General features: G+C 31.9%; 2 protein-coding genes across 2 annotated transcripts in view; both read left to right on the forward strand.

The window, feature by feature from the left end:
• The first annotated feature begins 16,609 nt into the window (after nucleotides 1-16,609).
• Nucleotides 16,610-40,013, forward strand: LOC129218646 (uncharacterized). The gene is made up of 4 exons (XM_054852966.1): nucleotides 16,610-16,698; nucleotides 22,012-22,131; nucleotides 28,286-28,465; nucleotides 38,779-40,013. Exons 2-4 carry the CDS (start codon nucleotides 22,041-22,043, stop codon nucleotides 39,039-39,041), a joined length of 534 nt encoding a protein of 177 aa, XP_054708941.1. The 5' UTR covers nucleotides 16,610-16,698; nucleotides 22,012-22,040; the 3' UTR covers nucleotides 39,042-40,013.
• A 29,532-nt stretch (nucleotides 40,014-69,545) lies between these two features.
• Nucleotides 69,546-72,089, forward strand: part of LOC129218999 (uncharacterized) — a 153,948-nt gene continuing 151,404 nt past the window's right edge. Inside the window, exon 1 of the mRNA XM_054853318.1 lies at nucleotides 69,546-70,085. Coding sequence (XP_054709293.1) covers nucleotides 69,546-70,085 — 540 coding nt within the window. The remainder of the gene's footprint in view (nucleotides 70,086-72,089) is intronic.

Consider the following 72,089-nt stretch of genomic DNA (forward strand, 5'->3'; position numbering starts at 1 on the left):
ATTTCTGCTTTAATAGTGCTTAATCAATGCTTAGAATGTGAATTTATATTAAACTTTTGGTTCAATACATTTCTGATACTGCGATGGCAGAAAATGTAACCCGAGGTCCCATTCACTCCTATAGATAACACTATCTTCTTCATCACTTTTCTCGACTTTTTGTTTTATGGAGTTAATCGATTTGGCGAGTGAAGCATCCAAATATATAGCTTGACTATTTCAAGATCTTCAGCTCTTAGAGATTGATTTAGACGCAAATAAATTAAAAAACTGTGTTAAATTCAGCTTCATGGCTCGTTTTATCATAAATTTGACAAGCCTTGTTACAATGATCATCTACTCTAATCTTAGATGAAATTTTTTAAATTTCATTTATCATCTAACGGCTTCATTAAAACAAATCTCATTTTAATTTTGAAAAAATCTCAACTGTTGAAATGAGCAGCTAGTAAGAATAAAAGCTCTTTTTTGAATACTCAGCAGAAATATAACGCGCATCACTTAAGCATATTTCTGATTTTACTGTATATATTTCCGGCGCTTCTAACGCACGCAATACTTCATCGCTAAGTGCGAAAAAACGGTTTTTAGAAAGTACCATTTTGCTCAGGAGAAACGTAGATTCGCATAAAATTCCGTTTGAAGAGAAGGTATTTTTGTCTCTTGAGAGATTTAAGAAGACAAATAAGAATCAGTCTTCTTTTTGTGATCATAGTAGAATTATTTCTTTTTTTTCCATGTTTTCGAAATATATGTATAAATATGAATTCATTAAAGCAACAAATTTAATTTCGATATTTTTGAAGAGATTTTAGACGAAATGAAAAATAAAGCCAATGATAAACCAAAGGATTATTTCAGAGAGTTTTGCAGTTAAAAGTAATTTCAGGTTACTCATTCGTTAGGAGAATGATTTAGAAATGGAGCATGATCCGCTCTTTTTAAAAGTAATAATTTTCTTAAATGAGAATATATTTTTATGTTATATTCCCTGCAGCAGCGTTTATACAAAGCTAAATTTTGAAAAGCTTTAATTTAAAATCTTCTATGCTACTTGTCCATTTAACCAGTAATGGTCTGAAAAATTATGAATGCTATGTCAGTTTCCGTGGGTGAATAAGTCCTAAAAAATCAAAAAAATCAAAAAATAAAGAACAGTTTTTTTTTTTGATTCAAAATGGTGCTTTGCTAACATGCAAAAATTTTGAATATTTATCATAAAGTAAGTTGACGACGTAACAGCGGTGTTGTGGTCAGAAGTTGGTCTCTTACGCACGAAGGCGCAGCATCGAACCTGGATCCAATTGGTTGAACTTCAAGTATCAGAAAATCAACAGCGTTTATGTCGTATAATTATGCTGCACGTAAAAGATCCCTGGAATACTCGTTTCGCTTTGAACACTCTTTGTAAAATTAAATTCCTAGTGCAGTTTAGCATCGAAGAGAGTGTAGGTGCCTCCATCTGGTGAGGAAACTGAACGTCAAAATTCTCATCGTAATTGCATCCACCGATATTGGTGCTATGTGAAAGAATGGATGCTATATCCACGGTTTGCATCGGTAGGTCTGCAAAAGGAAAAGCTTCTAAGGGTAACTTTGAGTCACGCCAGAAATGGGTGATGAAATAAATTATTTTAATAAAAATAGTGCACCTTGAATGCAGCAAAATATATTTTCAAAATGTTTGAAATCTCGCCTTTTTTTTGTAATTCACAACATTACAAAATTTCTATCATTCATAATATTTCATTGAATATTACAATTTAGAAGGAGCACTTTCAATAACTTCAAAAATAGCTCCCAAACGGTAACTTCATACATATTGAATGAAGCAATTAGTTGAGTAAAATATTGCTCTCTCTTTTTTCGTAAAATAAAGAGTAAACGACTCATTTCACAACTTTCTTAGGAGAGTGCAGCGTGAAACCTGTTTTTTTTTTTTTTTTTTTTTTTTTTTTTAAATATCCACATCAAAAGTGTTTTCCGATATATGACGTCACAAACTGAAAATATCAACTGCATTTCAATTACGAAGCACAACTTACAGCAATATAAACGCATCAAACACGTACTTTTTTAAAAATGAAGTGAGTAAGCAATGCAACTACGTATACTATGAATTTTGGATTGAAAAAAGGACACAATCTTATGAAAGTTATACACTGTTCAAAGTACAAAAAAAAATGAAAAAATACTATCAAACCAAGTGTTAATGTAACAAACTTAGTCTCATTAAAAATGCTTTGTGAAAAAACTTCATTTAAAAGATACATGAAACTAGAAAAGTGAACTAGGAGGATTTTCATGTTAAGTGTTAAAAATACTTTTAACTTTAGATCACACAGTTGCTCAACCGTAAGCGACGATGTAGGTTTACGCTGAAGGATATACGAATAGCACTCAAAACGGAAATAAAAATATACGTCGATTGAAATAAAAACCGCTGAATGCTGCATTAAAATTCAATTTCTCTAAATCCCATTCACCCAAGATGAATTTAGCCTGTAAAATGGTTCATAGCTCTGGAAGAAAGAAAGACGATTTTCCCCAGGAAATATCTCCTAGGGGAACGCCAGAGTTTCAGAATTCTGTTTCAAAATCACGAGTCCCGGTAGATTCAAAAGGACGGATGTATATCGACTTTTTACGGAATTTTGTGTTGAAATGTTTTCGTTTAATTTCAGCTGCTGAGGGCAATAGCTGTATTGGAAAAGTACCGGAACGGGTTTATCAGTGTGCAGGAATGCAAAAAGTTATTTAAATGTTAGAAAGTTTCTGAATTTTAAAAAGAATTTTTTTTTATTCGCAGTTCCGTATGATAACTAATAATGGTAAGATTGAAATGCGATGGAAAATATTTATTCACCATGTGTTGAAAGAGTTTTGTTTGTTTTTCAGAATTATGAAGACATTTATTTCAATTTACAGTCCAAAAATTACCGGTTTGAGTTTTATTTTAATCTTGTTTTTTTATTTTAAAATTTATTTAACTTTAAAAGTGCATCAGCTTTTTATAAAATTCCATTTTGCAGCAAGTGTAATTTTCTCTTCTAGAAATGAATCAGCGTATTATCAGATTATGATCCATTCTAGTCGCGGAAATCACAAACCTATCATACCATAATACTAATCCTTTAAGCTCCCATTAAGGTTTAAAACTTCAAGTTTTGACGTCAGTGTCTGAAATCACAAACATAGATGGTCTTTTGACAGAATTTGGATCCTTAATTAAATTTTTGAGCTTTATCCATTGCAAAAGATTCCATAAAACAAAATAGAGTAATTGAAAGTTTGAATCTTTGCAATGGAAATTTTGTAATACATTAATACACTTTTTAATGGCGCAAAATTATGCAAACGAATTTTTTTGTCCCTCTACAACTGTCTTCAGACCGAAAGAAATCACGAAAAAAAACTGAAATCGCCCACGTTATACTGTTTTGTACATCGCTTTCAATTACTCAACCTCCTTTCATCCAGTGCATATACGTAAGAGCTAAAATATCAGCGACGGAACTTTGAAAGGATCTTGGAGTGGGATTCAATACTGTAAGGGTTTTTTTTTAAGTCGACTGTTTCAGTATTTTGAAACAAAAGACATTTGAACTCAGCACAAGTTTATTTTCGAGAAAATATACCATGCAGCATTTTGTTCTCGAACTATCAAAGCTAAGTGGATATTCATTAATTGCGTAAGAGTCTAGAGGGGGTTTGGAAAAATATCTAAATATCCTTACTTGGGGAAGGGGGAGTCATTCTCACGTAACATATCCAAAACGATATTTTACATTATAAATCGCGGGGCCTAGTGGTTTGGCAAGGATCATATTTTATTTGTGCTGGAAGATTAAAAACGTATTAGGATGAGCTGTTTTTTTTTTACTTGTTTTACAAATAATGAATAATGTAAAATATAATGAAAGAATGGCACTATGTATGGCATGTTTTATTTTTAATTTGTATCGCATCATACTAAGAAAAATGTCGAAAAAAACATTTAGTATAGATTCCAGCTTTTTAGTAAATATTTCTCTACACAAAAAGGTTTTCAAAAATAATTTAATTATACTGAAATTAATAACGATTCCACTGATGTAAAATTCGTTATTTTATTATTTTGAAAAACGAAATGGAATCTTACGTAAAAATAGGGGGGGGGGGAGGGGGTTGAAAAATCTTACGTACCCTTACATGGGGGTAGGAGGGAAGGTCAAAAATTGCCAAAAATCATCCTTTCGTAATTAATGAATGGCCTCTAATCTGCTTGTAATTACTTTTGCGATGGGCAATTCAATGAAAATGACAACTTTTAAGGAAAAAAATACGTTTTTACTAATTTTACTGAAATGATTTCTTAAATTTCCTTTAATATATTTCACTCAGAAAATTTATATAAGCCAAGTGCCATAATTTTAAAATGGTCACTTTTATTACAATAAATGGACTCGTGGACAATTATTGTCATTCCGTCACTACGCATGAACTTTAATTATTCTAATCCAATGTGTAAAAAATATTCAAATAAAGCCCAGTCTTCAAAGACTTGAAAAGCGTAGCATACATTTAAAATTCATAATATGCATTTAATTGTGAGCAAAAAAAGGGTTTCAAAGTTTTTGATACACTGTACAATTGATTTTAGCTTATCCGTCATAAGGAAATATTTCAACCATTTAAATCTAAAAGAATAGAAATATATGACCCAAAAAACTAACGAATATTTAAGAGTTATAAATACAAAGGCCATTTCGTATTCAATTGGAATTGATTTTCTGTTTAGTCTTAAAACTTGAATGCATAATATGAGCACTTAAATAAACGATGTTGAGATGATATATTTTTAAATAATGTTTTCAAATAATAAACATGCATTAAATAATAGTTCATTTTCCTTTTTCCATGTATATATAAGATAAATAAATACTTTTGTGCTGAAAAGTAAAGTAAGAAATAACAACGTCAAAAAAGCACAAATTGCAGATTACTGCAGTAATCTGCAATTTGTGCTTTTTTGACGTTGTTATTTCTTACTTTACATGTTCTTATAGTTTAGTGTATTTCCAATTTTTCAAGTTCTTTCATTGACTTGCTCAATATTAATGGTCTGAATAATAACCAATATTATAAACTTCAATAGTTATTAGTAGTAATTAAGACATCAATAATAATTTGATTTATAACTTACTGCCACAAGTAGATAGAAATCTATGTTGCAGAATACATAAATTTCGACACTAAGAGTTTAAAAGTGATATTGGCAAAGAAAAAATGCTTTAAACATGATACTTTTCCGTTAAAATCATGCCACTTCCAGCATTTTTAATCTTGGCGATTATTTTTCACTTTATTCCTTGCCATCGTGTTTAGCCTAAATTACGTAAGAAGTACACATTTGGCGATATTTTATCTTTTTAATATTTTTTTTAATGCAAGCCATTTAACAAGATTAAAAGTTTATTAAATTGAAAAATATCAGCCAAATAACTAAATTAAGAAATTAAAGTGTCAAGTAATCTACCAAACAACAACAAAGAAAAAAGTTGAAAAATTCGATTAAAATAATCCGACATCAAAATTGAAAAAAAAATCGAAAATACTAAATAAATCGCCTATTAAACATATAAAGTTCTAAATTAGCATTAAATTTTCCACTGAAATTAAAAATGAGAAAAAAGAGAAGTAAACATGGCGAGATGTAATTGTTTTTTTTTTTCCCTCGCCAAGATAGAAAGTAAACAAGTCTCCAAGGAAACTGACGCACCTGCTACGGACAAGTACTAAAAAATAAATAAATAAATAAATAAGGGGATGACTTTTTCCAGAAAGGTTCAAATGAGAATGAGAATGGGCGTTTCTAACACGTCAAATTTCATTTGATATAAATTAGAAACATGTGCTGTATGGCAAGGATACTTGTGTTGGGAGTGATAAATGCAAAACAAAATTGAAAATGAAGCACATAATTAACATCGTCAATGTAACATAACAAGAAGTTTTTCCCAGACTTAAACAAGCCTATTTCCTCGTAGATCAACATCGATTTCTGTCATATCTGAAAGATCTCTCTCTATGCTGACTTAAGTTGCGAGGTACTTCTAATATACATTTTCAACACTTAAAGCAAACTACAAAAACGGGAATAATGAAAGTCAAAGTTACTGAAAATCAAACTGAAATCCAAAGTTAAAAATTCCACGAATGAAGTGCAAATATCTGTGTAAAAATGTCTTATCCGTGCTTCCACTGTATTAAGTGTCCGTATCTCGTGCATTGAATTATGTCATAACACTACTCTTGATTCTTTGTATGCTGATTAACAAAAAGAAAAAAATATGATGCGAAAAAGACGTAAGGACCAATGTCTGACATGCTTGCAATAAGATCAATCTATTGAAAATTTCAAAAAAACTTCCATGATCTCTTATAGCAGGAATTTTTGAAATTTAGAGCTGTCAAAATTAATTGTCAAAACCCTTTTATTTCTGCTTTTAAGTCGAATTCCAATTTTATTCCCTTCTAATTAAAACGCATTAAGTAAGAGTACCATTTTTTGTACGGCTAATCATATAAATAACTTTGATACATAACTTTCATTTTCAAAATTAATATGTACGTGTTGTCCTTTCTCATTTTGACTTTCGAGAAATCCCAGATTTAAAATGAAATCATTCTCGAAGTTTCTAAGTGGAGAAAAACAAGTAAATGATAAAATATTTCATTTGGACAATCAAAACATTAAATATGAGTTAGGGTTGAATTTTTGATCTGTAATACATGGTGGAAACATAATTGCTTTCTTACTTTCCAACAAAAATGCTTTCGCCGGAACAAAATTTTAAAATTGTACTTATTTACGGAAGAAAATTATTTTTACTTTTTGTCTTGACAAAATTTGGAAGTTTAATTAATATCCTTTCAGAGAAACTGTGATTAATTTTCAAAAAGATGGATTTAAGAAGAATGGTGAAAAAACAGTCGGACTTTTCCTTAGGCTGTTTTAATTTCAACATTTTTAGTTCTTTAGCGCTGTGTAACAAGAAACTTTAAAATTCAAGAGAAATAAGAGTTTTTTTCGTTTCTTTTGATGAAACTAAGTGATAAAAAGCGTGCTAAGTTTGAAAAAATGTTTTACATTATCATCCATGCACAAGTTTGAGCCAGTTTGCTATGTGTTTTTGAACTCTTTTCTTTTAATTAAACTTTACAAAATCTGTAGAAGAATCACTTTCTGATATTACAATAAAAATCAAACAGATGAATGTATATATTTCATTCTAAGGGAATGCATATAAATTACATTTTTTTTCATGCACTGAAATTTTACTTTATTCGTTTGAATTCATTTTTTTTTTTTTTTTTTTTTTTTTTTTTTTTTTTTTTGCAGTTCATCGCCTTGGGGGAGGTTATGTACTATTAGAGCTTTTTTTTTAAATTTAAAATGTTTTTGAGACTCAATAATAAGTATCATGGGCTTTCCTAAAATCCTTTTTATGCCTCTTCTAACAATATTTTTAAAACTCAAATTCATTTCGAGTTACATTTATAATGATTTTGGTTAACAACAGCTATTTTGGGAGTTAGGTGTTAATGTGTTAGTTTTTGCACTACTTCATATCTTTTAGTAGGATAATGTAGGGTAAAAGGAAAAAAACAGGGAAAAGTAAAATGATAAAAGGTTTCCCTCTATTGCGGAGCCACCACCTGCTGATATTTTAGACAGGTCACTAAACATCTGGTTGATTCCAGTAAAAAAAAAATCCTCTAAAGAGAAAGGTATATGGTAATACAAGTCATGTCAAAAATTTGATACTGATTTAGGAATACAGAGTGGTGTATAAAAAATTATATTTATTTTAATAAATTGAGAAAGTTCTTATTTTTAACATTTCAAGTATATTAATTGAGAACTACTGATGCACAGTGCAATATTTATTTACTTATTATTTGGCATATGTTGATCAAAACTTATTCAGTTTGTCAAGTGTATACAGGAGAAAGTGAAGTATTTAATTTTCTTTATTTATTTATTTATTCATTCGTTATTTTTACATATTCATTGTTTTTTCTAATAATTAATAAATTCTGAACCATTATTTTTTTATTTATCATTCACCAATTTATTCACGCATTTATTTAATCATTTGTTATTCTTACATATTCATTGATCTTTTCATTTATTAATAAATTCTGAACCATTCATTTTTTTAATTATCATTCACCAATTTATTCACGCATTAATAATTCATTATTTCATTTATGTTTCATTCATTCGTAAATTATTTCATCAATTAATTCATTTAGTCGTGTGTTCTCCCGATTTTTTATTTTCTCAAAGAAAATGTTTTAAATAAACAGATAAAAAATATTTTATTTGAAACATATTTTAAGTGTCACTTTACCTCGTGGCATAAGACATACACAAGCGGCCCTGCATTTAAAAAGGAAAGAACATACCTGTTGCATATATTTTTACGCTTTAGTTGTTATACGCAAAATGCTTCTTTAAAAATACAATTTAGGCAGACCCTTAGATTAGTGACTCACTCCCTGAACCGTTTGGTTGAAAGCTTACCACTGTACCGACTTAGCTATTCTCACTAGGGATGTGTCGTTCATGAACGAACGGGTTAAAAAGAACGAATCCTTAAGATGAACGGATCCGGTCGTTCACTTAAAAAATGAACGACCGTTCTTTTGAACGGTGAGCAGTGTGGAACATTATATTGATGCACTTGTGATAAAATAGCATTTTTTTTTTTCAATTACATTCATCTTCAAACTTTTAACTCTCAATCAATCTTAAATTTCCTTTTTCTCAGTGCAGTACAATTAAGGATTGCAATATTGGACAACAAAAATTCAGTACCGGTATTCGGTATTTTTAAAACGTGATAGCGGAATGCCGGTATTAATACCGGTATTTGAAATTTCTCAAAAGATGCTTGAAAACACATTGTTTCGTTGCCACATTTCGTAATTTTGTGCAAAAATTGTATTATTATAAAAACGTGTTGTGAAGAAATAAAAAGAACGAAGAAATGTCAAGGTCATAATAAAAAATCAATACTAGTAAAAAACATAATGCAATTATTCAATTGTCTCCGAGCCTGGAACTCATTTTAGTGCTCGACTTTCCTACAGTTGAAAATACTCTCTCTGAATTCACATAGGTCGGTGATACTGTAAACAGTGCGGGATACATCTCCTCTAATTGTCTAGAAGTCTTTTATCTTCAAATAATTTAGCCTCTTTTATATCATTTTTGGATAAACACTTTTGTGGGTGTGTGTGTTCCTTTTGTATTGTGTGTATTATTGTTATTATTATTACTTTAATTTACAGCTAGTTGTAATTTCTTTCCAAGAGACGATACTTTTCCAATATTTATATCATTTTTTTGAGCAGGAGAGGTTTGGTTTGCTTTTTATTAGCCCTTTGGTTTGAAATTTGTGAAACTTGACTAAATTTGATCTTGTGTTTCGCTCATTCGTTTTCCGCATTCTGTTCCAAATTCTTTATAATTATAATGATGTAAATATCTGAAAATACCTTTCAATTCATGGATTATATTTATGGTTTTCCTCAATGCAAATATTCAAGGCAATATACAGGGTGTTCCGTTTTAACCTGCAAGATTTCTTGTTTTGCAACCGTTAGTCTTACATGAATACTTCCAATTGCAAAAAATGTTCAAAATCAGATGCTGAGTTAAGATATTGGAAGTTTGAATCGAAAACAAAAATCAGTCAAAAAATACAAAATTTAACTTTTTATATGGATCCTAGGTACCCTTACTTTTAATTAGGAAAACTATATCCATTGAAAAACAATTCCAATTAAAAAAGTTTGACATAAGTACGACCAATATTCATCGAAATATGAAACGCAGCGTTTACCTTTGCTTGCATTCCTATTGGTTCCTGATCGGTTTATAACTTTGTCATTGGTGTCTGGCTAATCCGCTGTTTTTATCTTTTAAGCTGCATGCTTATCTGCTCTTGGCTTTTGTCGAATGTCTTTTCATCCATAAGCTCATTATTTTTGCATTGAAAAAGGCGTTCCCTGTAACGCCGAAACACGTGTCTGCTGTAATTTACAAATTTGTGCTTCTACTTACGTTGTTTGGTCTGACTTTACTATTCAGCACAAAGGTATTTATTTATCTTAGTTAACAATGGTTTAAATGTATATGTGTGCGTTGAGTGTGGTTTCTCAAACTGTTTGAGGTTTTGTCGTGTGTTTTTGCGTATCACGGCATAGCAAACTTCTTACAATTCTTAAAAAATGTAGTCATTAAAGCACCTAAACTTGGGCTTGAAAACATTTTCTTACAATCTCAGTGCATGATAAAACACAATCAATTTGATAACAAATCTGGGGTTCTGAAGCGGTTGCTAAATCATGGTGGGTAATCCACCACTTAGCATTCAAAGAGTATCAGCCATGTGGTGAAGAAACAACACTAGTCAAAAATTGTACGCGTTACTAGTTCCTGAGACGGAAAATGTAACATTATACGCTACTAGTCAAACATAATATTCGACTTCAGCCAAGCATTATATTTGTACCCGTGCAAACATTAAGTTTTATAAACTAATAAACAAGCGTAAAGAAAGTCATTTTACGGTGAATTATAACTTAATTAAATAAAAATTTTAATTCGAAATATGTTTACAAGAAAGTTTGAAAGCACAAATAATACAACATATGAGACAGTGAGAAGCAAAGGGATGTAAGTGGAAAAATTAAAAATTTGGAGATAACCAGTACAAACAATAGATAAACCTTTCCTCTGTCTTGCGGCAAGAGATCGTACTAGTAACCCTGGTAGGTGCTACTGTACAGCATGATTTAGTGAAAAATTCAATGAAAAGCCTACATAGGAAGTTATCTTTACACGCGTTTTACTCAAAACTTGAAAATGTCCACTTACATCCCTTTGCTTCTCACTGCCTCATATTATATATATGTTGAGAGGAATAGTACTTCCAAACGAACAAAAACAGATTTATTCATATAGTAGTGAAGCAACAATTTTCAACGGTGCAAAGTTTCAAAATTTTTACGCATCTCCGGTTTGCTTTCATATTGATACATTCATCTAACTAGTATCTCTCAACGAATTGCAAACATTTCTCCTAATTAGATTTTATACAAATATATATTCATGAATTACGAAGTTGTAAAAATATATTTGATTAGTCTGAGGCTTTTGGAGTTCGGAATAAAAGTTCATCATTAGAAGAATTTTAAGTAAAAGGTAATTAAGAGAATTCTAGATTTGGTGTTTTTTTCCCTGCCCTTTTTACGTAATTAAACGAAAATATCGTGTTATTTTTCTCATAACAGTAAATCTGAAGACAGTGTGTGATTGCAGAAAATTATAATTTGGCTGGTTTTTCAGATGTCACAAAAATTAAATTAAAGTGTTAAAACATTAAGTATATATATATATAGGTTGAATTTCACATAAAACTCGCTAAATACAAAAGTGAGGAAAAACAAATGTGTATAGTGTATAATCAAATAAAAATAAAACTTTAACGGAGTTCTGTTAAGATGTAAAATGTAAGATATAGATGCAAGTTTGTATCTGAAATTATAAGGTTGGAGAATAAATGTCATAATTTCATTGTTGTTGTGTGGAATGTAAATTCGATACCTTTCTTAAGGAGCCTCCAATACGCGTCTTAGAGGGGAAAATACATTCAAACTTGAAAAAGGTAAAATCGCACTAAACATAAAATTTTACTTACTAGAGCTAAAAATAAAGGATGCAAAAAAAGTGAATACCATAAAATTTCATAAGAACTTCTATTTTAAAAGAAACTACGGAAAAACTGCCGTAAAAGTTATGAAACAAAAAATAACTTTCCGCATAAATAATTAAAAATTAAAATATATAATTTTTCGTTGAGAAAATAGTCAGAAAAAGTGTCACTAATACATATTTTGATAAAGTATTATAGCTTTTGCAAAATACGAATAAATACAAAAATCGACATTTCACGTTAAATACGCTCAGGTATTTTAATTGATAAACAGCACGGGCTTTGCGTTACATATTTAGTTTTTTTTTTTTTTCGTCTTTTTAATTTTAGCTTGGTTGTTCTCGTCCGGTAGCATACCTTTATCCAACAAAAAGCGAGGACATATGCAACACACTGCCACTCTCTAGTAATTGCTAAAAATGCAAACTTCCAAATAATGTGCCAAAAAATTAAAATTATGAAGCTTTAAGCAGAAAGCATACTAGAATGTGAAAATTTACTTGCTCAAAATTGTTTGCGTAAATGAAAACAATGCAAATATGTTTGACGAGTAATCAATGTGACAGATTTAAATTATTTTTCTTTCTTGAAAAGTATCAAGTAAACTGTATAAAGGGAACGAAAACATTCATAGAAAGGGAAGCAATTTAGATTTTTTTTCTTGGAATTACTGCTAGACCTTAATTTTTTTTTTCAATTGTAATTAACCAATTTTGTGTCCTATGAATTTCGATACAAAATAATTCTTGGCAGATTAACTATATTTCTGTTAAAACGATATTTCCATTATTTACTTTATAAAAAACGAATTCGTAGTTTACTTTCAATATAAATCGAAAATTCCTGTCTTTATTTGCTGCAATTAACAAGTATTTTCATAAATAATTTAAAATGCGGGGAATGAAAACGTAGTAACTGTACAATCATTTAGAAAAATATTTCTACGAAATTTCTTCAAATTTTGTTCATTTTACTAGTTTAAATTTCAAATGTGTATCATTTTGTTTTATATTTATCGCATTAGAAATCCAAAATGCTTAAATATTTTGAATTTCCGTAACAACTCTTCCGCAAAAGCTGAAGTTTTATGTGCGATCTACAGCAGCAATAAAAACGAAAATCTTTCGCGAACCTACTGCTTATTTCCAAATGTAAGAAAGAAAATCCGAAAAAATTCTCTTCGTCTTTCTTTGTCACTGCACATTTGCCTGGATTTTAGTTTATAACCCCTTAAGTTTTCTGCAGCAGTAGTTACGCTTTCATGCAAATTCAGCAAAACAGAGCTTACTACCTTCTCATATTTTTAACCATTCCTCCAACTTCGTAACTTCTAAGAAACTTGAAATTTTTGCTTTTCAGTTAAAGCACGAAAAATGTGAACCTAGTAAAAAGTAAGAATGATGTATTTTAAAGTTTCAGGAAACAGTATATAAAAATATTAACATTTTTAAAGGAGAATGCCATGTTGAAAAAAAAATATGTTATTTGTTGTTTATAATGCATGATGATTTATTGTCAAAAAAATTTTTTTTTTCAAAGGATAACAAATCAAGAGATGAATAACACTTTTTTTTTTCAATCTTCCATCAGAAAACAGCACAAACGGACTATGAATATATTTATGAGTACATTTATGTGTTGAAAACTATTTAAAAATAAAAGCGCAAGTAGCTTTTGCTTGTTTTTAGTGAAAAGAAACTAAACATAAACTGATGAGCGGAGTTAGTTTTTTGTTTTTCGTAAACAGGAATGATTTCTAATTAATTTTTATCGAATATTTGAAACGAATAATATTTGTTTATGTCAATGTATTTATATGAAACTATAACTTCCTAGCGATAGTGAGGGTGTTTCACATTTTCTCTTCCGTTGAACTGTATTTCTTTGCAATTTTTGATTTTATCGTTAGATTTCTGATGAAGTTTTCTTAATATCTAGTATGAATATTTTTACTGGGAGAAGCTACTATTTTCTCAATGTTAATTTAAAAGAGATCGTCTAGATAGAGTTACGAATTTCAAAAACGATATTTCTGGCTGGATTCTATTCGTTACAAAATTGAGTTTCAGGTGGATGATTTCAAAGGGGAAAAAAGTGTTGCAGCTTCCATTAAAAAAATGAATAATGCATGGTTTTAAAATGTTGCATCCTATGCTAATTGCGTTGTATTTACAAAAACTTATTTTTTAAAAGTAATACTGAGCTGTTCCAATATAACTGTTTTTTAAGTATTTGTGTTAGTACTGATTCTACTCTACACAAAGCAGACTTTGGAATTTTTTATCCTTTCATATTTTATCAAGGAAGTATACATTACAAAAAAAAATCCATTTACAGTCCTGTTAAACTGTGATTTTTTTTTTTTTTCAGAACTTTTTAAACACAAGAAAATAATGTTCATTTTGCGTTTTTTTTTCTTTCTCGAAACACAAAATAGTAATGTTAATAAAACATTGTGTGTTAATTTGAGCATCTTGGGCACAATTAAGGTATTGCAGCAAATTATAATTATTATCCTCAATATAACTGAGAAACATCTTTGCGTACAAAAATTCCTTGTATTAAATCTTCAAATCGACTGGATTGCCTGTAAGATTTCAACCCGGTTTGCACATTAATTAAACTACTATCGACTCATACGGGCTACTGAAATTGCGTTGGGAAACTGGAGCATATTTTATGACGAATTTCATGGTCATCATTGATTTTTTTCCTAGACGAAAGAAGTTTTTCAAATAATCGAAAATTAACCAAAAAGCTTTAATTTTCAGCTCTCTATATTAAAATACTGAAAAATATTAAATGCTAAAATTGTTTCCCCCTTTTTTTTCTCTCCATATCTCTTTCCCAAGCTTCAAAAGTGTTGTTTGATTAAAAGTTTCAGCAAATGAGTAATTTTTTCGAGGGGCGTTTTGTTTTAGTTACACACAAAATAATAGAACACAATGTTTACAGTTATTTTCAACTGTAATTAGAGCTCGACTTGCAAATGATGGGGCTAAAGACAGGCATTATTTTTCCTTTCAAAGTTTTCCAAACGGCGTTTTGGGAAAAATAGTCGTATTTCCCACAAAATATGCAATGTGCATATTTTCATGACGATTATTTTTCTCGCTATTGATCAAGTTTGTAGTTAATTTTGAATATGGGTGTTTAGTTTAATACTAAATTTTGTGATCTATGATTAATATTTTAACTCTATTCGTAAGAAATAACGTATTTTGCTCTTTGGCGATATCCTTATAATATAATTCTTATGTGTCTTATAGACACATTTTTTTTATCTTGTTGAAGGACAATAAAAGCGCGTTATATGAAAATAAAAGAGCACTATATGCGTGTTAGCAATTTGTAAGATAAACTATGTTCGTGTTCCAAAAGCACATTATACTATCATCAGTTACGGTGCTCTAAAATCACGGATCTCAGGCCTAATTGAATCAGCTTGTGCTCTATGCAGGCAAATTTCTCAACTTGCAATCTCCAAATTGGTATAATCAATTTCATTTTGCATAGATTCTTACGGATAACTATATTTTTTTTTAAATTATGATCCCAGTGTAGATAAACAAATCCATGGACTCAAAATAGTAAAATAGCGATGCAAAAACAGTATCGAAAATCACACTGAAGATATGTAAAAGTTTCTAAAATACAACATCAAATAACCTCAATAACATTAAAAGCACTTAAAAAGTCAAGAGTCTTTAAAAAGTTTGACGAAGAAAGTTTCCTTCTTGTCAACCCAATACACCCAAGAATATGTCCCGGCAATGCTTGAGATTAAGAAAATAAAAACATTTGGAGGCATTTTTCAGACTAAATTTTTACTTCACATGCTTGAAGCCCTAATAAGCTTTAACCTTAAACAAAAACTATTTTATCTTTCATTGAAATTGATGGGACGATTCATGATGATTCGTCTGCAGGAGCTCTACTATAAAAGCCTTAGAGAATACATATTTTCTTTGGTTTTTAAAAACTAGTATGAAATCAGTTGTTAAATATAATACCTATGTACGAACAGAATTTTTTATCTTAAGGATCATTTGTGAAGTAGCGATTAAAACATGTTTTATAATGTCTATTTAAAAAAGCAATTATCTGATACAATGTCCTTTACGAAGTTCTTTGATTTCTTGTACGATTCTTTTTTTTTCCTTTTATATTCTCCTCATTTTTAGTAATGGAACTGAGCCGTACCATTTAACTTACTTGAGGCTCATTGGTTTCATAATATCATACACCTTTCCTCATGAATGAATGTTAGAACGAGTCTTAATTAATGAAACGTATTTTTAAAAAATATTTAAATGGGAAAAAAAGAATCACCTTGTGTTTCATTCTCCGATATAATCACTCAAAAATTCTGTCTTGTTCCTTGAAGTTGATTCCTTATTGATACATTGGGCCATTTTGGCGAAAATCGGACTTTTTGTCCAGCACACGACAGCTCATACACCTTATTAAAATAAATATAAAAGGGAAAAAAATACTCATTACCCTTTGAAATTATTACTTTTTAATGAACTATACGAGTTGTCACGTTCGGGACAACATGGCAGCTTTCTCTTGGACTTCCCCACGTGTAAAACCAATTTTTTATTGTCTCTAATGTTTCCTGCCATGAAGCAAAGGCTTCTTATTTCTGTATATAATCCCCCTTTCAACACGAAATATTATAGCTACATGACAATTATTAATGCACTTAATATTGTCTTAGATGTCATACAATAATTATATTTTTTTCTATAAAACGGAAGTGATTAACTATTGTTCTGGTTTCTGTTAAAAATCATCCGAGCGTGAAAAGCTTCTCACATTTTTTCTTTTCTTTCAGATGAACTTCCACCAGGGTTGCCTTGAATAGGGATGATAAACTTTGTTCATCATTTGAATTATTCAAATCTGAGTCCATACTCACTTGGTTTGTGTCTTTTACATTTATGCATGTTAGAGCTTGTACGTTGTTATGCATGGTTATTTCTTATGAGAGAATGTAGAGAATGTATTCAGTGTTTGTAAAGTTGGTTGATTTGTATACTGCGGTGGGAAGGTAAATGGCAGTATCGCAGAAATGAATTTTCGAGATACTTGAAGAATTCAGTTTTGGACTCCATTCTAACGATAGGGAAATGTTTGACGTTTTTCTTATATTTAATTTTCAGCGGGAACCAAATAAGAAAGCTTGTACAATAAAACTAGCACAATAGATGACAAAATGCAATAAATAAATAAATAATAATAAACAAATGAATTTAAAAATGCAGATACTGCCTTTTACCTTATCACAGCAGAATAGTTGAATGCTACAGAGTTCATCAGCAGAAAAATACATGAAAAAGTACGCAAATAATAATAGAAAACATAATATTTAGTCAGAGAAATAGTGAAAAGGTTATGCCTAGAGTTCTACATAGTATGACCGTTTACTTAATAATAAAAATAACTAACATAAATTTATAATTTCATTTTTAAATGCTGTCATTACTATTATTTCTTTTACCAGATCTTCAGTTTTGCATAAGAGTTAAAAGTCATTCCTTTTTGAAATTCAAAAGCCACTGAGAGATATCCAATCGCAGTGGTAGCTCATTCCTAAGTTATCTTTTAACTATTCACAATGTTGATACAATCAGCCAAAATATGTTTAGAGGAAAGTGTTGTACTTTGGTCATAATGGTACCTTGATCCAGTTGTATTCTTAGCTTTACTTTTAATGGTACACGGCAACATTGCTCTTGAATTTTGTGTATTTATTTATCTTTTTAGCTCTTAATGTAGCTGCACTATTTCCAGCAAAAATACAAGTTTGTGATAATATATGTTGAAGAGAAATTTCATGCATCAAAAGTGCAGCAAATATTTGTTTTAAATCTTTTTTTTATTTTAATGTTTGCTGCTTTTCTGTGCTATACCTCAAAATAGACATATTCTTTGTTACTGTGAGCTTAATAACTTTAATGTATTGTTTTAGTAATGATAGCATGTGATTAAAATAAGGTTAAGTCTATTTTCAACATGACAGTATTTTTCTGAAGTAGTGTTCCTTGGACCAAGAAAACAAAACTTAGGCAAAACTTAGGGTTTAACTTAGGCAACTAGAGTTACTGCAAAAATCATCATGTTGCCTTTTATTGCGGTAGTATTGTGGTTTTCAGAGCAAAGTAGGATTTCCTTCATGACTAAAGCTAGTTTTAAGTGACATCTTTAATATTGTGAAAATAAAACATGGTTATAATAGTAAAAATTGGGTACATACGTATTATCCACATTTGCATTTTTGTCAGCTTTTTCACAAACAATACGAAAACAAGAAAAGACCTTAAAAAAAAAAAAAAACCTGTCTAACCCAGTGAAAATATTGAGGAGTGTCACAGGCATGCAGATAATTCATAAGTACCAAACCATTTAAAACAACGTTATGCGATAATAGCCAATTTCAAAAGTTACATGATTATTAAATCCTAGAATAGCTGAAAACTCAATTGAAATTTAAACACATTTCTCTAAGACAAAACAGCGCGTAAGAATTAGTCTACATCAACTCAATTGAACCCAAAATAGATTTAGCCCTTCTCTTAAAATATGTACAGTAGGAAAAACAGCGTAAAAACTGATTTTAACTAGAGGTGGGCAATGTCGTTCTTTTTAATGATCCGTTCATCAGAGGAGCGTTCATTCTTTTGATCCGTTCATTTAAGCTGTTCATTTGAACGACTTTGTTCATGGGGAGCAGCATACTCTAAAAGAAGCCTCGCAGGTTTTGGAACGCGTTGCGAGTCAGCAAGTGAGCAAGGTAAAAGCATTTCTTGAAATATTATAAAGCAAGTGTTGAATTATATACATATAAATACAGAACTAATGTTCTTTGAAGCAATTCAGAATAAAATTTGAAAAAAGACAAAATGACATCAATTTAAAAAGGATTAACGGTAGCTACAGCAAATTTACTGTAAATTGGTATGAAAAGACACTTTAAAAAAAGTAAACGTTTGCTTTTTAGTTTAAAACTGGAATAAATCTACCCAAAAGAAAGAAGTCCCTTCCTTCAAATATTTTTCCCACCTACACTGTATATATACATATAGTAGACTATGTATAACGAAAAAAGTAACAGCAAATATATCGGTAGCTCAGCCGGAGTGCCGGATAACTTAATTAAAAAAAAAGACTCAGCGAAATATTAGGGAGCTTCAAAATTATCCCACGATACCGATGAGAACAGAAAAAAAAACGCAACCTTTTTTTAAATGGGGGAAAAAATTTGACAGTAATAATCCTTATTAAAAAAAACTCTGGATATTGAATGTTAATAAGTTACTAGGAAGTCGCCAAGCAAGTTAAAAATAAAGCCAAATTAATATAAGATGGTAGTAGGTAGGGATGTTATAGAAGACAAAAATTCCCAGAAAGGGTCACTCCACGGAAAACGGTAATTTTGTCACGCACGTAACGCCTCATATATTTCATTAAAAATAATAATTTAAAAGGGTAATGATAAAAATTTTATTGCTTAACAAATTACAAACGAATGTGTGATTCCTTAAGCAAAAGATTTCGTCATTATCTTTTTAAATAATTATTTTTCAATGAAGTATATGAACCGTCACATGCGGGATAAAGTAACTTACTTTTTCATGGGATATTCCAATACATATTTTTTTTATAATGGTTTAAACTATTTATTGTTTCTCAACAAATGAGATATGTTTCCTTTATATTGCAGTCTTCACTCTCAAAATAAACGATATATTTTAACATTAATATATTAATAGAGAAAAAATTTAACTAATTCATAAGCAAGTTACTAGAGGTTGAGTTCGGATATCCCACACGTGACACATGCAAATAAATTACATTTGAAAAGAAAAATAGCTTCATAAAAATATTACTGTGTCAGGAATATTTTTGTACCAAATTGAAAGATAAAAATGTATTTACCCTTGTTTAATGAAAATATTAAGAGATATGACAAAATCTTAATGAAATTGAAGCGTCTTCTTTTCCCGCACGTGAGGGTGGAATGGCCCTAAAATGTATTTTTAGAAATAAATTTGGCGACAGAAAGCGTGAGAAATTTTTTTGCAGGGCATGGGACAGGAAGGGGAAAGTCCAATCATTTTGTTTGTAGCCCTAACAAGTTACATAAAACATTACTGAAATGGATACATTCGAAAATTGCAAATTAACTGCAACGGTGAAAGAAAAATGAGGAAGACATCAGAAAGTAAAAAGCTTCAAAATGAATATATTGTACTGTACTGAGAAAAAGTAAATTGAGATTTATTGAGAGTTAAAAATTTAAAGATGAATGTAATTTCAAAAAAAAAAAAAAACATCACTAGTGCATAAATACAATGTTCCAAACTGTTTACCGTTCAAAAGAACGGTCGTTAATTTTTTAGGTGAAGGAACGGATCCGTTAATTTTAAACATTCGTTCTTTCTGACCCGTTCGTTGTTGAACGACACATCCCTAATTTTAACGCGGATTTTAAACTTTATTTTCCTGATTAAAGATTCTTTGAAGTATTAACTATCAACCGATCCTAATAAGTCAATGTAAGATTTAAATTTGTCTCAACTGAGACGGTTTACTTTTATTTCCATGAGTAATAAGTAAATGAAATTTTTCCTCTAATTATTAGAAAACTCGGAACAATATATTTTGCCTCAAAAAGATTTAAATGTAATTTTTTTTTCATTTATTTTGGGGCGATTCCGGAAAACACACATTTCAAAATGTATCCAGACAAATGAATCAGTATAAACGACCAAAAATGCTTAAAAACTGCATTGTCACTTAGCAAAGTTTACTGGCATTTTACTATGTAAAAGAAGAAATTCCATTTATTTGAGGAAGGTAAACTCCTCCGACGCATACAAATGCTGTTCCTTCTTTACAAATATGTACTTTAACGCGCAAATAAAAATCTACTAAATGATGTCGGTGACCTAAATGTTTGTAAGTTCCTTCATCCACGTTCAATATAAAATGTATCAACCCTAACTCAAAGTACTTCAACTAATGACTTTTCTTTGGTTATAATGTGGCTAAACTGTGATACCGGGAGTTTTTCTTTATCGTGTGAAAAAATCTCCTTTTCTAAGCAAAGTGAATTAAATTTTCAATTCCAAGCTTGAAAGGTTTGCACACAATTCAACAGAATAGTAAGAAACACTTTAGTTATCAATGTTTTGCTAAGCTATTTATGTATAATTGTAGCATAATTTGTTGGCTGTGCAGTTTCTTCGCTATTACGCTTTAATGTAATTTCACAGTTGTAGAAAAACCAAGAGGGCGTTTTTGCGCAATCTATCCTTATAAGGGCGGATAGTTTGCACATGCGTAGAAGAGATTGCTCTTAATGATAACTAGACAACAAAATTGTTAAACAGAATAATTACACTTAAAATGACATTATTGTAAGGTTTTTGTATACAACCATTATTATAGTGGAAGTAAATATTTTATCTTAATCATTAATGAATCAGAAAATACACAATTTTTAGAAAGGAAGCAAAAATTATAATTTAAGAAAAAATAGAAGAAACTATACAAGGAACGTCAGACAATTTACTCATTTACAGTAAGTTACTTTGTAACTCGTTTAACTTAAAATTTGTCTACTTTTGTTTTATAATACAAAGCAATCAATAAGTCGCGTAATCTACTACGAACGATTTACTGGTGCTAACAATGTTAATCTAGGGAAGTAGTATTGTCATTATACATAAACTTAGAGAAAATGTATGAAATTTCACGCACTTAGCTTTTTTTTTAAATGCAAAGTAGTGACATTTTATTGCATATGCTCTGAACAACCAACACGCACTTTCATCTGCACACTCTAATACTGATCTCGTAGAACTAGATGAAGTCTTTGCGCACTTATACTCAATTCTTGCCCCCCGAATCCTTTGTTGCGCAATCTTTTGCCTCAAAAGTACGTAAATCAAACTTTCTTCAACATTAAAGCAATGGTTTGAATTGATACTCACTTTGCATACAAAAGTATACTGTATTTTTGTTTCAATTTATGTTTCTTTAATCAATAAATGTTAAACTTGTGACTTGTTCAACATTTAGCAAATTTTATCTTACCTTGTTTAAGTTCAGAACTCGTTTTCAGCATGTTTGAAATTAGGCAAAAATACACAATTTCTGATGCTTTCGGACATATATTGTTAATAGAGTTGGTCGAGCTGAACTCATATAATTCTATTTTTGTTTTTAGGTTAGAAATTTCTTTGCATTTACTGAAGTATGTGCGTCAGGCTAGCTGGTCACGTCTCATGGAAATCTACTCTTTTTCTCACGATTCAGTCCATACTTCTAACTGCATTTTTATTTACAAGTAAATAACTTTTCTTTTTGATTATTTTAATGCAACTTACATTCTTCGGCAGCTGTAATTGATAACGGCAGTCTTAAGAGCTCAAAGAAAAGAATATTTCAAACTCTAACACTCACTTTGAGTAGGTTTTCATTCTGAGTAAGTTAGTGAGTCGAAGACTCAACCACAGATGATTTAGTTTCACAACCCCCCCCCCCCCCAGATGTTATGGTCTCTACCAAAGACTATGACTTGACTAGACTACAACTTGAAGACTAATTACACTAGAGGTAAATGGAATATGAGGCAGTGAGAAGCAAAGGGATGTAAGTGAACATTTTCAAGTTTTGAGTCAAACGCGTTGAAAGAAAAGGTCCTAGGTAAGCTTTTATTGAATTTTTTTTTCTAAACCATTCTGTATAATCTCCAAATCTTTAATTTTGCCACTTACATCCCTTTGCTACTCACTGCTTCATATGTCAAATATTTAGGAATAATTTATCATATAAAATGCAGTTATTAAAATTTTGTTAAAAGGATGCTTTCATTATCAACTTCAAATTTTCAAAAACAACCTTCGCTTTATCACATATTTATAATTATCATTAACATTTAACATGGTATAACTCAATTTGTTGAATTTTATGCAGCTGCTGCTTCAGAGTGAAAGAGAGAAAAATGCACCTTGTAATGTTCAAAAGTTTTTTATGTTCATGCACATAGTATCTAAGATACCTTAGATGCGGTGGTGATTGCTTTTTTATGTAAAAATATGAACCAATGAAACGATAAAAAAATATTTACAATCTCGAAAATATAAATATGAGCATGTTCCTTTGGTTAAATAAGAATCACATTTCCAAAAATAATTAAAATAGGTCACGGATATAACTGCTGAGAACTATTCCTGAGCATAACGTAAATTTATAACCGGTCCTTTACTTTTTCAATTTTCTAGACGTTTACTTAAAATTTGATTTACGTTTTCCTTGTTCACAACATTATATGCTAGGCCCTTTAAGTTATTATCTTCTAACGGCAATGTATACCTGCATATTCAAAGAAAAATTCCATGAAGATTTTACTGACTCTCTCTTGGGAAACTTAGAAAAATTAATCTTTCCTTATCTTGCTAAATAATCCTTAAATAGCTCGAGTAAAAAGGATACTTTTTTGAAAAAAAGGAGATTCAGGAAACCATACCTCTTTGATAATTTTCCCCAAAAGCTTTTAAGATTTCAACATTCACTGTTGCGTTGTAAAGAATAAACCTTTTTTGGCTTTTCGGAAACCATGGAAAAGGTTTTCGAGGCAATGCATTAAATAAATATTTTCTCCCTTCTGACACATTTTTCTTTCATAATATTTTTCTCCGCAAAATAAAAAGATGTTTTACAGTTATACACAAAGATATTGAAAGAATTTAGGAAAATATATGTCAGAAAAGATCCTATGAAAGATTGATGATGACATTTCGTAGGCTTCAGCTCTAAGGTTCTTCTCACCGTAAATATTTTTACACATGTTGTTGGCGATCAAAAGAGTGATCTTGTTAACTATGAAGTTCGTGGTTGCCTGCTTTAAAAAGAAAATACATTATTTTTATGTTTTTCGAAAATATGATGGAAAGTGTATGCCTCAAAAGTTGCTTTACACATCTAAAGAAAAATGTGACATTATTGCTTGTGAAGGTATTGAATTATCAAGGTTTCACAAATCTCTGAACAGTGAAAAATATTCAAAGAAATGAAGTGATAAAACCATGTTAAACAGGGGTGATGTTCTATCATATATAAAAAAAATATGGGATAATTTAGTCACCATTACTCGTCCACTTCTAGAATTTTTTATCTATATCTACATTGTTCTCATCATGACATTTCAGAAAAGACAAAAACGTAAAAAAAAATAATTAATATAAAAGTATAAATTAAATAGATATAAAAAAATGCCTAAAAACTTAATAACATACACAAAAACTCATGCGATCAAATACTGGAGGACATTTTTGGAATGTTTTCCATTCCATAAACGGAAAAGTGCAAGCTTTTCGAACAAGTTTTCTGTATCAGTTATTTTAAAAATATTCATTAATGTAGGGTAGACCGGGGTTTATTTACGCATGGAGCACGTTTACGCAGTGTCCATTTTTCAAAATGAATTATATTTGGAGAGCCAAAAGTCATACCAGATTGATGCTACTTTGAGCATTAGTCGAGCTTCGGTTAAGCACGCAGAAAGAAGAATCTGTTTCTACCAATATTCAGTAAATTACCGCCCTATAGCCAGGGCTAAGGCAGAAATACATGAAAAACAAAGCCAGCTCAGTCAATTCCAGCCGAGGACTGCAGTTTCGTGCTTATTAGCACTCATCAGCCCGGCATAGGAGTGACTGAGCTGGAGGTGGAAAACCTCTTAAGGAAGCCTAGAGTGCCAAACAAACTGGTAGCTAATTCAGAATCAGCACTCACCAGACGAGTGACCGAAACAATGGTTCGGTTCAACTCGAATTTTGAAGGCAAGGCATGTATATTCAGTAAATTTCCGCCCTATAGCCAGGGCTAAGGCAGAAATACATGAGTGAAGTAGAACTAAATAATCTTTTTAATTGCTTCATATCATCTAAAGATTTTACATTGAATAAGAATGAAATAGTGCTTTAGAAATTCTACCTTAATCGTACGCTTTTCTCAATGTATTTCAATAAAGTGCATTTTTTCCGATAGTCTTGAACGGTCTGTAAAATAAATTGCTTTGTGACTCATATTTGGTAAATTAGTTGTGAAATTCTTCTATTAATTGTGCTCCTCTTTCAGTTGTATCATTCACAATTTTCAGTATTTTAACGATCTCTCTTCCCTTTAAATAGCTTCCTTCATTTTGCCGTGAATCAAGATCAAATAAGTTACAAATACTAAAAGATTTTTTCCTATGAAACAGTTTTATAGACTCGTAATTGATTTTATAAAGAGGAAGATCTTTACTAAGACAGTATTCCAAATCATCTACTGTTATCTGAAATTTGTTAAACAGTCATCAGACACGTCTTCCTTATCACAAGCATTTTTTGGACTAGTCTTTTCCTATCTTCAAAGTTAATTCCTTCATCCAATACGGACAAAGCTACTAGTTTATCCCCTATATACCATAAGTGATTTATGAATTTTCCAATCACTGCTTCTGCTGCATATTTGTCGTCATTTTGTACGCTGCTAGTTTTTCAGTCATATTAAAGGAGCCTCGATTGGGTTGCGGCGAAAAACCATATCTTCATACAGCATTTAATTGTAAAACAGTTTTGTAAAACAGCATTGAAGGGCTTTCCTTTCATGTAAGGTCAATTTAAATTGTTTCCTAAATATAAAAATTTTCAAACAAAAATTCCTTTTGCCACGCATGTGGCTCAGGGATAAGCTCCAGGTTGCCGAAAAAATATCCCTGTAGGAGGAAATTCACCAGGAAATATCATTACAAGTTATGAGAATTCTCTGTAATCTTTATAAATTCCGCATTTTACGAACAATAATATGTCATCAACTTCGTCTTTTAGAATTTAAGTGGTATGTGTACTTGATTGAAATGTTATAAGTTCTGAATGATGGAGATTTTTCCACAAAATTTTGAAGCGCTTAAATAATTGAATATTTGATCTAGAACTAAGAAAGGCAAGAACTTCTTTAAGGACACACTCTGCAGTACGGTTTAAAGAGCATGATGATGGCAATCCAAATGTAATATATCACTTCAGTTTTTGCTCTAAAAAATTGCATGCACAATTTATACGGTTGGTATTGCAAGTTGTTGTATCAAACACTACAGCTAGAACAGTTAGCAATAAAGAGCTATCATCTAAGATATCATATACAACTGAAGAAATATCTAAGGAATTCCAAGTAGCTGTTCAATATTAGGACCTGAAGCTATCACGGTAATTCTGTCGGCGTTCTTTTTCCAGTTACATCTGGATGTAGCTTTGTATCCCAGTGAATAACTACAAAATTTAAGTTCATGAAATTTAATTTTACCTCTCGAAGATTTTCTTTTGCTCTGTTAAGGAATATACGATTGATCACTAGGTCACTTGGATTTAAATTTACTGTATCTACATAGGCTGTAAATAAATGAACAACATCTTTATCCCTAATATGGCATTTGTCTAACAGTGATGAAAGGCGAGCAGATAGCAATAGTTGTCAAGCTTTTTTCATTGTGGTAGACCAGCTGTAGAAAACAAAAGTTCAACAGGTTAGGATAGATACCCATTTCAGTTTCTAAATCTTGTGAATCGCAAAAATTTGATGATAATAAAAGACTATGTACTGAAATAGAAGAAAATTAATTTAAAGTATAGATTTCTACATAGTTCCGATCTCGATATATATATATATTTATTTAATTTATATTTTAGCTATGGAAAATACAGTATATTTTAATGTTCGGAGTAATCGAGGACTTTTTGAAATTTTTATTTTAAAAATTAAAAATTGCATAAGCACTTAGGTATATTAATAACTAAAGAACAGCGAGTTAAAATATGATTGCAATTACGTATATTTATAGCATTGAAACCTTGCGATTCTATTTGACACACCTATTACATACACAGGGAATTTTGTAAATCAACACCCCCAAAGCCTGGAGGAGGCAAGTTGTTATTGTCAAAGATCGTTCATTAATGGCCTATAGAATCCCTTGTGAACATCTTGATGGGAAGAAACGTTCCTCTGCCGCTTGGTTGGAATAAGCGCAGAAGAGCGGTACGCTTGACCTAAGGCCATTGGTGCACATTTTATTCTCTGTAATATGTTAAATTTTACAGAATGAAAGTGAGAGTATGGTCGGTCTGAAAGTAGCAGCACCTATTGGGTTCAAAACTACTTTAAATATAAAACGTTAGAATATGTTTACATAAAAATGAGAAAATCCGCAAATTTTTCTTCGAAACTCGAAGAAGGGGGCCCCAGGGGCACGTGTTAATATTCATGGATTGACTTTAAATTTTGCAAGGATCATTTATTTGTACAATGGAATAAATTGAGGGGGCGTCGCGTAAAATATCTGCAACTTCAAAAATAAGGATCACCCTAATATATATATATATATATATATATATATATATATATATTCAAATTACCTAACAAAATATTTTGTCCCTCATGTTTGGTGAAGTCCGTTTTGTGTCAAGGTGTCTCAAGTCCGTTAACAAGATATAATTTCATGAAAAAAAGGGTTGACAATTTTACCAAGAGATGGCAATACATTTTTAAAAAAAGCACTTAAACTAGGTAAATATTTACCATCAGTCATTTTCTTTCCCAGTTGAAAAGGAAAAGTGTAGTTGTATAAACAATTTCTATTAAAGGAGCATATTTTTGTTCAATGTCTATTCGGTTACCTAACTTTTTATCTTAAAAATAAAAAAAAATTCGCACTTTCTATTGCTTGTGTATAATCTTTTAGTTAATTTGTTAAGTGTTTTGCTTTATTTCTTAGTGTTATAAATTATCATCAACAATTGCGTACCAACAATTCGTGGCTTTGGAAGATGTTTTGCTGCTACCGTCATATCCGTTACTATGTTACTGGAATGGATTGGACAGTTTTCCAAATTCAGTTGTTTTCATTCGAATTCTAGCAATTATCAAGTATTAAACGATAATGCTCCAAGTTAAATGGACACAAAACCTAAATAATGCAGCTAAGTTTCAAAATTTTTTACTTATTTGTTTATCTAATATGATTTGAACGTTTATTGTAACGGACTTGACAAATCGACCCGCAAGTTTGCCAAAAACAGTACAAAAAATAATACCAAAAGCAAAAATGCTTAATTATTTATATTTTCAAATACATCTAAAATACACATGAACAAGAATTTTTCTTTTCAAGTAAAATTTAAAAGAAAAAATATGACTTTTTTGAATTGTACGAATAAGTAAAAAACAAATGCTTCTTTTTTGTCTTGTTAATGCCGTCGTTAAAAAAGTAAAGTATAGATCAGTTCATAAGAAAATAACCAATAATTCAGTTTTAGTTCTTGGAACATTTTTATTTATTTTTATTAAACCATAATCTGCTATCCTGCTCTCTCTCTCTCTCTCTGATAACGTCTAACGTTTTATTTCCTCTCTTGTTTGTTTGTTTGTTTTTTACATTGCGTTTTAAAATTATTTAGGCTGCTTCGCCCTTGATTGCTTCAAATGTTCTTCAGTAGCTGGAGAATATCCGCCATGCGACGATCCGTTTCATAACAATTACACACAAGACATTTTAGAAAGTCCCTGTTGGGCTGGCAGAAAGCAAAGGGATGGAGTCTTTCCGGCCACTTCATGCGTCAAACTAGCTGGAATTTATGGTAAGATATTTTCTTCCTTTCTAATAAAAATTACATTCGTGAGTTTAACAATACATTTCATAACCATCATGCATAGCCTACGTTCTAGATGTAAGCAAGAAGTTTGTAGATGTAGTTTGAAGAAGGGACGCATCTCCAGTTTAAATTCAATCGCTGTATGCTTAGAGAAAATTTTAAACTACCAACTATTGTTTTTTCTTCAATACTCAAATGTTAAAGTGGAAGACAAAACGTCGAAAACAATCCCAGAAGGATAACATTCCTTTGCCTGACTAATTTTTTCATTGCTCTAAGCAAGTGAACTGATAAATCCATTTTGAATGTACTGTGAAAATTAGGTATCCCACATCTACATACAAGTTCAGTTTACACATAGCTTGTCCTAAATTTTATACACTAAAAAAGCCATGGCATATTTTTGGAAAAAATGTCCATAAACAACTTAAGAAGGACCCAAAAGAATTTATTTTAGATTTCAAGTCTACATTTTTGTAATATTTTGTTAAAATTAATGTTTCATGAACATATTTTTCTATTTTTGATTAAGCCACAATAGTGTGTCTCTTTGCTCAAATGTCATGTACGTGTGTTACAGAAGTCTCTGAGCTAGTTCAAAACAAATTGATCATTTTTTATCCATATTCTATAAATAAATTTCCATGGGGCACATGTGAACAAGCCTGGGGCACAGATGAACATGGTTAAAAATGCAAAACACGCATTATATTTTAAAGAAAACTTCTTTAATATGCAAAATATACGTATGTACCTATTACACTGCAGGTTTTGTAATCTATTCTGCGTCAGTTAAAATTGTACAGTATTTATGTTATCCAAGAAATATTTCTCCCAAATATATAACTGCTCACTGTAAAATTTTAAAGTCTCGTATCATGTTTTGATCACCGGATAGACACGAAAAAAATTTATAAGACTACATAGTATGAAGGAATTTTTATTATGTAAGCATTATTCTAATTACATATTGCTTCTAAGCTTCATACTGATTTAGATAATGTATTTTTAAATGATCTTAAACTTCAGATTTTAACTAAATAGAAATATTTTGTGTCTTTTTATTTCCTGTCAGTGTTTTATCACACAAAACTGCAGACCAACTAATTAGTAACAAAAGACTTAAAAATATATAAATAAATATTTAATAATAAGTAACTATAAATTTACAATCTGATTAGAGATAAATAAATATTATAAATATTTACACATCTTAAAACACTTATAATGTGCTACACTAATATTACGGAGGGGGAATGGGAATTGTTCACTTGTGCCCCTAGATGTTGTGTTCACAAGAGCCCCATCGTCAACCTTAGAACTAACTTGCGAAAACAGGGAATTCTTATTTAATAAAAAAAGAAATATTTTTCTACATTTTCTTGAATATTCATATAATGGTTTTCAATAATTAAGTGAGTGTAACAGTTAGTTAAAAATATGTTTTCAAGAGAGAAACTGATAAAATTACATTAAATACCTGCTTAAACAAAGAACTTGACACACACAGAAACAGAAAAAGACCCATTGCTCAAAACGTTTGGCCAGGAGGTATGACTGGTGATGCCATTACTTAAGAATTTTTACAAATTTTTTTTCTTGAAGTTATCTTATTAGAACATACCATGTTCACATATGCCTCCTTTTCCCCTAACCTAATATAAGTTCGAAAATCTTTGTTGAAGAAAAAAAAATGTCTAAACTTATTGCCTTGAAATTCATTATAAACATAAATTGCAGATTTTTCAGCAAAAGTTAACTGCTCTTCATGAAAAAGTGCATTAAAAGACATATCTCATGTGGTATTTAGTTCAGTTGAAAACCTAAGTGTTTTTTCAGATAAGTAGTTTAAAACTTTGTGTTTAGATTAGGGACATAAATAATGGACGTTACTAAATGCTTCAAAAATTTATAAAAAATGTCAGCACTATTTTAGCTAAAATAACTTTTTCTCTTGAACTTATTGACACTGACATAATTCTAAACATCTTAATCATAGTTTTTTAGCAGAATAATCAATTTTCGCTTCTTATCTTAAAATACACAGCGTGATGTCCTTTTTTTCATGAAGAATGTTTCGTAAGGACCGAATAGCTAATTTTTTCCCCGGCTATTTCTGGTAATTGCATTTGATGCCTTCTTAAGGCATACTACCTTCATTATATATCCTTTTAATCATTCCATGTAATAATTTATTTTCTTTTATCCAAACTAACATTAAATGAAGCTGTACCCAAGATGTCGAATAACATATTCTGAAAAAATGAGGATTGTTTTTAACTAGTGTTGGCAAAAAGACAAGTTATTAGTGGTGGAGAAAAAATCAATTAGCGAAAACCGCACATTTTAAACAGACACCTAACTAACAGAATTAAATTTTTGTACGCAACAATGTTTGCTGAAACAGTTTACCAGAAAAAAAAAGTTCTTTAGATATTTAGATTTAAATTTCTACTCTTATTTCGCAGTAAATTTTACATGACAAATAGCCTGTGTATTTGAAAATTACTCTCCAGTCGATAATTATTGCGTTACTAAACATTTAAGTTACTTCCAACTGTAGATTTTTATGTACCTTTAAGTGTTCTAACATTAGAAGATTTCATCAGCCGAGATTACTTTATAACGTAAAGTTTTAAATTTTGTAGCTTGACTTAGAAACTGCAGAGGCGTATAGAAATTGTCCAACTTTAACTATATAGCATACATGATGCAATAATGAAAAAACTGTATTCTTTATTGTTAAATTATATTAAGCAGTCATTTATTCTACACTCTTCTTCATGCTTTAACAATTAAAGTAAAATCATTTCTGCTACAATGCTTCAAAACATTTTCATTCCTTATTGTCGATTTTAGACGCTAATTAATAAAACGACTGAGCATAAATCATGGCTTGATGGAGAAGCATTACATTTTAAAACGATTCTCTATTCGTAATGATACGCTGAAACTATATAAGTCAGAACACAATGTGTGCAATTTGCAACAAAAGATTACCCCGTTAAATTCACACTGATAATTAAGGAAAAGGGTAGGTAAAACTGAAGAACAGTTATTGCCATTGCTCTGAAGCGGGACATTCATATACATGAGCAGTAGAAATTTCAATAAACGAACATTTATTTCAGGACATCTTTCATTTATTGAATATTCTACTCATTTTCTATTTGAAAGATAGTTACACGTTACTTATTCTCAATGATACGAAAGATGATTTTTATGGATTGAAGGCTTTTTTTAATGGTATGATCATTTAATTTTTCAAAAAAAGATTCAACTCAGCTAGCATAACTTAACACATCCATTACTGGTTAAGTGAAATTTGGATCAAAACACCATTAAAATAACCTTTTGTGCTCATTATTAATTTAAAATTATTCTTACTTTTGATGCAAACTGGGCAATGTAATGTAACTGCATTTACTATGAAGAGCTGTTTCACGTTAACTGGTTGCAAAAAAGATTCTGAATGTTACGAAGCGTGAGAGGGAATCCTTGTGCTTGTCATAAACCAACTTAAAGACATAGGAGCTATTGAAGAAGATATATAGAATTGGTTTTCATCTGCAAAACAAAGTTATTGTTATTCCCGACAAACTTACGAAAAATTACAGCTTGCAAAGTGCGATAAGGACATGGGGAAGGAAGAAAATAAAAAGGAGGTAATATAAAAATCTTCATAAAACCAAATGTTCGCTGCATTTGGCACAATGCGAAAAGAACCAATTTTCAAAATAGTGTTGTAGACCAATTGTTTCAACCTTTCAAACTAAAAATTATTATAAAATATGCGTTTTTGATCTAAAACTCTACCTTTTAAGCCAGGATTTCATCAAAGACCTATTAGCTTCAATATCTTTTTAGTTTAATATCTTTGATTATACTATTTATAATTTGAATATGTACTGAAGTCAAGTAATTGCTAAGAAACATATTACATTCAACTACAAGAGTGGCATGAATGAGACATCAATGGATGGGAAGCGCGTTCTTTTAATCCCAGTAAAAAATTGAAAAGGATTTTTTTTAGTAAAATGTTCACATGGCTCGTTGAGAATAGGCTTCTACATACAGGGCAAAAAGGATGGAGCATCACAGATTGGTGGGGAGAAGTTCAACGGAAAGATTTGAATGGCAAGTTGTTTTATACCATGCTTTCAGTTGCTATCATGCTTTGGTCGAGACAGCATCGCGCTTTTACTGTGAAGACACATTTCTCTAACATTCGCTCGATCGGACTTAAACTGTTCGACATGCTCCAAAGAGTTGACCAAAACTTCCGAGTTCGACTGAATCAGTGTAATGATTATGGAGAGCAGCACTTATAAGATATTGTTTTCAAAACAGTGTAAAGCATAATCTCCCATTATGTGTGTCAGAAAAAAGATAATAATAAGGACTTTTTAGGTACGTAAATTTTTTTATTTCGTTTTCAAAAAAGAAAGATCCCGCGCCCCACCCTGTACAATGCCCTAATAAAAGGAAAATCGCAATGTTTGGACTTATGTCCGTCTGGCTCTGAGGTACAGAAATATCACAACCTGTGCTACTTTTATCAGGTTCCTCTTTTTGACACTTGAACTTATACCATTAGTATGAAACTAGTAATTTTTTTTGAAAATGAAGTTAATTATTTTCACTTACCACAATAAATAAAATGCAGAGGAAATGAAAAAAAAAATCGGAAAATATGTTGAATATTTATCGTTTTTGCCACCATGCATTGAAATCCTTTTGAAATACCCTTTCAAGGGTTCGAAGTGCAAACTTGATTTTAGCAATTAAATGACTCATTTATCTCGTTTCTTCGAGTAAGGATGCGTATAAATAAAACATTTATTTCTCATTCTGACCATCAATTGTAGAAATACAGTTACAATTCGTTGTAATTTGGACAGAAATTCAAATGTGATTCTTTCAAACAGCATTAAAACGAAACAAAATGAAAATACGATAGTAAACTGCCCAGTATTGTTTCAAAAAGATTCCTTCCTATCACGCCGTAAGTTGTTCAAGAATTTGTCGCGGAAGGGAATAAAATAGGCAGTTAATTTGCTAATAAGGGACGGTTGTAACTTATTTCCTTATTTTAATGCTTTATAAAGCAATCAAACATCGTGTCGTTTATATGTTTCGATTGCATTGCATTTCCAGGATCTTAAGATCTCTTCCGCATATTTTTTTCGTTTTGTAACTATATGTTTTATGTTCTTAAAGTTATAATTTTAATTCAAAAGCTATGATAGTAAGAGCAAACTTGTTTGAAACTTTTTAACAAAATAAAACACTTTACATTTAAGTGTAAAATAGCCTGTTGAGTAAACTAAATCAGCAAAATGGAAAAAAACTTGAGCGGAAAATGTTACATCTCATTTGACATTTCTGAAAACATTTTTTTTTAAATTTTTTTTAAAGAAACTGCTTTTTTTAAAAAAAATTTGTATAATTTGTTTAAGCGCATTACGCTACCTTGAAATATTTTGAAAAAACTAATTAGTCAGTTTCAGTAATTAATTTGTAGTAAAGAACATTCACGGTTATTTTGAACAGTAGAAACGATTGGATGTAAGAATAATTAATTTCTTTATTTTCTCCTATAATGAATAATCCATAGAAAATGCAATTAAGTAATACTTTTATAAAAATAACTTGAAATAATCAACCCTAATAGAAACGTTGGAATTGATGAATAAACGTCTCTGTTTTTACCAGAAACCGCAAGACTCCGCTTGAGTTTTAAAAAACTTCTCTTTAAACTAATTGAATTTTTTACTTAACTGTCCAGATTATTACATCCATTTGTATTAAATGAAACTATGACCTATGACTAATGTTCTTGGATATTCTCTTACAGTTATTATTTAGTAACTTAACAATATCTATGCATTTTCTGTTACAAAAATAATATATTTAACTCTCTTCTGAAATATTTCCGCGAGTAAACTGCTAAAAACATAAAGTTGTTTCATTACCTGGTTTCCAAAGCAATTATTTGTTTGTTTAATTTTTGTGTTTGATATGAGAGTACTATAGCGTGCCAGTTAAGTTTTGCTATGCGATGGGTCAGTGCAGAGCACAATGCGGGAGAGCTGCTTTTGCGGATGGCTAGCCGCCTCTGCAAAATTGAGAAAACCTAACAACCCTTATCAGGTACCTCAAAGAGAATAAGTGAAAGTGTCACAATGGTTACATTATCTACTCAGTTCCCTAAGGAGATACTGCAACCTCAGGATTAGAATCTGGGACGTTCTGCTTCAGAGCCAAATAACTGCTGGCAGATGAGCAATGAGTTCTGGCCAAAGTTAGAAAAGAAGGATGTTAAACCCTTTGAATTTATTATATTTTACTGTGATTACATTGAAATTCTCAATAGAGACTAAAATTCACAAGTAACCCTACCCAAGTGTGAATCGCTGATTTGAATAAAACTTTGCACATCCGATTAGAACACTCAAAAATATTGAACCCGTATCTTTTATTTTAAATTTTATTTACGAAAATTCAAATAATGATTGAAAAGTTGAAAAAAAAAAACATAAAGTTCATGTGTTTCAGGATTTTTCTAAAAATATTATTTATAGTGGTAAACCATCCCTCGCAATCTTACCCCGACACGGTGAATGATTTTAAAACTTAAATCTATCGCAAGAAAGTTATGTAACATATCAATAGAAAGATCTCTTTTTTAGCTTTATGCTGGTTTTTGAATTTTCATTCTACTACAGCTAGGAGAGAAGTTAGTCATTTGTAAGAGAACACGCTTTTCATTTTTTTCCTCCGATTTCGAATTTTTTTACAGTCCTATATTCTGAACAATTTTCAAAATAGAAATATACAAATTGGCTGGATTGCTTATCTTGTCATGTGTCCTTCATGGCAAATTTTATTGAATCTGAATATAGTGAGGTCGAAAAGATGATTTATCTCACATGGAAAGGGCTCATAGGCAACTAGCGCCACGATGAGGTAGGATTGTGAGGAATGATTTACTATTATAAATAGTATTTTCAGAAAAACTCTGAAACACGTCAACTTGAGTTTGTTCAGTTTTTTCAAATTGTCAATCATCATTTGAATTTTTGTAGTTAAAAATTAAAATAAAAGAATATATTCTACCCTGTAAAACCCACAATTATTCAATATTTAGGGGTAAATTTTACCCCGTTAAAAGCGTTTGTTGTCGATAAAAAAAAAATACCGATTCAATATTTTTAAGTGTTCTATCGATGTGGAAAGTTTTATTCAAATCGGTAATTCACACTTGGGTAGGGTTCAGTGAAAACTAGGTAAATCAATAATACTTTATTTTGTAAATTGTATTTGCAATTTAATTAGCACACATTAAAACTTCACTATCGGCAGCTCTAATATCTTTTGCACTTACTTTTTGATTGGTACTTCAATTTAAATATCCGCAAAAAAATGGAAGCTTGTTGACCACTTTGTGCTTCTGAAGTTCTTGATTTTTTTTTTTTTTTTAATTTCTCTGATGTTTAGAGTCAAAGTTCAGACTAAAAACCAAGTAGAGGAACATGGGGCTAACTGAAATAGCGAGGCAAAGTGAAATGGCAAAATATTTACTCTGCTTTTAGCTCCAACTATCTGGTATTATTTTAACTGTATAGTCTATTCTAGTCAGGAAAAAATACCACCGAAGATTAAAGCATTTGGTGAAGCAGGCAATTTTTAAAAAATAATACTCATATTGTAATATCTTGTTGTAAGTCAAAAATTATTATTGTTATTATAAAATGATAGAGTTCTTGTTATTAACGTTTTAAGTATTAATTGAGACCGTCAAATATTAAATGCAGTAAAAATTTAGATAATAGTGAGCTTATTTTTATTTTAAATAAATTGTACAATTAGTCAAGTACATACGGACCAAAGTGGATGGGGCAAAGTGAAATAGTCTGTTTCATTTACTCACTCAATCATTTAATATAAATCACTTACGTTTTCATTTATTTTTATTTCATTTACATTCCTTCATTTACTAATTCACTAATTTGTTCATTTATTCACTAATTTTCTTATTCATTCTTTTTTTTACTCGTTCATTTATTTTTCTTCATATAATTATTGATTTATTCATTTAATTACTCGTTTATTGTTTTATTATCTTTTCTTTTTCACTCAACCTTTTACTTACTGATTCTTTTGATTAAAAATGTGTTTTATAATCGAATAGAAAATGTTTCCTTAGAAAAATATTTTATTTTTTCTTTGCCCCATGAAAAAAAGGAGTAAAATTTTTCCACTTTTTTTTAAGACTCAAATTTACTGCCAAAAATAAAAAATACTGTTTCAACGCAAGTTTTATTACAAAATACAATGTTCTTTCTTTATGTACTGTAATTTTCAAAACAAATTTTTGATTTGTTCATTTTGAAAAAGCTTAGTCATCTTAACCATTTCACTTTGCCTCACATTCTCCTACTAATACTAATAGGGGTCATATTTTAAAAATAATCCGACGATGAGGAAGTTGTAGAGCAAAATTCTTATGCCAAAAATAATCCTTTGACATTATGGGGTTATTTTAGATTCTATCTTTGAATTGATTTGTCAAAGGTTCTATGGAGTAATGAAATAATCGCTATATTTTCAATAAATTTCTTAAGTTCACATAAGTACTACAGGAATAAGGAGAGCAGGAAGCTTTTAAATATGTTTGTGCGAGATACCAATGACTCTTATTAAACTCAACCATGAGTGCTTCAGTTATTTTCAAAGAACCAATGAAATGAAGAAAGCACTTTTATCGGAACAATTCTTGGCTTCTGTTAAGTAGCTCAATGTAGGTGTAAACACACTTTTCATTATTTTATTTACCCATTCTATTTTTTATTTTATTTTTCCATTAACTTTTACTTATTTTTAAAGTATTTATTTATTTATTCTGCGTTCATTAAAAAATCAAATGTGGTACACTGTTTGAAATCAGCTCGATGAATATAATGTAATTTTTATATCAATAAATATATAAAAATCAGTGTTTGGAGGCTAAATGTCAAAATGAAACGAGTAGAGAAAAACAGTTTTCGGAAATAATTGCTTTAAAAATAACGAGTAAAACAAAGATAGAAAAACATGGCAAATATAACAAAAACGCAGATAAACTACCAGCGATCTAAATTACATCTTGATTTTTATTTTTTAAGATACTGTTATACTTTTTCTTTTTAGCTCTTTCTTGTGGAGCTCATGAAAAATATCTTGCGCATTTCCTAGATTGTATAAATACGTGAATGTCGGGATTCAGTACTAACTCTCCTTAACAGAGGTGGCAAATATACGGCCAAAAATGTCAAGCCAGAAGAATATTTAAATAACTTTAAATGTCGAAGCAATTAGCGGTGCATTGGATAGAGCTTCTGCTGGATACTGTATACCGTATATTCGATGTGTTTTTGCTGCTAGATACTGATTTATTCGATTTCGAATTTACTTTTATCTATCTTACACTTTTGTTGTTGTTTCTAATGGGACTGCGTACCGGCTCCTTACTTTTTACAAATCTAGTGCATGCCACAAAAATTGAAATACAAATTCGACGAAAAAATTAATTTTGTCTCCAAATACACCACGCACAGGGAAGGTTAAAAATTATGCATTTTAAAGTAATCATCTCAATTAGTTCGTGAGTTGTTGAGTTCGATCACTTTTCACCTGGCGAACAGGGCAATTTTTACATATGAGGCAGCGAGAAGCAAAGGGATGTAAGTGGCAAAATTAAAAATTTGGAGACAACCGGTACAGAGGGTAGGTGAACCTCTACTGTCTTCGGGCAAGAGATAGTACTAGTAGCCGTGTTATACAGCATGATTTAGAAAACAATTTCATTGAAAGCCTACCAAGGATCTTATCTTTAAACGCGTTTTACGCAAAACTTGGAAAATGTCCACTTCACATTATCCATTTGCTTCTCATTGCCTCATATGGTGTTTTTAGCGGGTCTGCGGAGTCGCAGTCGGACTGATTTTTGAGTAAAGGAGTCGGAGTCAGATGTTGGTTTAAAATTCCAAGAGTCGGAGTCGATGTTCGCAACGCTGCCAGTGCTTGCGAAGTCGCAGCTGAATTGATTTTGAAGTAAAGAGTCGATGTCGTAAGTTCCAAAATTTCCGGAGTTGGAATCGGTCCTTTTTGCTCCCGACTCTGCATCCCTGGTTTTTACATGTTATTTTTACGTTAGGGCAACAAACTTTGAGTGCGAATTCTTCGTACAGGTCAGCGAGTTTTATGTTAATACTCAAGATGGAGACTATTTTACAGCTTATCATTTTTCTTTTCAGATGACACAGGAGAAACTTTGGTCGTTAGAGGCTGTGCAGTTGACAGTGGAACTCTTACCATCGACACTGAACTCGTTAGAATGAGTCATTGTGGCGGTTTTTACTACGAAGATCGTTATGTGAGGGGTTGTGTACAAAATTGTCTAGATGACGGCTGTAATGATGGAAAAATACTAAGTGCTTTTGGAAAGGATCGTCTCTTTGCAGCAGCAAGCATCTGTATCCTGAATATTATTCTGTTTAAATATGTTACATATTTCTGAAAGGCCCAAACAAAATATGCTATTGAACAACTCAAATAGCCCTCCAAAATATGAAAAAAAAAATGCATTTACACTGAATAGTTTTTCTACGATATATTCATTCGAAATGTAGTTCTTATATGAAATTTTAAATTTATACTTCGCGTGTAAATAACGAAGAACAAATATTATTGCATTAGTATTTTTAGGTAGCCTACTAACTTATATACCGTATAGTTCAACATCAAAAGTAAAGATTTTGAATCGTTGAAGGCGTTTTTTCCAGCTAATGAAACCGGTAAATACAGCTCAGCTATCTGCCATATAGCATTGCAGTAAACTAATGAAAGTCCCAAAAATAGTACTGATAAAATATTTAAATTAAAGGACTTTTTTTTAATTTATTTTTTTCTTGCCAGTATATTACTTCTATTAGATGGCTTAGGTCATACCGGCATTTTTTCCCAAAAAGACATATATTATATTAAATGAGAAAGTTATTTCTAATTTAATGCAACAGAAGAAAAACGAGACAAGTGTTATTTTATGAAAGAAAAAAGATCTTAACTTTAAATTTCATTTTAAAAAGACAGTTTTAGGTAATTCTGGAAAATTTCTTTCATTCATGAGTGTTTAAGGTAGGATTTATTTTATCTGATACGAGCAATAATCTACTTACTACAAAGATGCTTTCAGATGGCCAATATGCAATTCATATTATTATTTATCTAATTTAATCATTAAATAATCAAAAGATATTTTTCTTGAGAAGATTTATAGCTAAGAGTGAAATTCAAATAGCTTTAATTACAGAAATATCTGAAAGAAGAATTTTGATAAATAGCTCGATATAGATAGTATAGAATATTTTACAATTTCATTCTATCCAACGTCATTTTCAATAATAAATGAACAAAGCTCTATTTTCCAAGGATAGTTTTGTGAAGCTATTTGCAAGTTATGTATTTACCTGAAAGTTAATTCATTTGTAAAACTATTGATACTTTATAACAGAGCTTAATAAATATGTTGAAACTATGGATATATGTAGCTTATTTTTAGTGGCAATAGTGCTCATATTCAGGAAGTACTATTAGTCTAGCCACTTAGTTGGTACTTTCGTATGATTGGCAAGTATGCGAACCGTAATAACCTGGATATTACATTTTCAGGTTCAATTCTAAAGTGATTCAGAATACAATTCTTGAAGACCATCGAGAATGACAATGGCTGCTGGTTCATATTGAAAATAGCCGGAATTTTCATTTAAATTTGGTGAAAATTTTACTACGACTGGCTGATTATGTGAACGTTAAGTCATCTTGCACGTGATCCTTTTTTTTTTACTTTTAGCTGTAAACTATAAAAAATGTAAAATGTATTAAGATAAAAAATAAAAAGGTAAAGTGTAAAAATTTACAAATGTATAAAAAAAAACTTTGAAAAATTATAAAAATATAAAATGAAAGGATAAATTGTAAAAACAAGTAAGAAGTTAATAATTAATATCACGTGTTCTAAAATGTGTCTTTACTATGGGTTTAGTTTAAACTTTAGTCAGTCACATTTTTTAATTAGTCACATCACCAAAAGTCACAACTGTGGCCTCCTTTTGCAGAACATTGTCAGGTAAGCTTATTGTACACTGCAAATGACAGTGGAACTGATTAGTAGAACCATGAAAGTTAAGAAACTTGTCAAGATTAGTTGTGAACTTACTTTTTTTTACTTCATCAAAATGTCTGTTTGAATGTGTATGGTAATCAGAGTGTAATTTCTAACAAAAATGTGCGAGAGTACCTACATAACTTATTTTAATGTATAAATAGCCTGAATTCCTCCAATCATTTGAAAAATTACATAATATTGAAGAGAAGTGCAGAAGCTGAGCTACATGAGAACTACTATGGGTCATTCTTCAGAAAACGTAACTTTTGAACGCAAATATTTTTCAATTTCGAAACATTTTTTTTTTCATTCTTACATGAAAGTGTTACCTAGTAGAAGTAACTATAAACAATGACCCAGCTAAGGTCCAACTATTTTACTCATAAATAAAAGAAATAAAAAAGCCTTGTTCACGGAAATAAATAAAAAATAATATTTAAAAATCGAGGCAAATTTATTATCAAAGTAGTACTTTTGTTAATTGTGCAAACAGTCAGTTATTTTAATGATTAATGGGAATATAATATTAAGCTCTCTTATTTTAAAGTGCGGATTAACTAGTAATTTCAAATGTATGTTTAAAATGGTATTTAGAAAAATTTGACGATATACTGCCAATTTATAATTTGGTAGAATGCCTATAATTGATGTATCTCTACTCCATCAGTTATTTTCACCTCAGAAATAATGACATTGATAAGATTTGTCACGGAGGTAAGATTCATGGAGGTGAGGATCTTTCCATTAATATTGGCCTAATAGATACATGTCATAGAATTTTTTTTCTTCGTTGTTACAATCTGCACATGTTAAGCATATAGAAGTATGTTCATTTCTTTTTTTACATTAATTTACATCCCTGAAATTCAAGTTCACGGAGGTGAGGTCCGAATAACCACACTAAGTTTTTAAAGCACAATCTATCTTCTTGATTTTCGACAAAATCTCACAACTTCAACTATGCCTGAAAATAAACAAGGGGGGTGGGGGCTCCCTTGTATCATGCAAAATAAGATTTAATGTCATCACTGCCACGTGTTAATGAGGAATGGCATTTTGTGTTTAGGTAACGGAGGTGAGAATTTATTGTGCGACATGATTCCTTCTCCTTCTAAAACGAACTAAAACACAATATTAAAAAATCAAATATACTTAAACAATTAGTATTTGAGACACTTATGAAAGGAATAATAAATAAATAAGTATATACTTTTAATTAAACAAGATATTAAGCAACATAAACAGCCACACAAGGTGTTTGACATGCCATGGAGGTAAGAATTCACAAGTTGTGAACCAAAATATACCAAAATTAAAATTACTATTAAAAAATTGTTGGCAGGTTTAAATAGATATATTTTTGATGAAAATAAAAATCATTGTTAAATGAATTCTTTCTTAAAGTTTTTACTGTAAAAGGCGTGTGACAGAAAATTTACACTTTTTGAAGAATGACCCCTATGCAAACTAAGCCCTAATGGTCACATAGCAAGGGCTTGATACACATTTATATCATCGAAATGAGCGATTTTAATTTTTAACAAGTGATATAGAAAAAAAATTAAGTCAATTCTTACTTAGGTCAACAAAGAAAAATTTTGTTTTTGTTACTTTTTATTAAATAATTACAATATAAATGTGTGTATACATTAGACAAAGTCACAACATTAAGCGGCAAAACAGAAATTACATTTAAGGAATTTTTTTGGAAAAACTGTATTAGCATCCAGTGTCGTCCACTACAAGCTTAAAATAATGTATTTGAACTTGAGTGAACAAATAAGAAGTGTTTTATTGTCGATTGAAAATTTGAAAAATTTATATAAATACACATAAAGGAGTGCGAATTATATTTAAGAATAGCAGAATTAATAATAGCAGAATTTAAAAAAAGCAGTATTAAGAGGCTTGAAATATCCATTCAAGCTTTATATTTCACGAAATACAATTGTACTCTACTGGAGAAAAGCAAAACGAAACGTTTCGAATCATGCGTATTAGGAAAATAAGTTGTTAATAGACATCGAATAGTCTTCTTTCAAATTATAAAAACAAATTTGATAAGGAGCCGCATTCATATTAAAATAAACACCGCAATTCAGGGTAACTTAGAGCTATTTCAGTTGAATTTGCGCTACTTCAAAGTGTTTTAGCTTATTCGACTTTTAAAACACTAGATGTCACAACACTGTACTAACCTGGAAAGCTTATGAAAAAAGTTATCTACTCTTCATTCTGTAAACAAGAGTTAGCAATTTTATTTACAAATAAATGTATCATTCAATAATTTTGAAATTACTGTTTTGCAGTTTTTCTTTAAATTTGAAGTGCTGTTCCTACTATGCAATATTCAATGCAATGTTACAAGTGATAGGTATCTTGTGATGTGTTAAACTACAAAGGGGAAATGTTTAAGCATTTAGAAATTTTGTTTTATTGCTAGCTCAGGAAAAAGTGAACCGTTGAGCAAGTATGAGAAAAAAAATTACAGAAGGTCATGCAAATGCAGCGAGTGAAGGAAAAGAGTTTTTCAGGTGGTTCCTGCAAATAATAAACTATATCATTACGTTAAATAATAACGTCTACTTTTAAAATGAAACTTTAAAAGGCTACGGAAGGAAAAAAAATGAAACGATGATTTCTTAGGAGCTGTTAATTCTACTCATATAATGTGAATTCCATTCCTCATTCCTATTCAGAGTCACAACTGACTACAACTGTATTTATGTCGAGGACTGCATACTAAGTGCCTTGCCTCCATTATTTTATATACCGATAGATGGCAGCACCATCACCGGATCGAACAGTTAATGAGAATTTAGAACTAGTCCAGGAGCTAATAGCTACCCAGTGCTAGCACCCCCCAGAGGTATCGTTTCACTTGGAGGACATTGAGACCACGAGCATATTTGACGTCGCCCAGTCCCCTTTAATGACGACGGTGGGTCTTCGACCATCGAGGTTCGAACCCAGGACCCTCCGGCCCCGAATCCGACACTCTACCGATCGGGCTACCACGGCCCCCATTCCTCATTTCTGCTCATTTTTCTGGAACTGATGGTTTCAGTACGGATCATCCTTCCAGTCTTACTTTGTTGGGGCTTACCCCACCTCTAATATACATTATGTTGAAACATTTTTTATGTGTTTTTTAAACATTTGTTGACAGCTTTATACAGCTAAAATGCCAGTAAATAATTAAATTCCTTGCCTCAAATACTGAAACAAGTTTAACAGTTCCATTTTCTGCAGTAATACTAGAAAAAGATATTTTCATCAAAAGCTGAGAAAAAATAAAATAATGTTATTATGTTTCTAATAAAAATTTGTCATCATTTACGCACAGGTAGAAAAAAATAATGATTTTTAAATAATCACCCCTTAACTCGGGACTGCTGATAAAGACTGACTCATCTTGTAATTAAATTTGTTTCTCTAAATAGCATTTCGAGTTGTTACCATATGTTTGAAAAAGAGCGCAAGAATTTATTTTCCTGGATTAGGTTGTTAAGGACAAAGGATAAAATTTTCTATACAGAGCTAACAATACATTTTTGAATACTGAAGTCTACAATAAACATGGTTGACTTTGTTCGCGTTTAATTTATGAACAGCATCATTGTGATTTTAATTCATTGCAGAATTGGCAGATTTATCCAGAAAAACAATCAAAAGAGCTATTTCAATGTTGATTTACGTCCACTCTCTTAACAAGCACGTTTCATGCCAGCACATTCATCATTTAGCATCATGGGCGTCACCAGAAATTCTCCATAAAGACCCCAATAGAGGGAATAGTTAACTCCGCGGGGGAGATGATAAAAATAAATTAACAAAACATGAAAGGTAATCTTTCCCGAGGCAAAGTTGATGGAGGTTGGATATGTTTTATCTTGCAGAATATTCCATTTTTTTATGAATTAATTATTAAAAAATATGATTGTCTAGTTAAATAACGATGACTAAATAAGAGACAGTTTTTGCATTAACCAACACTATGCAGCCTTCGCAAATAACATATGAAACTCATTGAGATATAACTACTTCAACACGAAACCCTTAATTGTTATAAAGTAATATGTAGGGGAATGTGGGGCAAAGTGAAATGGTGAAATATTTACTCTGCATTTATAGAGCCATCTATCTAGTAATAGTTTAGCTATGTAGTAACACATGTATCTATTCCAGTCAAGAAAAAATTGCCTCTAAACACCAAAAAATATGATTATACAAGCAATTTTCAAAAATTTATGCTCATATTGAAATATTTTGTTATAAGTCAAAAAACATTTTTGTTATTATCAAGTGATAAAGCTCTTGTTATTAACATTTTAAATGTTAATAGAGACCTACTAATATTCAGTGCAGTATTTATTTCCTTAATATTAAGCTTATTTATATTTTAAATGCTTTGTACAGTCTGTCAAGTGCATGCGGGCAAAGTGACATGAGTTCGTTTTATTTACTTATTCAGTCTTTTATCAAACCACTTATATATTACTTTATTTATTATTTCATTTACATTCATTCACTTACTAATTTCCTTATTTATCCATTCATTCACTTGTTTTCTCATTCATTCTCTATTTTACTAACTGATTTATTTTTTCTCAATTATTTATTTATTCGTTTATTGTTACGTTTCTTTTCATTTATTCATTAGTTCTTTTATTTACTCATTTGCTTATTCAAAAATATTGTTAAAAACTGAGTAGAAAAGATTTAATTAGGAAAATATTTTATTTTTCACTTGACCTCATGAAAACAAGTAAAACAATTCTACATTTTTTTGGTGGTGTAAATTTACCACCAAAAATAAAAAATAATGTTTCGATGCAAGTTTTATTACAAAATATATTGTTCTTTCCTGATGTACTGTAATTTTCAGAACATATAACTTGTTAATTTTGAAAAAAGTAAGTTATCTGAACTATTTCACTTAGTCCCACATTCCCCTACTTGCAAATGAGGCAATTTCTTTAAGTATCTAAACAATGAACTTTATAAATAGCACATAAAAACTGAACCGAGGTAACAATATTTAAACTTGAACCTATCCTCATGCATAAAAAATTATGTGGGGATCTTGATCAAAAGTGTAAAACATTGGGGATAAGTACAATGGTCACTCGGCATAAAATGCCCCTAACTTGAAAATATTTTAAATATGCTATTATCAATGGTGATGCTTATAGCCAAAAATTTTCACCTCTGAAGATCAATGTATAAAATCTACCTCAAAGCCAGTTCAAAAATAGCGATTTTCTTGTTATTACTGCATTGTACGAGTATGTAGAAAATTTTTGCGCAGTGAGCCATAAAACGTAAGGCTATAAAAAACAAAAAATTCATTTGTAACTACTTACCAATGTTGTAAGAGCGCGGTTCTCAATCTTTGTATGCACGAGGCAAAAGGTTTTACGCTCTCCTGCTAAGTAGCGATAGTGTGTTTTCTGTTAGTCTGTCTTTAAGGCACAGAAATAATGAAAGCGTTTTTAAGATCGAATGATCAAATTGAAACATTTCGCGGTATTTGTTTATTTAGTTTTAAGCCTAGTTTACATTTGGACTTTCTGTAGACATTCATCATGCACATGCGGAGAAAAATGAAAGACGAATGAGAAATGTTGCATAATTCTTTGCATCTACAGATTATTAACATAATCATTTTATATAACAAATAAAAGCAAAATAAAGTAAAATCTTTTGTTATATGATACGAAAATTGTAAACAAAATCATGGCCTGTCTATGAAGAAGAACTTTTTGGAGCTTCTTTAAGGTTTAACAGATATAAGTTATCCAAGAAAAAGGGGAAAAAATAATAAGGGGGGAGGGGAGAGAAATTCGATATCAAAAATCACAGTGACCCCTTCATTTTTTTATTTTTTTGCACTGTTGGGCGTTTTACCTTCTGACCCTATGATACTATGTGGTGCATAGGGATAGCTCTATTTAATGCTGCTTTATTTCATTCAGTTTTGTTTTTTTTTTTTAAGTTTTTATCATTAGAATGTGATAATGACTAAGAGAAAATGTGGTATAAATGTTTGTGAACGTGGTAATAGGGCTAAACACTTGGAAATGACCAACAGTTTAATTTATGTAAAGTTCAAACAAACGACTAAATGTAATAATATTGCCCAGGAGAAAAGTAATTAGAATTGAAGATTTCTTCCCTTCCCTCTCTTCCAAAGTTTGTAGTATAAGAAAAAATGAGATTAAAATCTCTATATTGTTCGAATTCCTCTGCATAACAAACTAAGAAAAATTTCATCTACCGAACATTTATGCTTTAAAATGAAAAACATAGTCTATAACTAACTATTATGTCCCTAGATATCAGAACCCCATGTTTTCAGAACACCATGGTAATGACTACCATGGTAACGACATTTTTAATGTTAAGCATATTTAAAGAAAACTTATAGCAATTGAAAAGTAGTGCAAACATTTATTCTCAATTTAATCCCAGAGCTCTTTATCAATCATCCGACAAATTTAAATTTACTCAATTTATATTCAAGTATTAATAAACTGGGTTATTTTGGACTAAAAACAAGAAAATGATATCCTTTTTATTTACATAAACCAAAGTTGACCTGCTTACTTTTAAGAACATGTGATCCTGTGTGGCTAACAGTTCGGAAAATGAAAACACCACTTAGTGCAAAGAGAAAGAAAAAAAAAAACTTTCATACCATCATAATGGCAATTATCTCTAGAGACCAATTTTAATGGGCAGTAAAGAACATAATTTTTTCTTACGTACAAAATTCAAAATATAGCTAAAATATTGAAATTAAATAAATCAAGTAAAATGTCTTTGTTTGTAAAGTTTTTTGAAGTCTTAAAATAAACTTATAAAAAAGAATAATAGTAAAGTACAGAGGCGGACAAAAAAGAAATGCAACACATGCAGAAATTCACATTTTAAAGAGTTTTTGGATGAATAAGAGAACAATTCTTGTACAATAATTTTAGAGATTTTCGTGAAAGTTTCACTTATATTTACAAAGACAAACACTTGTTTCAAAGATATTAACTTGTTTGCATTTTACGACTCATGACGCGTAGAGCTTTCCGTCAAACTTTCGGAAAACTTGACACATCGTTATACCTTAGGAAATCACACATACGTTTGTAAATTGTTAAGCCACAAAATTATGTCCACTACCACTTTAAATTATTACTTTTAGTGAAATTTATGAAGTGTCGCGTGTGGGACAAAATTAGCGTTTTCCGCGGAATAGCATTCTGAAGTTTTTCGAAAGTTTGTTCGACAGAAAACTCTGTGTGTTATGAACCAAAAACATGTGAACAAAAAAGTATTATTTTGTAAAGAAATGCTTATATCTTCGTGCATATTAGTCATATTTTCAAGAAAATCTAAAATTATTGTACATAGTAAATTAGTTAATTTCTGAAATATACAGTTATTTCCAGCTAAACGATGAAAGAATGATCAATAAACGTTTTTGGTTTCTTCAATTTGTTACTGGTCCCCTGGGTGATTTCATTTTTATTGAAATGTGTCAACCCAAGTATACCTTTTATGTGGAAAAAGTTACAGAACATAATTTCTCTTATTTCTAGAGAAATTCTTTAAACTGTGAAATTCTGAAAGTACTGCAGCTTTTTTTGTCCGTCACTGTATGCTTTTTAAGATAAGAATGACTCTCATGAGGATTCTCCAAACATGCAGTTTCTATCCAAAAAAGACCCAGGATTTCAGAAACAGTATATTGATTATATTGTTGCATTTCCCTCTCAATATGGTTTCAATTTTTAATGGTTAAATTTATGTGCTCATACAAACAACAAAGATCTTAAATGAATCGATTATTTCAGAAAGGGCGTAAGTCAAATGGATTCCCGTAGGACTTACGCCCCTTCTGAAATAATCGATTCAAATGTGAGAAGCAGTAATTAAAGAGGCAGAAAAGTTCGCATTATAATATAATGCTTAATGCATTTCTCAAACAATTTCAGAATTTAAAGGAAAATATTTCCTTCTTGTTTTGAATTTAGTATGGGGCGAAACGACAATTTCCCATTCTAATTTCAAAGAAAATATGTACGGCGCAAATTCAAGGTAAATACTTAAAGAAAGCACCGCTTCAAAATATATTATTCCTCTCTTTGTAAATTGAAGTGTTTCTAATAAATGTTCCACTTTTTCTAAAAATCTAATATATGTTACATATTCTACTATGCCCCATTTTCCCTTATTTATATTGTACTATTTATCTAGCGAAAAATTAACCATCACAGCTCTGTATTTTAAATGATGTTAGGGAAGAAATGATGACTCTTCACACTACTATTTTGAACATAGGTGGTTCCAACCCTTAGCAGTTCGTGAGCCATAAAAGAGTCGTGAGATAATGACTTTACTCCTGATAACGACGACCATCAAAACAACAGGGAAGTAAGGGCTTCTTTTCAGGAAAAACAGAATGAATTATTTTCTAAGATTTTAAGCTTTGCAGACACTCAAGAATTTAAAGGGTCCTCGGTGACTGTTTGCTTCAGTCGAAATCAGAAAAAATACAATCCTTGCACTGCATCGCTTTTCTCTTCCACGACGACGACGCTCTATGTTCTTGAATGATAATATTCAGAAAAAATTTGATGAACAATTTCATTAGTTTTGAAGCACCTTTCGATTAGTTTTCCAAATTGTTCTCCTTCCCCTTTTTCCTTTGCTTTTAAAAACCGAATTTTGAAAATTAATCCCATTAACAGGCAGAGCACTCTAAACGAAAAAATTTTCTTAAAACTTCCGTTTTTAAGCTAGTTAATGGGTCACGCTCCTTTAAAATGTTGCGATCCTCTTTTCTTTTTTAAAATCTTTTAAGGGGTTTTTAAAATATGACTTTGAATAGAACTTCAATTTTGCATCTTAAAATGCATCTGTTGAGAGATGTTCAAATTTGTTTTCAGCATTTAGTAGTTTTCTAGGAAAGTAGTTTTTCATTAATTTATTTAAAAAATCAAATTTATTAATTGGCGGCATTGGATACTTATGTTTTCAGAAGCGTCTTGATGTTCAAAATTAGAAATGAAATATATTAAAGAGTGTAAATTTTAGATTTCGAGTGTTAACATACTTCGTAGCACTCACGTTTTTTCTTGTGTTTTACTCGTTCATGTCAAGAACCGCTCATTAGTTTTCTCATATTTCTTTCATCGCCTGTTGAGGACCGCTCACGAGTTTTCTCGTGTTTCTTTCATCATCTGTTGAGGACCGCTCACAAATTATCTTTTTCCACGCAGCAATATTTTAGGATTTTAGATGTCCATGATAGTTTATGTATTCCAGCTTCCAGCAAGGCGGAGGACAAATCCTACGCAGGGCCGATCCTAGCAGGTGTGCAGAGTGTGCACCGCACAAGGGCGGCCGAAGCAAGGGGCGGCCGCAGGTCGCATCATGTAGGGTCTGGTGGGGTAAAGTGGTCATAAAATCGTAGATTTTCAACTTAGAGAGGTGGATAGTATATATAATAAATTCTTTAAACACTTCAACTATTTTTGTTGTTATTTTACCTTGCATTATTAAAGAACACGGTACATTGAATTTTAGGAAGAAAAATATTGATTTTAGTAGTTTTATAGCACTTTCTTTTTCCTATGTTTTTATGACCACTTTACCCCATGGGGTGGGGGAAAGTAGTCATAGCATGGGGTAAAGTGGTCATAGTTAAAAATAGATGCAAGACCATTATAAATAACCCTAATACTTGCATATTTCGGTTGTTTTTGTAGTTAAAAGTATATTCACGAGTACATGCGTGTATACACGAATGTATACGTGTCGTGTTATACACGAATAAACACATTCCTATATGAGTAGATGCATGTATACATTAGATACATGCATGTACGTGCCTACTCAAGTATATACGTGTATATAAGAATGTATATAAGCATGTGTAGCACTCCGAATATAAAATAACAGTGTAAAAATAAAACATTTTATTTAAACTTTCTAAATTGCTAAACACCAGTAAAAGGTTAAAATTGAATCTTGTAAAATCTAAAACGCGAGCCACAGCTTCACAATTTCATCGCCGCTGATAACTATCACATCTCGGCAAGGTCTCTTGGAAATCGTTTTCCACCTGCGTTTAAACTTGGGTTTGCCTTATTTTCCCCCGTCGCCAACTGGCGGCCGAATGGTAGCAGTTCGCTGGACTCGGCTTCTCCTCGCTGAGACCGGCGGTGGGTCGCTGCACACTTCCCCCACAGTTCCATCGAATATACCGTATCTAGACGGTTGCCGAACTGTCCTTCCAAAGCGTGTAGTCACTAAATTAGACGCAGATTGTTCGCCCCTATTCTTAACAACAGGTAAACAGTCTGTAGACAAAAAAGCTGGTTTCAGCCTGTCGATAGATATCGTCTGTTTCCTTCCTTTAATTTCCAGATCAAAAGTTTTCTCTTTTTTCGATATCACTTTATACGGTCCATCATATGGTGCCTGCAGGGGTTTTCTTACTCCGTCGTGGCGAACAAATGCGTGAGAACAGTCTTTTAGGTGTGGATGTACAAACACGGACTTATGTCCGTGGCAGCTCGTTGGGATAGGTCGCATGTTGTCAAAATGTGTCTTGAGTTCTTCCACCAGCTCCTTTGGGGTACCTTCAATACCCGTCTTTACGAAGAACTCTCCTGGCAGTCGGAGCCTCCTCCCATATACAAGCTCTGCTGTTGTTGCACCCAAATCTTCCTTAAACGCAGCCCGGAATCCAAGAAGATCTGTGGGCAGTGCATTTGCTCACTCTTGAGTGTTATGTGCCTTTAAAGAGGCCTTTAACGGTCTGTGAAATTCTTCCACTAAGCCATTTGCTTGTGGGTGGTATGGAGAGGATCGAATTCTTTTAACACCCAGAAAGCACGAGAGAGCGTGAAACAGTGCACTTTCAAACTGTCTACCCTGGTCGGTAGTTATACGAGCAATCCAGTTAACAAAAAAGCACCTTGCTACCGTCTGTGCCGATATATCAGGTATCGGCACAGCCTCTGGCCAACGTGTGCACCTATCTGTCATAGTTAAACAATAATAGTTTCCCTGCGATGGGGGTAGAGGACCTACGAGGTCGAGATGCACATGTTCAAATCTCTGTGACTGGTCCGAAAATTTCCCTATTGGTGCTTTTGTGTGTCGAGTTATCTTTGATTTCTGGCAAGGAATGCAACATCTAGCCCATTTAACACAATCTTTTCAAATAGATGGCCATACAAATCTTGATCTCATTAATTTTGACGTACTGCGGATACCCAAATGAGATAAATTGTGCAAGGCGGAAAAAACTATCTCGCGGAACTCCTGGGTTACAAACGGCCTAGGCGTACCAGTTGCAACATCGCAAAAAATAGGTATTTCCCATTCTGGTATGGTAATTCTCTTTAATTTTAAAACTCCCGATTTTTCTATCAACAGTTTTAGCTCTGGATCGCTTTGTTGTGCCTGAGCGAGTTCTGTGTAATTAATGGGGTTCGGCATGACTATAGCGTCTATCCGAGAAAGTGCGTCTGCAACAATATTATCAGGTCCCCTTATATGGCGTATATCTGTGGTAAACTGGGATATAAATCTAACTGCCTCGCCTGTCTTGGGCTACATTTATCCGAACTTTGCTGGAAAGCAAACGTTAGCGGCTTATGATCAGTAAACAAGGAAACCTTTCTCGCCTCGACCATATGCCGAAAATGTTTTATGTTAGCATAAGCTGCCAACAGTTCCCTATCATAAGCGCTATATGTTCTTTCTGCCGGTGACAGCTTCCTAGAGAAAAAAGCAAGCGGTTCTAAGTGCTTATTTACTATTTGCGATAATGATCCCCCAATTGCGAAACCCGATGCGTCGACTTGTAATATCAACTCTGCATCCGGCTTTGGGTGTGCCAAAAGAACCGCATCTGCAATCAATTTCTTGCAATGTTGAAACTCTTCATTTGCTTTATCTGACCAATCCAGCTTAGTCTTATCGTTTTTCTTGGCCCCTCTTAAATACGCCGTTAAATACACCTGATGCCGGGCTATTTGTGGCAAGAATCTGCGAAAAAAAATTCAAGAATCCCAAAAATCTCTGCAGTTCCTTAACGTTTCTTGGCTGTGGGTACTTTAAAATTGGCTCGACCTTATCCGGCAGGGGCCTTGTGCCACTACTCGTAATTAAGTGTCCTAAGAAAGAAATCTCCGCGACCCCGAATATACACTTTGACACATTTATAGTTAGCCCATTAACGTTTAGTCTTTCCAAAACCGCTCTTATATGAGTCTTATGTTTTTCCTCACTATTACTAAATATAAAAATATCATCCAAATAAACATAACAAAAATCAAGGTCACCGAGAATACTGTTCATAAATCTCTGGAATGTTTGAGCAGCTCCGCACAAACCAAAATTTAAAAAAGGAAACTCGAAAAGTCCGAACGGAGTGCAAATAGCAGTTTTTTGTATGTGCTCTGGGTGCACAGGTATATGAAAATAGGCTCGCACTATATCAAGCTTTGAAAAAATAGTACTACCGTAAAGTGCGTTAGAAAAGTCTTATGTGCGGTATGGGGTATCGATCTGGTATAGTTTGAGCATTTAACCTCCTATAGTCTCCAACTGGTCGAATACCCCCTAAAGCCTTAGAAACAACATGAAGGGGTGATGACCAAGGAGATTTTGATGGCCGGCAGATGCCTTGATTAACCATAAGCTGAAACTCCTTTTTCACTGCCTCATGTAATTCTGGATTAAGTCTCCTAGGTTTGATATGTATTGGCGGACCGGTAGTTTCAATAAAATGTACCGTATCATGTTTAACCAACTTTGCCCCGGGGGCTAATTTCGTGAGTTCAGGAAATTCTGCTAGGATACGATGATACACTGAACCATTCGAAATAAGTTTTACCGAAAAATAGCTAGCTGATTTGTAAACCGTACCTGCTTGTGTATAGTGACTAGTATTATCAATGAGTTTGCGTCGTTTAAGGTCTATTAAAAGATCAAAATGTCTCAAAGTCGGCCCCTATAATAGGAACAGGAACGTTAGCAATCAAAAATTTCCAAGTTTTTCTCTTCAGCCCCAAATCTACGTTAATTATTTTAGATCCGTAAGTGTAAATTTTTGAATTATTAGCAGCTACTAGTTGGAGGGGATCAGGTTTGCGGATTTTCCAATTACTTGGAGGGGGCAAGCAGGATACATCGCTACCCGAATCAATAAGAAACCTATAATTGTACTTTTTATCATAGACATGCAAACGAGGCGACTGAGCGGCTGTCGTCGAAATACTTCGATCGGCAGCCGCTACTGCAAGTTTCCCTGCCTGCAACCAGCATAAGAACAGGAGGGTTGGCATTTTCGTGCCCTATTCCGAAATCGCGCGTGGTAAAAACAATAATTCTCATCACTGTTATAATTCTCCCGTGACAGAACACGTCGCCTGTAAGGAATTCCTTCAGCGGAAGGGTCTCGTTTCCCCCCACTAGTCAGTCGTTCCATCTGTTTTCTCAAAGCCGTGACCTCATTTCGTAGCTTACAAAAATCCTCCTCCGCGGTGACACTCTGTACCACACAAGTGGCTGCAGTCGATTGCCCGACACCAAAAATACTAGGACTCGACCGATGCATCGGCCTGGCCGATGCATCGGCGCCGATGGTTCAACAATTTAGCCATCGGCATCGGCATCGGCGGCCGATGCTAACTTGCAGGAAACATCGGCCCATCGGCCTTAAAAAACATCGAAAAGCCGATGGAATTGGCCGATGTTTTTGAAAAAGAAAGGACCTTTGCTGTTTTATTTTTTAGTACAAAGTAAAGGGAGTTATTGTTATTATATAAAATTGTTTACTTAAATTTCAGTATGAATTTCTATTTTAGTCACCCCTAAAAGAGTTTTTAATACTGCATTCAGGTACCAAACAAGTTAATTATTGCGTTGTTTCTTGCAGCTGCATGTACGTATGCATCTCTCCTAAGTCATAACTCAAAAATGGTAAGCTGTAGAAGGATAAATTTTCGCATGTGGGGTGTGCGTACGTTCCAGTTGTGCACTTCCCTTTTTGTTTTCGCTCGGGTGTTCTGAAAAGCCTGTTTACTCATTTTTTGTGGCTATTTATTACTTATTTCAATGCAAAACTAATATAGCGTCTCAGACCATGGAAACAAATATGAGATGGCGAAACCGGTTTTTGTGTCATTTTATTAGATTCCCTTTGAACCGACGGCAATTTGTAATTTTTCGGTATTTGTTATATGAATCACAGTTATGCAGTCTTTTCTGTATCGCTTCGGCGGAGTTACAAGTTTGGGGCCCGTCGAAATACATTTTGGGGCCCTATTTCTCTATCACAGAAGTTGTAAAACATTTATCATAAGCATTTTTGTAACTCCTACGGCGCCCTATGGTTATGGGGCCTCTCGCGCAATTGCAACATTTGCTATATTTTAATTCCGCCACTGCACGTCAAAACAAACTCGGGTGCAAGTTTTGAAAGGGTTTTTCTGCTGAATGTTTATGATTATTATGAACTCTATTTTTTACGACTATTTTTTGAATTTCCGAGAACAATTGCGTGCCCCTCCTTCCACTCCCTATATTTCTGAAATTAAACTCTAGTTGTACTTCTGAGTTGTTTAAAACTAACACCGTTCATAAAATTAAAGATTTTTTTTTCAAACTTTATCTATTGTTTAGAAAGAATTTAGAGCATTAATGTAAGAAATTGATTAAAGACGTTTTCAATGGTGACATAATTCGGAAATCAAAGGGACTTTTGAATTTTTTCTTCGGAAGTGCTGAAGTAGATTCAGAAACTCTTCCAAGGCGTTGGGGGGTAGCGGTTCTGTACTAAAAAAATGAGGCCGAGGTTGGGGCTGAAGTGTGAGTTACTCCAAAATCAGAGGGTGATCCCCTAACCCTACCTCGTCGTTTCAAGCATTTTTTAAATATTTAGCGATTATTTATTTAGGTCAAGAAGTGTCATTTTGCGTATTTCTCATACTTGTTTCACTTATATTTCGTAATGCGGCGTCTTTTTTGCATCATTAATAGCAATCGATTTTTTTCTGTTGTAACTATTTTTATGTATTTATATAAAATCAATGAATAAGTTATTTTAGTTTTTTTATTAAAAGTTTCAAGGATTTTCTATTATACAATTTTTTTAAATTTCAGAAAATTATTGTTAAATTAAAAAAATTAATTTAAACTTGTTTGTAAAGCTTCATAAAAGATTAAACAATCCAACTGCTCAATATTGTGCAAACATCAGATCACGTAGTATATATATTCAGTTATTAACTTGGTGTAAATATTGAGTTTTTTTTATTGTAGCTGCATTTTAAGAATCTCGCTCTTTTCATGGCTACTTCTTTTTCCAGCAAAATTTATGTCACTGTTATAGGTTTTTTTGAAAAATGCAAACTTTTCTATTCATAAATTTTAAATAAGTATAAAAATATTCCTGTTTCATAGTTTTATTCTTAATTTTTTTTGAATGATTAAACAACATAATTTAATGTTCTTTAATTATGTTTAATGTACCTAAATCCATACATTATTACAATATTGCTGAAGTCTTAGCTATATGTTCAATTAAAAAAAAAAGAAAAATTAATTGGTTATTAAACAGTCTTTTTTTTTGCTGTTGTTCTTTCTTTTTAATCACAGCAGTCAAAAAAGGAGAAGCACAACTACACCCTATACAGATTGTACGTAGTACGATCCAAAAGTTCGAGGACCAGCTGTATAAAACCTTACCCAGAATAGTTCACATTACCGAAGCACATCCACCTTCAAAAGGTCGTCTTGTGACTGTGTACTTCTGCCAGTGTTCATATAACTTTTGGAAGCACTCCTGGAAACCATTTTTCGCTACCTTCTATGATGCATCTTTATCTTCTCCTGACGGAAGAAAGAGGCGCGCATTTTTTTTTTTTTTTTTTTTTTGTTGCTGGGAACAGGTAAAAATTACACGGAACTAAGTCCGACGAAACGTTATGTTATTTGTTTGTCATATCAGAGTATTGACCAATCGAAACGTGCATCCTCAACATGAAAGTCGCCTTCTTCCCCACGATGAAGTTAAAAGCAGCCGCGCAAGAGGCCTTACTGGAGGTTACAAAAAATGTCTTCCAGGAGTGCTTGTAAAAGCTATACGAACGTTGGCAGAAGTGCATAGTCGTTCAAGGTGACTATTTTGTAGATAGATGTGCTTCAGCAATGTGAACTATTCAGGGTAAGGTTTTATAGAATTTGTCCTCGAACTTTTAGATCATACTACCTATATACGTATGAGTTTTCAACTTACTATTTTAAACGTTTTTGAGGGACGCAAGTTTACGCGCATGAAGACATCACAAGAGTATATGTATAAATATGGTGATCGTAAAATAGAAATTTAAGTCGAAATCTATTTTTTTTTTTTTTTTTTTTTTTTGTGTTTACAATTCCTTATTCGTAGAAAGGAAGTAAAGTGAAATGAATCAATGATACTTTAAATCCCTGACAATCTCATCAATTTATTTCTGTTTGATTTTTTTTTCTTTTTTTTTTTTGCCATCGGCCAACGGCATCGGCCATCGGCCATCGGCAATCGGCCATTTGGAGGAAAACAATCGGCCATCGGCCATCGGCCATCTTTGAACAATCGGCCAACAATCGGCATCGGCCCATCGGCCAAAAAATGCCATCGGTCGAGCCCTAAAAAATACCACTGTCCGATGATGCAGCACGCACCTCTGCAATCCTATCTGCCCTTTCAGCCAACTTGTCCAACGTCTCTGAGCTTATTGCTAAAATAGCATGCATTTCCGACGGTAGTTTTTGAAGCCACAAGTTTTTTATAAAATTATCGGTAATATTTGCAACCCCCCCCCCCCAATTCTCGCATCTTTCGCAGCAAATAAGATGGTTTGTTATCTCCTAATTGCAGGCCTGAGACCAATTGACGAATCTGTTCCCCCTCGGACTCGGAATATTCCGCTATTAACCGAGATTTTAATGCACCGTATTTATCTGCTGCCGGCGCACAGTGGGGCAAGTGTATGGAGAGCTTGGACATTTCAGTAAAACCAATTTCTACTTAAAAATGTGCTAATATTTTGTTATTTAAAATGTAAAGATAATCAAATATTAAGTCATTAGTGCAAAATAAAATATTTAATTAACATTTAAAAACAATTTTTAAAGAAATATGTAACAGTATTTTAGCCAATTTCCATTCCATCATCTTCAAGCAAATTCTTCACTTCTTGTGACATTTCGTGGTGCAAACTGCAAATCTTTGGACGCAAATTTGAGATAAGAGGATCAGAATTGATTAATAAATTATTAAAAACGTCTCTATTGTTATCTATTCCGGACGTTTTCCTTGAATGCAATTCCCTATACGATCGAAAATACTTATGGTTTGCCTCTTGAGCGTCTTCGGAGAGTTGACCGATTGGTACTATAGCATACTTAGCTATTTTGGGTCCGTGTATAAGTAATTTATGCACTGTAACGGGCATAAAATACCAACCATATAAATTCACATACATCTAAGCTGTCTCTTTCGTATATATTTCAAATTTTTTAAATTTAATCGTGAATCCAGATGAAATAATTTGCAAAATCGTTTTATCATGTCAAGATTTATTCCGGTTATGGAAGCTGATAATTCTGCATTCGCAAAGAACTTTCGTGACGTATTTCCGTCGTTGGATGTTCCATGGCCTTGTTTTACATAATCTACCATCAGCCCCAGCTTAGATTTAAAGTCGTTTTGTATTCTTGCCTTTCTTTGCTGTAACAATTCTTTGTGGACAGGCGACTTCGCACTCCACTCCTTGAAGTCAAGCCTATAAGCAATGTGTATGAGGCATTCAAAACAGCGTATCCAACAATGCAGAGGTGATAAACCAAAACGAAAATGGTCTTCTTTAATTTCTTTTTTGTTCACCACACTTAAATTATTCATTTCTTTAGGTAACGCGTCGCAAATAAAACAACGCATCGAGGAAGGAGTTTCCGTTAAGTAGTTGCAAATTTTGCCATCCACCATAGTTAAATGCAATTCATAATTTATGGTAATAACATGATCTTGATCTACGAGTATGTATGGCTGAAGGGTATCTATTTGCGATTGCACTTTTTCTACGAAATTTGTCGCCGTTTCTTTCGTTTCCTTTGCAAATTCGAAGCTTATTGGTCGACAAAATCTAGTAGAAGAAGGCTTTTCATTGATCCAAACCACCATATCTTCATCTTTCTTGATAATTTTAAGGGGGGCTACACTAATAATAAATACCGTTGAGTCATCTATTTCAGTGCTAGAAGATTGTTTGTACTGCGACTGGTTGGAAGCACCGTCACATCCCCATTTTAATATCATAGTGAAGTTCAGAGGGGAGCTTTTTTCAATTTTATCAGATAACAATTTTATGAATCGGGAAGAAGTATGATCTAATAAATTTTGTAAACCTACGTTAAATCCGGAATCTGTAACTTTTACATTATCAGGATAGCACTCTTTTTTAGTAATTTGAATTTTTTTATAACTCGGATAAATGTTCCTGCCCAAATCTTTTGCATTTTTCTGAGAGCATCTTATTGAAATCTCGTAAGTTTAGCAGTTGCATACATGGCTAACATTTTTTCATTGTAACCAGGAATATTATTAGGCTTAGAGAGATTTTCACAAAATTTTTTTATTTTAATATGCTCGGGATGGTTTTGGATAAAATTAAAAATATATACTGCCTCGTCGTCAGACCTGAGCTTTTTGTTTAAGACAAAATTAAACATTTCGTCAGAACAGTTTCTTAAATGTTCAGTTTTTCTGCGTTTTTGTCGATCGGACAAATGTTCAAACGATTTCGAGCGTAATGGAGGAGAAATACCTGTTGATGAACAAGGCGCAGGTTCATAAATGAATTCTTCCAAAAAAGACAAATCCATATTCAGCCACTGTTCATTGTTCCTGAGATACGGTTCCAAAGTTCTATTTGACGAAGACTACTTCGTTGATAAATAATTGCACCATTTTCTCAATTTATCTCTTAATTTCGTCTTTGTCGTATTTGTAATCTCAGAACCAAGAGTGTCAATCCATTTTTCCAGAGCCAGTTCGTAATCGGTAAAAGGAATAGAATTTGTCTTTAAAAAAATAAAAAGGTCACGGTTGGTTTTGAAACTCATCTTTCACCAGCAAGTCTATATGGTCAAGCACCGATATCATTCAAATTTGCTTACCAAAGTGAGCGTACACTAGAATTCGTATACACTAGAGCCATCGTAGAATTACATTGTTAAGTACAAAACTTTAGACTGCACAAAAAACGTATTTATAGATCACCGAATAGCAATAATTGATAAGCGAAATCTTTAGAATATAAACAACAACTGTAACTAATGCCAAGACCTATTTAGAAAATATCATTAAATGAAGCATGAGCAGATGATAGATTAAAAATTAAAGTTAAATTCATTTTTTATCACAATGTTCTATTTTTTTCGTTTATGGCTGTTTAATAACAGACGATATTTTAAATTATTTTTTTAATGACTTTTTACAACTTGGCATACACGAAAAAAAATCCGAAGCGTCACTGATTACTTTCGGATATTGGACAGCTGAACTCAGGGATTCTGACGATGATACTTCAGAATAAAAGATGAAATTTTTAGGCATGATAATTCCTTCAGAATTTATTTTGGATAAATCTGGTGAAGTATTAAATGGATATTTAAATTAAAAAGTGTTTACTATTGTTTGTTAGACAACTTGCTGGACTAAAATCAAAAGTAAATAGCTTTTAATGCTCTAAAAAGTAAATAGCTTGCTGTAAATTCTCCTAATATAGAATGTAATAAAAGAAATTAGATGTTTATTAAGGACAAACGTTTGCTTTTTGAAGAAAAACACTTTTCTTGATGTACATGTATAATATTTTGATTTTTTCAAAATATGCCTGCTCCTTGTTTTTATTTTTACTCATTTTGTGATGTGTTTGTTATTGTGTACATACAATTTATGAGAAGTATTTTTGGGAGATTATTGTGTCTTTTTCGTCTGCTGTCACTTATAACTCAAAATAGTACCAATTTTTGTAGTCCCTGAAATAAGCAAACGAAACCATGCTTCTAAGCATCTCATATGATTTTGTCCCACAGTCGACAAATGACACAATGAAACTGATTCCTCGAAGTATTTAATTGAAATAATTTGCAATAAAAAGTAAACAAACTGAAAACTGTAAACATGTTTACTTGATTAAAGTGAAAAAACCAACGTAAATAATACGTTTCGTGCAACGTTCATTTCGTATTCGTTTCGTCGTCCTCGTAGTAAAATATATACTTATCTTTAATTTTCAATATCTTTTGAATAGGCAGGTTTAGGCAAAAACTGAAACCGGATTATGAAAGCTGAAACTCTCTACAATGCTTGGGATATACTAGTTTTGTTAGCGTTTGTTAGCGATTTTCGTAATTTAAAAATACATTCAAAATACTTTGAAAATTATCTCCAAAATTTTCGTATTTTTTAAGAAACGTTTTTGGGTGTTTTTCTTATTTATTAGGAGTGCATAAAGCCCAGCACATCACACTATTAAATTTGAACAGTTCTTAAACAAGTTATCTACTGTTTACTAAATTGTCTTTTAGCGAAGTAGCTAGTTAATTCTTCGAAATCAAGGTATTATCTTCGGGTAATAATGTTAAAAACTAGTAAGATTAGTGGGAATATGTTCTTAGTTTATCAATACAACAGTAAAAATGCAAAACTAAATGGTTTAATTTTCCGCTCAATGTCCAAAATTAACATTAGGCTGCCCCACTGTGCGGCGGCGGCACGGCTCCTCCTGAGCACTGTCCACCGGAATCCACTTTTACTGGGCGGTGGCGTCCATGTCCGACACACGCATGCTCATACATACTCCCCTACGCGCGCACGCCTTTACGTCACACATACACACGCCTACGTGCACACACGTAAGCCTACACACACAACTATACACACGTAACCACCCAGGAGGAGGGAATGCTTGGGGGGGGGGCAGCCATTTCTGGAAACAATAACTCTAATCAGTAATGTCTTGTCGCAACTTGTGATTGCGAAAAACATAATTTGAATTGAAAGTTTCTGAATTCAAATTAGAGTTAATTGGGGGAAGTGGGTCACATTTTAATTTATTATTATTATTTTTTTTTTCAGAGTTATAAATGTTCTATGTGTAAGCCATCTGGTACTCCATGAACATCAGAACTCAGTAATCCAATTTGCTTCACACGTTTTGTAGCATCACCAAGTTAGTGGCTCGTAGTTCTGCACAAATACGTTCATGAAGTTATTTTGATGTTTCTGGCAATAGTTAGTAATGCTGCTCAAATGCGTTCTTAAAGTTGTTGCAGTGTTTTTTGGTAATGGTTCGTAATTCTGCGCGGATGCGCTCTTGAAATTCTCGCAGATTTTTTTGGTAATCGTAGTTGATAAACAGTGTCTTTGACGTAACTTCAAATGGAATGCGTATGGAACTGGATTACAAATTAGATATTTGTCGTAAAAAAGTTGATCACAAACTGAATATATAAGACTGGAGGGAAAAAAAGGTATTTTTCTTCAATTTCGTATACCAATTATTTTAATACGAGTAATTGTCTCTTAAATATGAAAATTTCAAATCCAGTCATTCTTTTGTGCTTGCCCTGCACTATTAAAATGGTTTCATTTATAAAGCATTTCACAAGCACATTTCATTCTCTTTTTTTTATCTTCTCGATTTTTGTCAATTTGAATTTACAGCTATTACTCTATCAACAGTTAGGAAGTATATCAGGCAAGCACTATTTTTGAAGCAGTTTTCAATAATTGTGTGATGATTTTCATCTACTAAAAAGTAAGAAACATAAAAAAAAAAAGAAAAAAAAAGGAGAAGAAACGAAAAGAGACAATGAAAAGCTAAAATAATTTAGTAGCTGGTCATACTGTGCCTCGTTTCTCCATATGTTTCTAAGCACATACATTACCATGTTGACTCATCTATTTATGTACTTACATAGAATTGAATAATCTACATTTTCTTCTCTTGTTCTTTATATTTACCAACAGATCCCTATCTGTGCTTTTTCTAGACGCATCAATAGACGCAGATACATCTTTGTTATACATCAATATTAATTTAATCTGGCTGTTAAGATACATATTCAAATAGCTGTTAAGTTATACATTCATAGTAAGTGCCCATAAATCTTTTCATAAATTTATGAGTGTATGCGTCTTTTTTATTGATATAATATCTCCCCACATGCCACTACAGTTTTGTTTACATCAATGAACCTCATTTAAAGATAACCAAAAAATGATCAGCACCACTCGGAGATCAAATTGATTCGTCAGCCTAAATTTTCTTTTATAAATGGTTTTTTCGTTAATATTAATCACTAAACTTTGTATGTAATAACTCAAACTCATCAGTGATTGTCATTTAAAATAAAAAAGCTCTTCGATGAATGGGGTTATTACAGTGCCGACAAAAAAAATCTTTATATTTGGTTGGCAAGTAAAAACTTTACATGCAAACTTTTTGTCATAATTTTATTGGTATGCTCCTAAGTGATTTGGCCGATTACTGAATATTCGGCCTCGGTTGTGGCCGAATATTCGGTGTTCGGCCATTTTTTTTCCGTGTGATTTTTTTACTTTTTATTTTATTTTATTTATTTATTTTTTCTTTTGTGCGGTATATGAAAATGTCAATCAGATTGATCTCAATGGACGAAACTATTTTTTAAATGGATGATGTTATTTATAAAACGGACGAAGTTATTTATAAAACGGATGAAGTTATTAAAAAAACGGAAGAAGTTATTAATAAAACAAACGAATTTTTTATGCGGTCTCACAAAACTTCACAAATTTTTCAGAAAACTTGATGCATGAACTAAAATTTAAAAGAAAATTTTGAAAATTTGAAGAAATATGATGATTAACCGCAGTTAATTTCTCACTCCGCATGCACGAAGATACCTTCCATATTTTCATAGCCAAATAGATGAGCCAACTTTTAAAAAAAATTCAGTTGAAAATCACAAAAACTTAAAAAGACACCTGCGACCTAATGAGCCGCATTTTAATTATTCTCAGATAGGCAATGAATCATAAGGAATCATAAGTTATTTATAAAACGGACGAAGTTATTTATAAAACGGAAGAAGTTATTAATAAAACGAACGATTTTTTTAATGCGGTCTCACAAAAACAGGTTTGAGTGTATATGTATAAAATCGACAGTAATTAATAAACATGAACTGACTTTAATTACAAGTGCCACAGCTTAATATGTGAAAAGAGATTTAGGCTCTGAAAAGCAAAATAAATGCAACCATACAGCTCTTTTCTTGATAATGAACGAACTTATTTATATGGTGACAGCCTTTTGGTAACAAACCACCCACATTTAAAGGAAAAATATGTCATCCTTTCATTAAAAAAAAGATCGAAAATAGAAAATAAGAGGTGTTGCTATGGTTTTCTTACAACAAATAAAAAATCAATAAACTATTGGGGAACTAAGTAGAAGACTCGTTTTCTCTTTATTTTAGAAGATTTACTACAACTTCAAAAATCTGATTATTTTCTACTTCGATTGGTTCAAACTCTTTACGAAGAACAAACTCATTAGGGAAAAGGGGGTGAGAGAGGGGATATTTTAATGCGCTACAACCGATCGCACTTGAGAAATCCCAGTTTTATACTTAACTGTAAAACGTAATTATTTCCATTCTAACGAAATAAGAGCAATGTTAGTTCCATTTTTCAGTGTTGTTTGTCATTTTGTCACATACGTTTTGTAAAGAACGCATCTTTTAAATTGTGCATCAATTGCAAAAATGCGGAAGTTGACGTTATTTTCGGATTTTCCCTAATCTTATTTATTGTTCTGCGACTAAATGCAATTAGTTGCATAAATTTTTTAAATGTACTTTTATAACCGTGACTTTTTACTTTTATAACCGTAATAATGATGTACTGTTTTCTTTCTGCTAAAAGAATTAAGTCATTTTTTTTTTTTTTTTTTTTTCTGGATTCAATTGACATATTACTGCTTAAAAATACGGTAATATTTACGTCAAAATCACGAAATTTTGTTGGAAAATTCGACAAAATAAAAGTTTGAGTCGCAAATATCGTGCTATTTCTTATGCGATTTCTGACTTACAGGTATTGAAATTAAGTAATAAATGATTAAATCACCACGAAGTTGTTGCTTTGGGAGCACAACAAATTCGAATGACATTTTTAAGCTCACATTTTTTGCATTGATAAAGATAATCTTTGTGAATGCAGGAAATTGTGTCTGCAATTTTATTGCTACGTGTAAGAATTTTTCGTTTATTTTCTCTTTTATTACTTCATTACAAGTGTAAATGCTGGCTTCTCTTATTCTAGCAGTTTAAAACATTGTTTGCTCTTATGGCATATTTTATCAATTTTGCATTCGTATGTAACGCTCTAGACTAATCCTAAATCTTAAATTCTTGAGAAAAAATCGTTAAAGTTAAAAAAAAAAATACGTCCGTCTGGTTTTTGTGATCAGAGGTAATGCCAGGAAAGATGTATTGCTGTAAGAACAAAACTCTGAAAAAAGCTAATTGGTACAGAAAACCAAACGGAAAGAAGAAGGAAAGAAAAAAAAAAGAACTATTAATAGAGTCGATCGTCACAGGAAGCGAAAGAGTACTAAAACTTGGTGTCGAAGATCATTGATAATCTGGTCACATTAATCAAAGTTTTCTTTTTTTTTTCTTCTTTTATTAGCGAATTTCATGAGCTAATATAAAGCTTGTAAACTGGTAATCCGTCAGCTTTTAGCTGTATGATGAAAATATGAGCGTTTGTATAATGGTATGATATAAGTAATTTTTTTTTCCTTCGGGTATTTTACTTAAATTTAATTTGCTCCAATAAAATAATTTTTAAATGCTTCATATAAAAAAGGGACTAGCCATTGTTTACTGAGATTAGTAAGAATATTATCAATTGTCTTAGTCAATAAACATCTAGTCAGTTTAATGGCATTAGTAGTAAGTCCTTTTTTAGTCTCTTATGTCAAATTGGAAATCATTATAAAATCTGTTTTTCAGTTGTTCATAAGAATCGAAAAATAGGGCTAGAGAGAAATGGGGCGAAATCAACTCAAGTGACACAGTTTCACATTTTTCACAACATTGCAAACATTTTTGTAACTCAAAATTACTATTACTTCATTGGAATACAATCGGAGTAAAAAAAAATCGCAATATAAAATAAAATGTTTCTCAAAACTATTTAAACACATTTTTATCAAAACAGAAATTCTTCTAAGTGCTTGACTATAGTTTATTTGCATTTCCAGTATAGGTCTGCAATGTCGTTCAGAGGATCGTTCATTCTTTTGATCCGTTCATACAACTCGTTCACGACTTCGTTCACTTAAGAAAGTTGCAGGAATCACTTTGCACGACATACTCACGTACATTCCAAACGTTTCATTAGATCAGTAATGTTCTTTGAAGGAAAAATCACTGAAATGATCTGATGTAACAAAATATGCCAATGAAAAATGAATAAAAAACTTTTTTCAGGTTTAGATGTATAAAGTAATTATAGTTCATTTTGTAAGATATTTCTCAGTTGCCGAATGGGAAGATGTTTTCCATTCTAACAATCGCAGATTCCATTTCAGCATGTCAAAAAATTAAGTTATTAAATTTTTCCAGCTACATTACTGTATATATACGATATTACCAATAGACCATGCATAACGAACGAAAAAAGTAACAGCAAATATATCGGTAGCTCAGTCGGAGTACCAGATTACTTGATTTAAAAAAAGACACCTAAAAATATTAGGAAGCTTCAACATTATTCCACAGTGTCGATGAGAACAGAAAAAAATGCAACACTTTTTTAAATTGGGAAAAAATAAACAGTAGTAACTCTTATTAACAACTTTTGGATATTGAATGTAAAATAATCGACTAGGAAGTCGCCAGCAAGTTACAAATTAAGCCAAATCAATATATGGTAATAGTTGACAGAGACGGTATAGAAGACAAAAGAATCGCCAGAAAAGTGATAAAAAAGGTATTTTTAAAAATAATTTTGGTGACAGAAAGCGTGAGAAGGATTTTAGCAGGTACGTGGAACAGGAAGTGGAATGTGTAAACATTTTGTTTAGCCCAAACAAGTTACACAAATCATTACTAATGGATACATTAGAAAAATTGCAAATGAACTGCAACGATTAAAGAAAAATGACGAATGAAGCAGAAAGTAAAAAGATTCGAATGAATACATTATACTGCACTGAGATAAAAGAAATTTGAGATTGATTGAGAGTTCAAAATTTGAATAAAGTAATTAAAAAAAGCGATTTTATCACAAGTGCGTCAATATATCGTTCCAAACTGCTCACCATTCAAAAGAACGGTTGTTCGTTTTTTAAGTGAACGAACGGATCCGTTCATTATAAGGATTTTTTCTTTTTGATCACTTCGTTCATGAACGACACATCCCTAATTTCCAGCAAATACAAATTTTGTTTATTTGAAAAAAATCTCGGAGCATAAAATAAAATTGCATTGTCTTTCTATAACTTAAATAACAGTAGGTGCGGGGGACCTCAGGGTGTTAAATGGATTCCTCAATTGCCAAATCCATTAACTCCACTTTTTAAAAAAATCCTTATTTCTGCTTTAATAGTGCTTAATCAATCCTTAATTTATATCAAACTTTTGGTACAGTACATTTCTGATCCAGCTATGGCAGAAAATGAAACACGAGGGCCCATTCACTCCTATGGATAACACTACTCCTATACATAACACTATCTTCTTCATCACTTTTTTCGACTTTTTGTTTTATGAAGTTAATCGATTTGGCAAGTAAAGCATCCAAATAACAAATGTGCCTAAAAATTTTCAATAGTTTAATTTTTTTTTTCTTTTTTCTTTTTTTTTTTTTTTTTTGTTCTAGATTTCAAAACAGGGAATTTGTTCAGGAAAGTGTTCTATTAGTTTTTCCAAGCATTAATCACAAAGGATTACGAAGGTTACTTTAATGACTATGAAGTGCAATATTATTAGGTATTAAGTCGTTATAATGACATTTAATTGGCAACGTGTCAGACCCGTTATTTATAGGGTCAGTAGATGGCAACTGAAGCCCCCTGGCTTTGAGAATTCAATATATTTAGTCTGCATGGGCCAACAATCAACCAATATTTCAGTTCAGATGGTCTATCCCCCCTCCCCCCTATGCAGATAAAGTTTTTTTTAACAAGCGCTTAGGGGTAATTTGTGAGACTCTTTTTGGAGCAGAATAGAATGCCTAAAAATATTGTTTTAAACAAAATTTTGTAAGTTTCCTCTGACCGGACAAAATTTGCTTGATGGCCGGAAGTAGCCCAAGGGCGGTTGGTTGGGGAGACACTTGTACAAGATGACCAGCAGGAGATCGCCTGTTCATCGTCTGTATCTTTAGCTGCATTTTAAGCTGCTTCTCTTTGGACATTGGAACATTTCTGATGTGTAAATATTTTCTTTGAAATAACTAACATTAGATGTGATGCTAAATATCCACACTTTTATTTGGTTTTAATTCGAGAAAAAATATTCTACGCACTCTTCCTCCTTCTTGTAATTAAACTGACTTATTTGATAGTCAGAAACCTCTTATCCAAATCTTTAAGTTCACGTATACATATCTGAAAAAGAGAAGCAACGAAACTGTAGCAGAATTCGGACCAAAAATTTATATTCAAACTTTGTAGCATAAAGGTAACATCTCTGAATAATAATAAAAAATCTCTATCAAACAATTTCATCTCCCAGCACCGTTCTTCGCGGACCTTGCGGACTCGCATCGCATCAACGAGTTACTTATCTCCCATTCTCGCTCCATTACGCAAACAATAGTGGAACGAAATGATGAAAAGTCGGACAACCAGGCAATTTCGGAACCAAACGATGCTACAACCCACCCCAACCCCCCAAAACAAGTTTCCGAGATGTGAGCCTGACTGGCCTGACAGCCAGACCAGAGCTTCTTGAGCTTTCGGCCGGTGTCTGTAGAGAGAGTGCCTTCGGCGGTCACAAACAAAATCTTCCCGGACCTGAGAATTCGAGGTCACTCAGTCATTTGCTGGATCCCCCTTTTCAGACTTCTTCAGTGTGGAAGAGTAATCACGGCGTGAAAGAAAAAGGTTAGAGAAAAAAATGCCGGTATGATTAGAGATGATCTTTAAGCGATCTTTGTAACCGGTAAAGGCGGTGTCTTCGCCTAAAGGTTTGTGAGTACCTGGAGCTACTGCTCCTTCACATCGTGAAAATGATCAGCCTTACTGACCCACTGACGCACTTCTCGAAGACCTCCTGGCCTTCATACGATTCCTAATATCAAAGAGCGTCATTTTAGAACCAAAACATTGTTGTCGTCCCTTCTGGATAACGAGGAGACCGACACTGGTCCCATTTGTTTTTAACACGCTTTTTTTTTACAAACGCGGCATTCAAAGCTTTGCACGTCTTGCGCGAAGGTGTTTGAAATTTCTACCAAGTTGGTTTTTGGATCTTTTTAAAGTCTTTGAAACGGTCATTTTGATTTCTCTCACTTTCAACATAATTCTGAACCACAAAAAGTGATTATCAACGGTTTTAACCGGAATTTCCTCGTGAGTTTAGATTTGATTAAGTGTGTCTCAATCGTATTACAGGATTGAAGATTAACTATCAGTACCAAAAACTACATGTGCTATTTAAGCCTTGGACTATATCTTTAAAACTTTGCTGCCTACAAAACTTATGCTTCGAGTTGATAGACCAGCTATGTTCACCACGTGGACATACAAGCATGCTGGACATTCTGTCGTTGAAAGAGGTAATCGAATTCGTCCAGAAAGACATAATCGGAAGAATATTCAGAAAATGACTTGGCGCTCTAATGATTGGGTGAAAGGATTTCGAGAAGAAGTTGAAAGTCGCGTGGAAAGCATGACCATTGCAGATGTCAGTCCTGGAGTTGCAATTAGAAGAGTTCTTTTGCTCTATGAGAATCAACAATATCGTGAGGCAGCAAATTTTATCAATCGCCTTAATTACAGTACATTTAAAGTAATACTTGGTGAGCTACCAGTGGAGTTATTCGTAGATAACATTCCACATACTCTAGCCATTTTAGAAGCATTGTATGCCAGAGTGTTTTTGGCAGATGGTCTGGAAATTTCTTTGAAACTTTTGAGACCAGACAGTGTGGTTATGCAGATGGTCAAAGTTTTCGCATTGCAGCAAGAAGATTCCTCCCCAGTGAATAGTTTTACCTTAGATCCTAAGCATCCTGTTGTAGCATCATGCAAGAAATTACTAAAAGTAAGTTTTTTTTTATTAAGTACGAAAGTTGTGAGTTTTAGCATGTATTTAAAATGTTTCTTATTTTATTTTATATGAAAATTTAGTATACACTCATATATATTTTAATTTTTATCATTGCAAAAAGTAAGCTTAGAAATAGCAAGAAATTCTTTTTGGTCTTAGCTTAGGAGTCATAACAACAGAAATTTAAAGGGAAGTTGAAATTCTAAAAGTTTTCTGTTAGAAATTTGTACAAAAAAGACGTAATACGTTACAAAATATAAAAGAACTATAGATGCTGCCTTTCAAATTATATTCTGGCGAAATTGAATTGTATCTTAATCGCAAAATGAAAATTCATATATCGGTTCATGATACAACTAGATATATTTCCGTCTCAAAAATAAAATATATTCTGCTACTGTTTCTTGAATACTTAAAAAGAGAAAAATAGCTCCGATCGAAATAAAAATTTATGAAAATTCATGCTTATGACCCACTTTAAGTAATCACAGTCTCTTCGGAATATTTCACCGACTTTCGCTGCTCTGTATGTTTTTAAATTTGTATTTAAGTGGTATTTCGGTCTCTATTTTTGAAAATGTTTCGACCTTACGTTTCAGAAGCTTTTTCCGACTTACTTTACAAAGCTAGTATTGTAATAGATATTTAAAACTGGAACAAATAATTAAAATAGATATTAGTTTTCGAACAAGCACCTATTTTTACTTTGGGCAAAAATTAATTAAAATTTAACTTGAGTTTTGTCTTGAAGACGCTGGCAATAATTTGTGACAAAAAGAATTTTCTAAAGTTTTGAAGCAATTTTACGAATAATTAACGACACTTTTGTTTCAAACATCAAGTGTAGATTTCTGCCACATGGCAAATTCAATATAATTGCGTAATGCTTAATTCATGTTTGTTTTACACAACTTTTAACAAAAAAATTGGTGAATCAAGCAGAGCACTAACTTTCAATTATTTCTTTCATTTAACTTTCAAGAAAACATTCATATCAAATTTCAAAAGATAAAAAGTAAGTCAAAAATATTAAGAAGGAAGGAACACATCAATCATCAGCTAGTTAAACATTATAGTAGTTCATACAGATTTTTGCAAACTAAACAATTTAAAATTATGAACTAAACTGCTGATAAAAAAAAAACATTGAAACTTTATAAATAAAATCTATCTCTTAACATCAAAATATAAAAACCAAGCTTCAAAACTATTTTATAATTGCTTGTATTCATTTTTTATCTGGTGTTATCAACTTTCGTCTGTCAAAATTCTTTTTGCAAAATATACTTCATGGAAAAGGATTTCACTGATTAAAATAACCTCATAAATTGTTTTTCTGGTGAAAATTTAGTGTTTGTAAAGTTACGTTTTAGCCAAAGATTTCTTTGAAATTCGGTCGGAAGAAAAAGAAAGTAAGAAAAGGGGCAAGGTAGAATTTTTTATGATTACATCTTTCCCCGAGAAAGAAAGACAGGACCTGAAGAAAATTAAATAACTGTTTGGGAGGAATGGATGAATTCTCGAAATCGAAACCCTATTAGTGAAGAAATTAAGCATATTAGCCAACCGTAGAAGACGAATAGAAACTTAAAGATGCTGTTTAGCTAAAGAGAATTCGTAAAATTTGTAGTACCAGAGGCCAATGAGAAATAAAATTAAATATTGAGTATCAGTTAATTTTACATGAAAGGGGAATTTATTTTCCCCGAAAACCAGACCGGCGTTTCGGCGCAAAATCACCTCTCGTATTATTGAGCAAATAAAGAGCAAATAAGAAGCTAAAGCACCGTTTATAGATAAGATTGGATAAAAGAGTAGTAGAAAAGAAAGGTAGCAGGCACCGGCGGCCAACATCTTAATGAGAAAAATTCAAGTAGGATGTTTTAGCAGTAAAAGGATTTTTTTTTTACTATAGCAAAATGTTTCAGTGTAAAGTGCAGCTTTCTAAACCCTAAATATATTAAGGCTAAATCCTTTATTAATGTTTTCTTCCTGCCA

Source organism: Uloborus diversus, chromosome 3 (genome assembly GCF_026930045.1).
Source record: "Uloborus diversus isolate 005 chromosome 3, Udiv.v.3.1, whole genome shotgun sequence".
Classification (NCBI taxonomy): domain Eukaryota; kingdom Metazoa; phylum Arthropoda; class Arachnida; order Araneae; family Uloboridae; genus Uloborus; species Uloborus diversus.

Bases quoted from the DNA above. Each gene is read 5' to 3' on its own strand.
- LOC129218646 (XM_054852966.1), top strand. From the start codon at position 22,041: ATGTGCGTCAGGCTAGCTGGTCACGTCTCATGGAAATCTACTCTTTTT. The intron at 22,132-28,285 runs GTAAATAACTTT...AAAATTATTTAG, and splicing joins AACTGCATTTTTATTTACAA to GCTGCTTCGCCCTTGATTGC. The intron at 28,466-38,778 runs GTAAGATATTTT...TTTTCTTTTCAG, and splicing joins CAAACTAGCTGGAATTTATG to ATGACACAGGAGAAACTTTG.